At 32.6% G+C, this 72,089-nt stretch overlaps 1 protein-coding gene across 4 annotated transcripts; it reads right to left on the bottom strand.

Annotated features, from left to right (window-relative positions):
- Positions 1–12,377: 12,377 nt before the first annotated feature.
- LOC130453454 (solute carrier family 41 member 1-like) lies at positions 12,378–68,004 on the bottom strand. Of its 4 annotated transcripts, none has more exons than XM_056793213.1 (9): positions 67,879–68,004; positions 50,076–50,165; positions 48,463–48,641; positions 33,955–34,134; positions 32,825–32,969; positions 27,337–27,483; positions 23,639–23,789; positions 21,210–21,415; positions 12,378–19,825 (listed from the first exon to the last, which is right to left on the bottom strand). In XM_056793213.1, the coding sequence occupies exons 2-9, from the start codon at positions 50,146–50,148 to the stop codon at positions 19,494–19,496; spliced, it is 1,413 nt and encodes a 470-aa protein (XP_056649191.1). In that variant the 5' UTR covers positions 50,149–50,165; positions 67,879–68,004; the 3' UTR covers positions 12,378–19,493. The 4 variants fall into 4 exon arrangements, with proteins under 4 accessions (XP_056649191.1, XP_056649192.1, XP_056649190.1 ...); XM_056793214.1 differs by lacking the exon at positions 67,879–68,004 and adding an exon at positions 61,483–61,658; XM_056793212.1 differs by lacking the exon at positions 67,879–68,004 and adding an exon at positions 61,479–61,508.
- Positions 68,005–72,089: the final 4,085 nt, after the last annotated feature.

The raw sequence follows: 72,089 nt of genomic DNA, 5'->3' as shown, positions 1-72,089 counted from the left end.
TTGAACCTAAAGAAATATCCACGTGGTGGATAGAGAATGAGACAAATGAAGAATTCCAGAAGATGACTGGCTTCAAGTTGTGGAAGCTGCTTTGGTTATAAAATTGCAGGTGTAGGTGGTGATTACTTTGAACATATATAAAATTATTTTTATAAAAGGACTTGTAGTTTTTTGTATATAAAAATATATAGCATCATCTATGTATATCAAGTTTTGGTACATTTTTAATATTTTTCATGAATTATCAATGATGTTATAGTCGAGTTACATTTGTATTGAGGATTTTTAACAACTGAATAATCAGATAGATTATTGTCAACACTTAAGAAAATTATATATTCTTTAGAGATAGTCAGTGTACAAACGGCACTTCAAGAATGTAGGTGTATCCCAACCATCCATAAACCTTAAACAATTAAGAGGTTTGAAGCCACAAACGACGTTGAAAACGTCAGGTGCGAAATGAAGCTACTGAAGTGGGCGCCAGTTAGCTAAAAACCTGTGGTACTGTTAGTGTCCACGGTGTTCTCGATGGTATGTATATCACCTTTTATTTCTATTATATTAATCATTTCATATTTTTCTTGTTTCAGCTTTTCATTTTCTCGGGGAAAATGAGTATTGGAGTTGGTACACTTTGGTGTTCAGTTTTGCCACAATCCCACTATGAAAACGTTTATATATATGGTATACAGTCTTAACCAAAGTAATAGAAAACAGATAAGCAGAAAAATTACAGAAAGTTGTAGAGATTTCTACAGATATTTCTGATGGAAAGATAACAAAACTACTTTTACTAAGAACAGGGAGGCCTTGTCGACTCTAGTTGCTTGGGTAATCTCCTTGCGGATCGCCCTCCTCTTAGCCCATGGAGGGGAAATTATTTCTGCATACTGGACTGAAAGCAACGTTATTCCATTAGATTAAATCTTATAATATTTTTTCTCCACATGTTAATAAGGTGCAGACGAGGTGTACGAAGTTTCTTCCTCTAATTCATAAAAACTGCTGTCTCTATTAGCGGCCTACTAGAGTCTATGCCTCCTGTCTTTTTGCTGTAGTATTTTCGTAAAACAGTCTTACCTATGAAAACTTGATATTTGAATGTTGAGAAATAGGAGACAAACTAGAGACTAAAGAAGGAGAAATGGATATACGATCCATATATTGAGTAAATTATAGTTTCGAAAATCAACAACTGGGAATTATGCTAAGAAGTGAGATAATTCGAAATATGAGTGATAAATAACTCGCGATACAATTTAACTAAAAGCGCGAAACTCTCAATATTAGTCGTAATTGTTTATTTTTTATTTGCAAGTTTTAATAATCATTGATTATTATAATCATGTTTACTAATGATTCAACGTTTTAGAACCGTAGTCAGCTAAGTGCTAGTTCATAATTTTGTCCAGTAGAGCAACAGAAAACAGAATAACAATGTATTAGCTTACTAATCAACCTACAGCCCATTTGTCAGGTTGCGTCTCGATAAAACTCATGATTCGATAAGGACAATGGGTCAAAATTATTTAATAAGTGTATTCCCATCATTTGGAAGCTGCAAACCACCAGGCGTTCTCTATTAGTTATTTTATTTGTTACAAATTCGTTGTGGTTTTATTATATATTAGTGATAAAACTTTCCTCATTGTGTCCAGCAGTTAATATTAACTTGGAATATTGTGTACAAGAATAGTTTTATTTAATTTAAACACTTTTTTCTTTACTTGTAAATTTGGTTTCGTTGAAAAGCCGGTGGCGTGCAATTTGATATTAATTCTGAGTACCAATTGTACATTCTTAAACTAACGATGATCGAATATCACTTTCTGAGGAAGTTGCGAAAAACGGTTACATTCGCTTTTCCCCTCTCGACGCTACTGTAAATTCCAGCTTAATTAAAGAGCATAATTCTGAGATTTTGAAAAAATATTAAACATCTGCAGGGTTAAAGGTTGGTTTCGTGAACTTGTGAGCATTTTTTCAAAAGAATCTTTTTACTGATGACGGAAAATGACACACCTTCCGGGTTCTATGCACGTGCACCATCCGATAGTGTTTGGAGTTTCCCTAAACACACGCCGCCACGCCGTGTTCGGTAACTCAGTATAATGACAACCAATATGGCACGTAAAGATTATAATTTTATATAAAATAAGACATCATCGTGTAACCTCTAGATTATTTGAAGATACGAGTACATTTTTACAAAAGGTGCAGGTAATTTTGGTTTATATGACATTGAAATAGAATAAAAATATACGACAGTCTGTATTATTTACGTTAACCCTTGTAACTTAACTAGTATTTGGATGCACAACATATGCTCCATCTTTTTTCTGGTTAATCGTGTGACAAAATAATAGCAAACATGAATGAAAATGAAATGAAATTAAAATCACGAATGCAATCAGTTCAATATTGTATTCTTTGCGTTATATCAACCAATTGAGTAAGTATATGCCAGCTAGACTATTATGAGCGTTTTCGTTGAGGGAATGTGGCAAAATTAAACACCAAAGCTTACTAACTCCAATATATTAGAGTTACTACACTTTAATATTCAATTTTGCCACAATCCCACTACTAATGTATATATGTATAAATATATATATATATATATATATATATATATATATATATATATATATATATATATATATATATATAAATATATATGTATATATATATATATTGTAACGAAGTCTTTGCCAGCTATATAGCAATTTCAAGCATAAACTAAATATTGCGTTACCATAGCAACGAACAATAACTTATTAGAAGTATCAGTGTAAAGTTTGACGTCAAAAAAGTAAACCAGAGTTACGCAATAAATTAAAAGAAAAAAGATGTCCATGGAAATTGTGAAAATCACAAAATTGTAAAATCGAGCCATCATCAAGTACCTGTATTTAAAAGGGTTAAGAGGTAAACAAGAAGAAATATTTTTTTTGAAATATCTAGAGACATTGCAGGTTTGCTGTAATAAATGTATCCAATTAAGAGGAGAATATGTTGAGTGATAAAATATTTTAACATTAAAATTTTATTTGGTTCTATAGTAGGCTAAGGATTTTTCAATATATCACGTATTTATCGTCTGTGAAATAATTAATTAACCACCGAAAATATTACTTAATATTAATATTAATAATAAGTTTTAGCCAATTATTGTATGAGTGTTTTCATGGTTGGATATGGCCAAAGTTTACTAAATCTAATATATTCCGAGCTTTCGAATACTTATACAGAATGAGTTTTATATATGAAACGCCTCAATTATCTCGGTAACGGCTTGTACGATTTGTATAAATTTTTATGTACAAGACCCTTGTGTTACAGCCGGTATTTATGGTGATAAATACACTGTTGACAGATCCTTTCTTTTTCCGGAAAAAAATTAACTTTGTTATTTCTTATGGATCATTCAATGTTCCCTATACTTAAATGCCATAATTTAGGAGTTATAGCTACATTTGCGGAGCTGAGATAATACATTTAGATAGCTATTATTGCTACAATAAGAAATTTGATGTTTCAATAAATTATTATTGTTGTTTATTTAAAGTCACAATAGATCGTTTATCTGAAAAAGAACAAATTGATATTTTAATGATATTAGGATATGGTGATAGGCGTAGAAGTCAACAGTAAACCTGTGATATTTTTATATTCATATTCTAACTTAAATCCTATGAAAAAATCTACAGTCAGTAAATTAGTGAATAAATTCAAAGGTAATTGGTTCAGTGGAAGATTTATCCAAATCAGGGCGCAGAAAAACTGCATCAAATGTAAACAAATCTTTAGATGTTTGTTTCCTTTTGGAAGACGATCCACACTTGAGTACTAGACAAATATCAAGAAAACTTGATATATTACAAACATCCTTAATGAACATTTCACGTGATATTAAATTCAATCCATACAAAGTAACGTTGGCTAAATAGTTGTCTGATAACGATTTTGATATATGTGAAGGGTTTGCAGACCTAGTAATGGAAAAATGTTACAATCGACACGTTGCGAATTTTCTAAGTAATTTTATGTTTTGCGATGAGGCCATTTTTTGTATTGATTGAAACGCAAATCGGCATAACTGTAGATACTGGTCACGTAACAGTCCTCGTTGGATGTGTGAATCCCATACGCAATATCCCTAGAAAATGAATGTATGAGCTGCAATAAAAGGCGACAAAATAATTGGCTCCTTTTTCATTGGGGCTATCTTAAATAGCCCGACGTATTTGGATTTATTGGAAAATGGTATTATACCTAAGCTAAATCAGATATTTCCAAATCCATGTAAGTATTTTCAATTAAATTTAACAAAAAAACTTTATGATTAGAAATTTTCAGACCATAATAATATCCGAGTTCTAATAATTTTTTCACTTCAGAAATGTAGATCTACTTCTAATATGAGACAAACATTTAAAGATTTGTTGTTTTCTGCTCCATGATTTGGATAAATATTTCACTGCACTAGTTTCGTTAAGCTATTCACTAACTTACTGACACTAGACCTTATTATGAGAATTGTATTAGCTTATTCATTATTAAAGAATATTCAAATTAAACGAATTTATTCAGCAATCTAAATGTACAATATTTATTGTAACTTTGATGGAAATACTGTAAATGAATAACTCCGAAATTATGGCATTTAGGTATAGAGAATATTGCTTAGATAATAATCAGTATTTCTTAAGGATTTCTAAAAATACAAAATATATGGAGTGATCCATTTGAAATAATAAAGTTCATTATTTTTCCGGAAAAGGGAAAGATTTGACAACAATGTAAATATAAACAGTCGTGTTATAAGGCTATTGTACACAAAAGTTTATAAAAATCGTACATGCTCTTTCAGAGATAATTGACACGTTCCATACATAAAACTCACTCTGTATACTGATGGAGAACGTTTCAGTGTTTCGAATCTGAGAGAAATGTACGTGATAGTCTTATTTACGTTTTGCACTTCACCGATATCGTTTTCAAATTTATCGTGTATTAGTATACATACTCCGGCTTTTACTCTCTGGTTCTTCTTTCTTTCACTATATAACAGTAAATAGTTCGGGTATCTTGCGTTGCCTTTCTCCTTCTTTTTCAATTCTAACAATATACATATTCCTATGGTATGTCTGTTCACTTCCATACTAACCTTTTGATATCTGTTGTTTCATGATGCTAAATTCCAAGTTCCAATTCGTATTTTTTGCGATTTCCATTGTTGTTTTTCCTTTATCTCGCCGTGTCGTTTCCTAAGCTCTAATATTAGACTAAACTCTTTTACGATGTGTAGTGTGCTAGGCTTGTCCACCAATTCTGCTCCTTTCGCCATAGTTTGGATTTATGCAGAAATATTATATTTGTTCGTCGTTTTTTCATATGAATTTATGTTTTATATTAACAGTAAAGTTTGTCTGATTCCCTTTAAATTTACCAATTAAATCGGCTTTCTTCTTTCTATATCGTTTTTATATAGAATTTCAAGTGAATCATAGTCATCGGACATTCAGACAGAAAGGACACTCTAGTGTTGGTGGTACTGTGGAAACTGTATTGGACTTGTAGTATTTGTGATAAGGTTGGGTGATTTTTTCAAATGTTGGAATGTTCATTTGTAGCAGGGTACAATTGAGCTCAAATTCCAGATTCGAGAGCCTTTAGCCTTATTTTATCTTTTGTGAGTATGAGGAAAAAAGAAAAATTCAAATCAAATGAAAAAATTAACAATTTCATTCACCCATACACCTGTTGAATAGTTGTGTGTGAAGACAGAATATTTCATTCATTAAATCACTGAGAAATTGCGGATTAAACTCATAGAAGTCTTGAGTGCTTGCCACAATTTCTCTTGCGACATTTCGTTAGCTATAATTCGACGTTGAATTATCAGGAAAAAGCTTCACACACCATAACGACCATTGGAGGTTTGTTGAGAATTTGAGGCATCAATTATTATTACAATACAACAATATGCTATTAATTGACACCTTGGGATATTCCTGTCAAGCGAATCAATCGAGTTAGGTGCAATTAACTGAGAATCTAAATAACATCGTCTTCATCTACCGTTACCAAATGTTAAAATGTTCGAACAACATTCGATAGTAACAATAATTTTCATGAACAAATTAAATATTATTACATAGTGTCGGTAGATTACTACCTTATTAATAATGATATTCAATCCTTAGACAGCAGTTAATTAAAAAGATTCTTTTATTAATCTTCGCATATATAAGTCAAAGGTATCTAACGGCATGTAATTTTCACTATAAGTATGAATTTGATATAAACCAGCCGCATGTCTCATTAAGAACTCAAACAAAACCCAATAAATTGTCTATAAAATGGTGTAAGCTGGAATTACTTTAATCATTTTGACCCCCGGTCACATTCCCATTAGCAATTTTCTCTCGGTAAACGGTACCGGGCTCGCTCAAGAGCACATAAAATTGATATATAAATGAAAATATTGATAACAGCTTTTTTGTAATTGATTCGACATTATTTATTACCTATATTAGATCTAATGTCTATCAGTAACATCAACTAACAGTAAGAAACGAAATAATTTTATTATTCCCACGAGCAATATGAAAATTTTGGATTCTATTTTGAAGTATTGTCTGACCAGTCCGGTGGTAATATTTATTCACATACTTGCTACTGCCAATAATTTTAATTTTATCACGTTTTATGAACAAAAATTTCATAATTAATCTAAACAATAAAAATTTCAAGAGTGACGTCAATTTTTAAGTTTTAAGTTATTTCAATATTCAACACCCATTGAGTATTCTAAGATATAACAATATGGTCCAACTAGATCAATGAGCAGTTTTTATCTAACCTAAATCAATATGTTTTAAATTAATATAGCAGGTAGCAGAGCTCTTTAGATTCTGCCTGATAGGGCTATACTAACCTTAACATGTAAAAATGCATTATACTCTTCCTTAAGCCTTTTTAGGTTTTCTTTCTATTTATGTATTATCTAGCAGCTAGATTGTTGATGAAGCGTTTTTTCGTATCTTACGGGTAATCTGATAATAACTTGTTCAATAGTTTCCATCTTCAAGTGTCTATGAAGATCATTAATATGAATTAACTAAGGGACATGGAAAAAGTTTTTTGAAAGCTTTGTATTCTATTAAATCAAATTAATTGTATATCATAAGTTTATACTTAATATTTGCTACTATGGAAGAAACTTATTATGTATATACAGAACAGAATTTCTTTCTATTGGCCAAAACATTTAATTTCAAGTTCTTCTCTTTTATTTTCAACAAAAGCTTCACAGCGAGACGGAGACTAGTTATTTTGTAGTCCAGTTATTTATTCTGCTTACAGTTGTAGTTTTTCAATTGCTTCTTCACTATTTTCTCGTTCTGCTGTTATAGTTGTATGGTAAGCAAGATAAGCAATATTTTCCAACTCTGGTATATCACATGTGTGTACGAGGTAAAGGACTGGACCAAATATCTCAATGGTGGAACACCAGCTTCAATTGGTTTCAGTTATAAATATGTTTTAATCCAAAATATCTTTCAGAGATATATCCAGAAATTTTGAAGTACTATTTCCGTAGTTATTTATTTATAGTTCAACCCCTCATAGAATACCTTGTCAAATGCTTGTATTACATCGAAAAATGTTGTAAAGTATACCATTTTTTGCTCTAGAGAATTTTCTGTTATTTCTGTTATATTATTAACTTCATCTATTGCAGTTGGTAGTTGAGATTTAATGTCTATAATGAGTTTTGATATTTTAATAAGCATTTCTTGATATAGCAGGTGATAGCTACATGGGTGTGTAGGATGTTATTTCATGAGGAGGTTTTCCTAGTTTGGTAATGATAATGACTTCCGTCATTTTCCAACTTCTTCTTTAACTAGAAGAAGTATTGATTAGGTGTGCTAATTTGATTATAATTTTTAGTGGAGGCTTAAACAGAATAAGTGAAATCACAAATTGTGCAATGGCAATCTGTTTCCACCAAAATCGATACTTCAATGAAGACGAGAGACTCAAATATTCACAACTTGTGAAAAACCTATCGCTTAGAAACTGGTAAAACATAAGCCTCAAACAATGTTAATCAGTACTAGCAAAGTTAAGACTAGAGTAGATTAAAAAAAAAGCGGTAGTCAGAAAATACTCGTAATTATAAAGTGCTCATGCATAAGAGCCGGTCGTCTGAAATGACACTTATTTGCTGCACTATTTGTTAATGATTCATCAGATTTTAATTGAACTTGGTGCTTTTTTTATTGATAGCCAATCAGTTTTACGATATTTTTTGACCGAAATAGCCTTGATTATTACGTTGTTCACCCGATTACCGTTCACCATAAAAGGAAAAATTTAGACTAACTATATATTGTATATTGAAGTAATTAACAATTATATATCGGATTTATCATGTTCTTGGAAATTGTTTAAATTTGTGGATATAGCTCTCAAAGCATGTTAGTGTAGATTCTGTACCTTGAGGGAAACCGTTTAAAGTGGGTTCATGTTGTTACCTGAAAGTTAAAATGAGATATTGCTGACACGAATCGTTGCTTATACCACATCACTGCACTGCGGTAAAATTGTTTCCTTATCAGTTAATTTTGTTGAATATAATATTTTAAAGCCAAACCTGGAATTGACCGGTCGAGTGTTAGCAAGTACGATGCAAAATCAATTAAATATAAAGTCAGATTCGATTTTTTCAAATTGGTATGGATCGCCAACCGGAAAGGATTAGCAGCTCTTCAGCTTGTAATTGGAAGACGATTATCGATGTATTGGTTGATGTTGTGAGTTACTATAATTGCAAATACGAATTCTTCGGTGTTCACTTACTCTTTTTTTCTCGAAATTACGGTAATGATATACAGAATGTCAGAATAAATTAGTCAACTGAAACGCTAGTTTCTGTAATTGATCACATATATCGAATATTATCGGTCAAAGTATGCAACTACATTTGTTGCATGAGTTGCATTGATGTGAATTTTGCGCATTACATAAAATTATTGTATAATACCCCATCTTGACAATATTCTAAATAATGAATAGAATGAGCTTAAAATGGAACTAAATATTGCAGGCTGGAATTTCTAATCCAGAAAATGGTATACTACCTTACTTAAAGCAACTCGAATTTCAGATAAGTGAAAAATTAATATTAATTTATGACGTTTTTTCATTCACTTAAGCCATTAATATCGTTTTCAGGTTTAATTTTATTAATTTAAGGGGCCCTCTAGGACCGCCGCTGTTTTTTTTGTTTCAATATTTTTTTACGTGCTAACTATTGAAATAATCGATCTCATTGATTTTGTTTAATCTTTATCAACATTTAAATGAGCTTTCAAAATTTTATAATAGAATGAAAGTAAGAATAGCCGACAGGAAGATATCTAGTAGAAGAGGTGTAGAAATTTGCCTTTTTTTCTCGTATGTATCGAAGCAATCATGATAATCTGATTATTTGGGGAATATTGCAGGAATAGCAGCTTCATCTTCAAACATTGAAGATTTACTAGATGGATATAAGCTTGAATGAATAGGATATTGCGATTGGTTCTTGATAGACAAAAATATAAAAATCCACTTCTTTAATCAAATTTTTTTCCCTGTTGTTCATTGAGTTTAATGAAAGAAGCAACGAATCATTGAAAGTGTGAATTGATTTCAATGATCTTGGGAAAAATATTTTGTTCTTTTGAAATATTGTAAATGAAAGTTATTTTGAACATTTATTTTAGTGAATACATTTCTTATGCCTGTTATACCTTTTTGATACTAAAAAGTTTTGAAGGATGAAGAAAAATGGGCTTTTAAGAGATTCCAAGCCCTCTGATCTCTTAATCCCACTTCTTTCAGAAAGTGCAGAATGTAGCTGCCAGATCTAGTGCTTTGGAGCTCCTCAGTGCTTCACACTTCGAAAGAATGTGGATAGAGGTTTCGTCTTCCGTGCGATAAAATCTGCTCGCGGCATTAATGCTAAGTCCAGCTTGTTCAGGTGTCCATAGAGACGACAATGCCTCGATAGGACTCCGGTTAATATTCATAGATTGTTTTTACTTAGGTTGATACATTCAGCAGATCTTCTCTGGTTCTAGTTTTCCAGAATAGTCTTCTCCTCTCTACCCCCTGTAGATTGTCCCCCTGCTCCTATCCACCCTTCTTTTCTCATGCTTTTTCTATTTGGAGAGCTTGTCTGTTCACGCTTGAGTCATGCATAAATATTGATTACAAAATATTATACATACAATCGATTTGGTCTTGGAAATAATTATTTTAAAACGGTTTTGTATGTCCATTTTTCACTCCATAATAACTGATTCTATTTATGACCTACAAGACGTGCACTCTGTTGGAATAATCGACAACAACAGAGGCATCGAATTATTAAAACTATAAATCGATCATGTTAGAAGTGATATTCAGAGGAACTCGTTTCGTCTTTTCAATCGTTGTGAATGTATATAATTAGAAAAATACGCGGATGTATTGATATCTAGTTAGCCTAGACCAGTTCCATGTATAAACAAAATATTGCGTTACCATAGCAACGAACAATAACTTATTAGAAGTGTCAGTGTAAAGTTTACCTGTATTTAAAAGGGTTAAGAGGTGAGCAGATTTACGAAGATATGCTAAATACCCTTGGTGATCAACGTCCTTCGTATGCGACCGTGAAAAATTGAGCTACAAGCTTCAAAATAGGTAAATTTTCCATTGAAGATGATGACCGATGGAGACCAGTTTCTGTGTCAGTTCCCGAAAATATCGATGCAGTTCATGACATGATTTTCAGACCGTCGAATTGGGCTAAAACGTATATCTGAAGTACTGAATATTTCTTACGAAAGCGTTCATCATATAGTTCACGTCAATTTGGACATGAGAAAAATTGCTGCAAAATGGATCCCCAAATGTTTGATTGTTGACCAAAAGCATGCAAGAGTAGAAGCATCGTGCTCGATCTGTGCTCGATTTGAAAACGATGTAAACTTCTCAAACCGAATGGCGACACACTGGTTCTCCAAGACCTAAAAAGTTTCGTGTTCAAAAATCTGCTGGAAAAGTTCTTGCTTCAGTGTCTTTGGATTGCCATGGAGTAATTATCAATTTTTTGGATAGAACAATAACTGGAGATTACTATTCGACATTACTGACCACTCTACGGGAAAAAATTAAAGACAACGCCCCTGCACACAAATCTTATGTTGCCATGCAAACAACTCGTCATTTAGGATTTAAATTACCAGAACACCCACCGTATTCGCCAAATTTGGCTCCGTCCGACTATCATTTCTTTCTTCAACTGAAAAAAAATTTAAAAGGTCCTAAATTTCCTTCCAATGAGGAGGTAATGAAAGCTGTGGTTAGTTAGCTAGTTAGTCTAGACCAGTCCCATGCGTAAACAAAATATTGCGTTACCATAGCAGCGAACCATAACTAGAAGTGACAGTGTAAAGTTTGACGTCAAGAAAATCAGAGTTACGCAATAAATTAAAAGAAAAAAGATGTCCACGGAAATTGTTAAAATCAAAAAATTTTCGCATCGAGCCATCATCAAGTACCTGTATTTAAAAGGGTTAATAGGTAAGCAGGTTTACGAAGATATGCTTAATACCCTTGGTGATCAATGACCTTCGTATGCGACCGTGAAACATTGGACTGGTAATAAAAGCTGTGGAGGTCTGGTTTGCAGAGCAAGAAGAAACATTGGTTTTGAAAGGTCCAGAGACGTTGCAGGTTCGCTGTAATAAATGAATCCAATTAAGAGGAGAATATGTTGAGTAATAAAATATTTTGACATTGAAATTTTGTTTGGTTCTTTAGTAGACTAAGAATTTTTCAATATATCCTCGTAAGTTATTTTGAACAATTACTATAGTGAATATATACTTTTTATACCTGTGAATAACATGAATACTCAAAATCAAAGTATATTGGGATATTTGCGCGATTTTTACTAATTATGTTAACATATCATCTCAGCAAATAATGAAAATTATTCTAATTTGTACCACCTTAAATGGTTCTACGGAAAAGGTGCATTTTTTTACCATAAAATTTTTCAGTAGTATTACTCGAAGTTCCTTCTTTATTTGTGTTCGCGTCAATTTTCAAATTAACCATAAATATCTATTTTAAATAGACATACAACTCAAGCTTTTTCAGAATTGTCCTATAGGTGCCTAGAGCCACCTCTCTATCTATCTAATCTATCTAATCGAACACATTGGAAGTTAGGATAATTAGCTAGTGAGAAATAAAATATTTTCAGCGACTACGGTAAGTCTGAAAGATTAGAAACCAACAATAAATATGCAAAATAAAAGCGCTTTCAATGTTTGAGATATATTTTATTGATTAAATATGTATACATGAAATTTTCTTACAAAAACTATCACAATGATTATGTTTTTCAGGAAAATACAAAACAGACACACTGTTATTAATAGAGCCAATACAATATACACTACTGGTCAAAAGTCTTTGCCCTATCCATAATCCATTTATTGAATTCCAAAATAATACACTTCTACACAATTTCTCTTTGATATTATAAAACAAGGGGGTCTAAACCAAACCAAACGAAAAATAATAGTGTTCGTTTATACGAACGTATGTTTATATATTCTGTCGGTGAGTGCGACAAGTTAAAACTTGCAAGTTTCGGATGATTTCTTTGGTAGTAGTTTGGTTAGAGACAGCCGTGAGAAGCAAGTACGTGTTGCGATTTATGCTTTTTGGACCAAAACATCTTATTGTGGAGTTCGTTCACGAACTGATTTTCCAAAAATCCAGACTTGTAAGTATTTAAGTGGGTAAAACCATGTAACTATCAGTTGAAACTCGTGCATTAATCGCGAGACAAAAGTAACCGTACCATAGCTGCCCAATTAAAAATACGTCCACGTATCGTCGACTACAACGTTAAAAAATATGCATCCACTAGAAGTGTCGGCAATATAAAACTTTCAGGAGGGCCTCAAAAGACCATAACTGCTAGAGATAAACGTATTGAATTGATAAGTAAACATGATCGACGACTCACGGGCACAGAGATAGCAGCTCAGATCAATGAATCTAGGGATCTGCCTTTAAGAACGTCCATAGTGAATAGGAGATTGAAAAAATGACAGTGAAAAAACCTCTTTGAAGATATCAAAATAGAATAAGAGGTTGCAGTGGGCTAATGAACTTAAAAATTTGGCATACGAAGAGTGGGAGAGAATTTTATGGAGTGATGAGTTGAAGTATGAGGTTTTTGGGTCTAAGAGAAGAGTGTTTGTGCGCAGATCAACGAAAGAACGGATGTTAGATCCTTGAGTAGAGATTTCAAAGAAAGGAGGCTAAAAAAATATTAAAGGAGAATGTAGCACGTTCTGGCCAACGCCTGATCAGCAGAAAATTTATTTTACATCTTGATAACGAAACAAGCATTTCATGAACATGTGCAAAGACTATTTTAAGAAATTGGAAAGGGAGAATGTACTGAAGTCATGAGTTGGCCGGCACAGTCAGCCGACTTCACCCAATTGAGTTATTGAGGGACAAATTGGGGAGGAAAGTCTGGAAGCAGTGTTCACATTCCGACACAACGATTGTTTGTCGAAACTGTTACAGAGAATGCCAAAATTGTTCACCGAAACAATAAAAAAAGGAAGTTACAACGATGAATCAAACATTCAAATATAAAACAATTACAGACTGTAGTTCATCGTAACTATGTTCTTATTTATTTATGTTTGAAATATAAAATAAAAATCGATCGGTTTGTTTTATTGTTTTTGAATCAAACAAACTATAGGGCGGGCAAAACTTTTGACCGGTAGTGAACCTAGTCTTAATATAAATGTATTCAATGCATATAGATAAATAATAATATAATGCGATTAAGAAGGCCAGGGCAAAATGATCACTTAAGGTTTGAATAATAATAATTGAGAGCGTATATTATTTGGTGTATGGTTATAGTATGTGTAAGTAAAGATAATCATTTATGATTAAAACCACGATACTTTATCGAAATACCTCCAAAAATAAAATCGAAAAGTAATGTGACTGCTAATTACTTTTAGAAAATCACAGTTATAATAAGATATGATTGCAGTGATTCCAAACGATAAATAATATACTCATCTATTGTGGATCTCAATCTACGAAATACCTTTTTTACTAATGGATCATAAGTACAGTGTTCACATTCAATTTCATCCCATTCGATCAGGCGTCATGCAACGAACCCAATCCTTTTCACTCGCAGACCATGAGTATGTCCCACCACAGAGCATCGTCAATCAATATACTTCTCACAATCTGATTCTGATTCCAGTTCAGCCTCCTCATTTTATCATTTCTACATTTCCATTTTGTCTCTTGTTTTCCACATCTTGTTAATTTGTTAATATATTTCATTTTTGTACGTGACCACTTGTTAAAAACGATCAATTGGCAACGTTGCCATTTACTAGAATGAAAGATGTCATGAGAAATTTTTGGAGGATCCTTTTTCCCGACTGGAATTTTACCTCGGTTTCCCTTACCTGTTCCTGTTATCTGTACCTAACCTTAGCGGAATCGCTCGGTGACACATACGCTACAAACTCAACACGTTCTGAAGCGGACGCCATGTTTTGGAGCGCTTTTAATTAGTGCTAGGTAACGGGAGTGAAATTTCTAAATCGACAGTGTTATATGCTCAAACGTCAAGTTTATTCTCTATAATTTCGTTTTGAATTATAATTATAATATTTTATATACATATAAAAATTGGTGATTGATGAATACACCTCATAATTTTTTGAAAAAGAACTAGACAAAGTACCACAACATTCACCATTTAATGTTACGCTTGTTAAATTCAATAGAAGCAACCAAAATAGCCTCTGTTTTGAGTCTTGGCAGCGATTGCTCAACGTGTTCCTGATCGTTACCGATAGGTAGCAGTAGCTGAATGCGACCATTATCTTAGTATTACATATTGATGCTCACTTGAGATAATACCTTGTCTTGAAAGTGAAATTATTTAGTACCCATAGTACTGATTCAGTACAGAATAGGGTTTAACATTACAAAGGTTTAATAACAAAATGAAAATCCAACTTCGGAAAAAACTTTTTTTTTATACGATTCAATCATCTTAGTCAAACAAAATATTTAGTCAAACAGAATATTTGGTAAGTGGTGAGGAACCCAAATATTAAGTAAAGTACATACTTTGAATTTACCTCATTCGCTACAGAAAACGATGGCAAGAGGAGAAGAGAATTTCGGTTGCATCTAATATTTAAAGATGGACTCGTGATATTGTATTGAAAATTTAAAACAATGTGAATTATTTTACTGGTACCTATATGCAATGGAGACCAAAAAAGATGCAATTAAAAAGAGACAAAAAAACTTCTAAAGCACAATCAAACTATGCAAAGTACAAAAAACGAAGCACAAAAGTTAAGACATTAGTTAAAGAACAAAAACTAAAATCATGGTGAGAATTTGGAGAGGAGATGACTAACGCTTACAAGGAAAATCAAATACTATTCTTTGTTGTTATTGAAAAGAACAGAAGAAGTAGAAATTATGATAATAAGAACTGACTCATCAATATAAAGTATACAAGAGGAGATATAACAAATGAAGATTAAATCATGAAAAGATGGATACCCACAATATTTTAGAGATAAAAATAAATGAGATAAACAACTAAAGATGAAATATGTTTAAAAGAGATACAACAGACAATACAGAAACTAAAACTGAAAAAGGTGTCAAGAATAGAACAAATAACGACAACCATGATACAAGCGGAAAAAATAGAAATAATAGAGACACTAAAAATCATACTGAACAAAATATATGACAACGGAGAAGCGCCAAAAGATTGGCAAGTGTTACAATTATAGAGGAATCATTTTAGAAAGTACAGTCAGCAAGATATATACGAGAATAATATAAAAAAGAATATGAGATGATCTAGAAAAAACCATAGAAGACTCACAACAAGGATTTACAACAAACTGAGGAACAACAGATGCAAATTTCATAGTTAGACAAATAACTCAAAAAGCAATAAGAGAAGACAGAGAGATATACCTATGTCTTATAAATTTTGAGAAAGCATTCGACAGAGTCAATAAGACTGACATATGGGAAATCCTAGAAAACAGAGGTATAGAAGGAAAACTAATGAACTGAGTGAAGGCTTTATATAAACATACGAAAATCTATGCTAGAGTTAGGTAAGAAGTACCAACTTTGTTCGAAACAACAGAAGGAGTAAAGTATAGATGTTTATTGAGCCTATTATTATTAAACATAGTGTTAGAAGTGGTAATAAGAAGAACAGAAAGACAAATTAAACAGTATAAAGTCGGACATTGGAAAATGAAAGACATTAAAATATCGAAGATACCATATAGATGAGATGGTGATAACGGCATAAAACATTGGACGCAAACTTAAAAATATACAATGATAGTCTACAGATAATGAATATGAAAATAAACGAGCACATCAATGATGATAAGCCGAAAGGAGACGACACTTAAGATAAAACTAGGAAAATCAAACAAGGAGTAGATCGAAAGCTTCAAATACCTTGGGACGATACTAACACAAAATGGAAGAATGGAAAAGTTTTTCAATGCAATTAAGATACAGTTTCTAGTCAAAAAGGAAATACCAAAGCAAATAAAAACAGAAATATATAACAAAGTAGCCACACCCATACTAACATTTGGATCTGAGACATGGAGACTCACACAGAAACAAAAAATTAAAATACAGAAATAAGATTTCCGAAGAAAACACATAATGAATCAAGATACGACAAAATGAGAAATAACACTATCAGAGAAAATTTTAATTTAAAACCAATTCAAAACAAAATAGAAGAAACAATAGATATAGTTTGGCCGTGTTATGAGAATGGGAGGATATATGAAGAATAAAGTTCATACAAAAAAAGCTAGGAAGACCAAGTAAGAGATGGACAGAAGAAATTAAGGTACCAAGGGAAAATCGTGGAATAAGATGGTAGGAAATTGAACAAAAGGTAGTAGAGAATGGAAATTGCTGTAGAAAAAGGAGTCCACGTAAAGACTCAACTTCAAGTGCCTTACCCCTGAAAAGATAGAAAGGCTTTAGGATTGAGTAAGTACGAATAAAATCGTATAACGAACTATTAAATAATCATGAAGATTAATATCATGAGTGATTCTAGAACATCGAGAGAAAATTACCCTAGAAGAAAAATTCATTACAAAGTTATGGCAAATACGTTCATTTATGCAACTGAATTTCTGACACTTCGCTGGCAGGGGATGATTTCACAGAAGCGTACGTAAAAAGTAGCTCATATATATTGAACCTTCTGATGACCTTTGTAAAGTACGCGGACGCCCTCTGTACAACACGCGCTGGAATCAAATTCCGAAAGCGTGCACGTGTAAACACTTCAACTATTAAGAAGCATCAAGGGAATTATGGGGTGTAGTAACTTTTTCTTTCCCGACCTGTTTTTCACTCGAAGGAAGTACTCTTTAAGATACGAGGGCTGGAATTTTTGTCATTTAGAATTGTATAGAACAGTTCAGAACATTCGAAAGGGTTCGAGATTCTTTCTAACATTCAAAACCCCTCTGGATTGTTGTCTATTTCGAATCCATGGAGAAGGTTCGCGTTTATACCCGAACTACGTGTATTTCAAGTTGAAAAAGCTGAACGTTTAGTCTTCTGGAGTTTTCAAGAACTTTCAAAAATATTCAAGGGCATGTCACGATATTCTAAAGAATTTTAAAATGTTGTACATTTTTAATTCCCAAAGATGATTACCATTTTTACCCGAATGACGTGATTATTAAATCATAGTAGAGCATCTGGAATCTTATATTATGTCCTTTTAGATGGAGGTACCCATTGGGGTATGTAATGCAGTGATTGTCAGTTTTTTATCATTAAGTGTTAGAAATGAATTAATCAAATGAAGTGTGAGTAAATAAAGTAATACTTGACATAAATAAAATAAAGTGTATGAAGAGAAATTAGCAGAATTTTTGATTGAAAACAATAATTCATACTGATACAATACCTAAACGATAAGATCTTGTCAATTCTGAAGCAAAAGGGTGAAAATAAAAAGCAGCGTTAAAGCGCAGAGTACGTTCCCATCGAATAAGCACCGTGAGAAACGCTTAAAATTTAACCTTTTATTCCAATTACTACACAATTTCATAACAACTTTCCGAGCGAAGCCAGTAAAGTACTATTAACGAACAAACTACGGGATGTTTCGAAAAATTCTTCCGATTTTATTGGATCATATTTTCTAATACCAATGTTATTGGAAGGAGAGGAGTATAAACAGTGTCTTCTTTAAATCCCCATGACAAATTGTTGTTAATATCCATACTTATGCACACTATTGAAACGTGCGTCAGACATTTTAATTGAGAGTATTGGTGTAGTGGTAATGAAATCAGTATTTTTGGTAACATAAACTTGATTTCGTGAGATTGCACAAAAAACAAATACTTTTGGAAAATTTTGCTGTAGAATTAAGTGTGGCTGCTTGGCTCTCCACACTCTCACATTGTGTATCGCTTTACTTTCTCACTTAAATGGAAAGCTGCCTCGTCACAAATCCTTATTTTCCACCAGCTAGCTTTGGATAAACTCATATAAATTAACACGCAGCCTTCATGCAAAGTAAGTAGCAGTTAACACTTGTATTGTTTTATAAGAAAACTTCGGCGCAAAACACGACAAATGGATGTCCTAGGAATGTTACCTATCAGCACGTGGAGTGGATGTTTCCATTTAACACACTTGGACGATCTAATTATCTTCCCCATTTTGACAACTATTAAGCTGGATGTTGATAGAAGTGCGCAACTAATATATAGAGGAAACCTTTTTCTAATAATATATTCAGTCATATCGGCTTCAAAAATGTATAGTTAGGACTCTTCCAAATCGGATAATTCTTCTTGAAATACTCTGTATATAAACTTCGTCACATGGATCCAGATTTATTAAATTCACTGGAAACTAGTGAACTTGTTCACTATTTATTCCATCGTTGAAGCATAATTTATATAGATTAACCGCAATATAACATTTTGGGTATAAATAATTGAATTATTTTTTATGACAACTCTGAATCACTAAGTGATATATCTCTTAATAGAAAAGCTAAGAGATACGCTATACCTTTGAAACCTTGGTTAGATCTTACTGACGATCAATGATAGTTATATATATTGTTTTCTTGTCTAATTCAATCCATGGCTTTTCATTTTAACGCCAGCTGGGAATCATAGTATAATGACTTGAATATTCTTTATGTCATTATTAAAATTTACCATGACTTAATATTAAATGATCATTTTTATGAATTGTTGAAACCAATTTCATAAATTATTGAGTATTAGAGTGAATAATGATTCTTTTCTTCAGACCACTGGACGATATTCGCAGTTAATACTTTTTAGAAACATGAATCCTAGTAGAAGTAAACCAGATCCGCTAAGATCTCCCGCTGCAGTCAGATAAGGAATCGCAGCATTATCAGGATCTTTTTTGTACCTCCACATAGTGTGGACTAAAAGATGACAACCATATAGAAGTATAACAAGCTGTATTAATCCCACAAGAAGGTAAGTGATAACAAATATTGATGTGATGGTTGATTTTCCATTGTAGAAGAAATCGGCGCCGTAAACGAAGATAGTATGACCAGGCACGGATAAAAGGAGTAGTAAACGTGCTGCTTTGGCAGGTTGTACTGAAAAAGAAAAGATTTACATTTTATAATTAGCGTTATGGAGTGGATGACTCAACTGGAACAGATTCTGTATCCTAGTAAATAACGATTTTTTCCAAGATATCTATAATATTCCCTATGGTAGAATGCTAAGAGGATTGATTAGGTTAGTCTGCATTATAATCCTACTTCAATATAGAATATATTAAAACCATTTATATACTATTAGTTGTGGGTTTTTCGGCATATTTTACTTTTTGATTTCCGCAAAGGAAAGGAAGCTACTGCGTCTTACAAAGAAATATGTGATGTTTATGGTGCTGATTATTTAATAGAGCGCACGTGTTAGAATTGGTATAAAAAATTCCGTTCTGCATATTTATGTCAAGAAGCTTAATATTTGTGTACCTGACGAATTGAAAGAAATTCATTCAACACAAAGAATCAGCACCATCCTGGTGATGTTGTGTCCTGTACAGTAACATAGTTCGAAAACAATCATGGAGCAAACATCAAGAACCATCATAAACCACATCGAAATCTGGAAAACAAAAAATAGCACATGCTGTCAGTTTGGGAAAATTATGAAGGAGTCACGTTTCTTGAGCTGCTTCCAAGGAACCAAACGATCAATTATGATGTTAACTGTTAAAATACTGTCTACAATTTATGAAACTGGATAAAGTTATCAAAGAATAGGTTTGAGAAATAAGTTTTGCTATCACGTCTAATTAGAATAAAATCACATTATTAGAAAATTTTTATTAGTAATTCCATATCAAACATTTTTGAAAATTTCAATTCACGCATGCATTTGGGATTTTAATATTTCTTTAACATCATGAACGCGAACTGTGTGTCTAGTTGCAAAAACTGAGGGATAATGCGTTATTTACTCCCAAAAGAAAAAAGGTGATGTTTCGAAATGGTTCCAAGTGTTTGAACCCACCACGGTTTTTATTTTTTATGAAAAAGGTTCACAATGTTCCACAATAACCTATCCCAGTAATTGAGACTATTCTGAAAAATTCCACAATTATCTGGAATAAGATGAAACAATGCAGAATGTTCTGGAATGCTGGATGCCGTTTAGGTAAAAACTGGCACTTTATTTATCGATAGAATGAAATAGAATGTTTTGGAATAGTCTCAAACTTTCTGAGTTATTCTTAAAATTGCTATAGGACGAAACATCCTTTTCTCATGTCTTTCAAAAAGGCCTTCTAAGGGACATCGAGAACCTTAATCAGGGACAGGAGGTAGGGGATTGATACAAGATAACTTCCTTAATCGTACCAGGACTCATTTGTGAGGTTTAGTGACCCGCGCATTGTACAGTTTTCTTCATAATTTAGATTGATTAAGATTCAGAATTTGTTCCAGGTTATCTTTGACTGTGACTCACCTCCTTTAATCAACGCTGTCCATGGTAAAACCCACTGCTTTGTTATAGGTGGTATTTCTCCAAAAACTGCTGTCTGGTGAAGCATCGTGGAAGTTCGACTAACCTGAACTGACACCAAATTTCCTCCTATACCATTTATTATTGGCTGAAAAATGGTATAACCTCTAAACTTATCCACTCCTATATCTAATATCAAACCACCGCATCTAAAAAATAAGTAAAAGAGGATACTAGAGTGCTAGATAGTAATATTAGCGCTCATTAGTGTAATTATTGCTTAAAACAGGAACTGTATCTGTGTCTAAGATATTATGTGAGCACTACAAATATATTTTATAGAGTAGACATCCCTGTATTACTTGTACCTACTCTATTGTGGAAAAAGGAAGGCAAGCAATAAAAATTCTTGCAGCAGTAGGAAACAAAACAGATGTCTGATAACAAAGATCGACATCTTATCAACGCAAATTCATATGAAAAGTAGTGGAAATGAATCGCAAAAATCTACATTAGGATGATGTAATAATTTTTATCTAATTCTGATATCAAATGTGATACTATAAGGCTCTCATTAACATAAAGAAACGTCACATTTTCCATAACCTTCATATATCAGTTATGAAAAGTAGTTATGTAAAAACTTCACGTAACTGATCGAGTTTCAAAGAATAATTTATTGATTATTGTTAAAACTGACAATTATTTCATTATTTATACTGAAAATTACTTCATTATTTTAATTCATTATTATTTTAGATTTATGAACATATAAAACAACATTTTAAAGACACAGTAATTCAAAGTAAGATTTTTTTCTGGATTAATATTCTCTTGAACTTCCTATTAGTCCAGGAGCTATCTGTATTTTCAACTAGTTATTCCGTTCCACCCAACGTAATGACCTTCAGCCGGCAAGGTAGCGCCGGGTCCGTTTTATCCAGGTGTAATAAACTCCGCAAATTCAACTTATTCCGGGTCGACTCAAACTGAATAATGTGGTAGAAGATATTTAACAAAAAAAAACTTCAGCTGCATGTAGGGTGATACACAAAAAAATGTATATTAAAATCATTACAATAGTAATAACCAAGCTGAAATAAGAGTATTTCGTAGTTTATTTTAATAAATAAATTCATTAAAATGATAAATATCAGGCTGAAATTGAAGTATCCAATAATTTATAGAGTATTTAACAAAAATAAAACATTCAGCCGGTAAATCACGGAAGAAAGTATGTCAGTTATGCGATCAAACGCTAAAACCGATGTACCTAAGAGCGCAAACTCATGGGGATCTTCAGCGTAACAGCTGAAGGACTTTCCGTCACCCTACATGCAGCTGAAAGTTTTTTTTGTTAAATATACAATATAATCTACCATATTATTCAGTTTGAGCCATCCCGGAATGAGTTGAATTCACGGAGTTTATTACACCTAGATCAAACAGACCCGGCGCTACCTTACCAGCTGAAGGTCATTATGTTCACTCCTAAGATGAGTTCTGTCAGGACAAGCAGAATTGGGTGGAACGGACTGGCTATTCAAAATATGCAGCTGGCTCCCGCACTAAATCTAATGTTAATTTTATTTGAAACTATGATATCTACATATATTCCAGGAGCTTGGCCCAGAATGTTTCCTGGAATTCTCCGCTTATTTTCTAATGAACTCTCAACATAGCCTCGGCTACACTCTTGGATTTCCATCCTCTCCCTTGACTCATTTTCAGAATGTCCACTTCTCAGTCTGTTAGAAGAGATGCATCTGAAACAATGTCCTGAGTATCCTTCGATTTCAGCTAGATCCAGGTACTGAGCAAACTATGCTGGTATTCATGCAGTAGTAGTACCTTTTCGTTGATGTTCTTTATATTCTTCAAATCGCACCCTTTTTGAAATTTTTTCTACGCCAGGGCGTATCAATTTCTTGATTTTTCAAGTATTAAATTACCAACTGCAGTATTTACAGACTGTCTTCAAATGGAATGTCTGAATCGCTATCTGAAGACATTTCAAGTAATTACTTCTGACTCGTTTTGACTCAATTTGAAAAATCGTTTTCCGTGTAATTGAATATTATAAAAGCGAGAAATTTGATAAAACGTAAACACGTCATAATTAGTTACGTGAATAACTACTCTTGATCTATAATCCAAAAGTAGCAGTTTCAGGCTACTGAATCTTATATCAGTTCTTTAGAATAAATGATCGAACTGTTCCAAATAAATGTTTTGATCGGATAGGTATGGGGTTATACCAGCCGCATATGAAGGGATGTTACCGTTAAACAACATGAGGTCTGTAAATGTCATTAAATTAATTGTCTCCTCATAATCATCCATCATACTCAACGATAAAAGAGTAGAGAAAGTTTACATACAAAAACCGATATCACAGAAAAACTGCCTTCGCGATTCAGTTGATAACTTACCCACTAATTAATAAAGCTGTTATCACAGGCACCCATCCTTGGGTCAAGATATCTTTGGTATACTTATTCTTCTTAACCACTGAAATCCAAACAGGGAGTAGTATTGAAATATATCCTATCAGAATCACTAGCATAAGCCAAGGATAAGTGTCTACAAAAAAAATTATAGATATAATAATGTAACCTTTGTCAAGTGGAATATCACTTAACTAGACCACGTATAATGCAATTCAATAGTTCCCTCTCCCTCGAATGTTTCGATCTTTTATACATAACCTAGTGGAATTTAGAAACTTGATACTACTATGGTATATTGACTTACGAATGATGAAAGGTTACGTTATCACCAGAGTTTACTCCATAGTGTCATTTTGACCAATAATTATTCCAATCTATTATGTTAGTACAATCTAAAGTTTGGCGGGTTCGACTCCCACATGAAGATGAAGATCACTTCATAATTAAATCTATGAATAAACGTTTAATACACTAGTACTTCTTTACGATGGCACAATGAAGCTCGAACAAAACACAAACTTTCTTATACTTTTAAAAACCTATAGTACTGGTAAGTTCTTACAACACCTTGATTCTCTTCGTTGTTGACGAAGAGTTATCCACCAAATCACAACTAAACTTATCGGAAGAGGCGATAGTCACGGGGTGCTAAGTCAGGACTGTAAGATGAGTGAATGAATATTAACTACTGAACTTATTTTTGTCTAATTAGCAATATGCAATTGTATATTTTCTTGGAGCAAAGCTACGAAAGATTATTTTATATCGCTTTTTGTGGCGTACACGGATTTCACACTAGACTACTGCGTTATTGATTTCCCCTTATCAATGTAAACAACAAGAAATACGATTTTTGGGTTTGTTGGGAAAGTACATGTATATCCATTACTTTGACTATTCGCTTCATTTTGTGGGTATCGCTTCATATTTTGGGAACCCAACATAGCACATAGCTTTCTTTATCTCTCTCTGGAAATTTCACTAAACACGGATTTCCATTTCTCCGACATAATTTGATTAACTCAACAATTCTTCAAGTAGTGACTTGTGTTCTTGACTACCTCAGTCGTGAATTTTGAAAGCAATAATAACCTACATATTGAACCTACAATATATTTGAAGAGTTTTGTACAGACTATGTACGTGATATGATTTTAGATAAGAGCTTTCCAGAATAAAGAATCAATATCACTGATTATTATCATAAAAATCTCTTCAAAGATGATTTGATAAATATAGAATTGTTTCTGAAATGTTTTTCATGCTGATTCTATATCTGAATAAAAATTTTGTTTTCAATTTTAGTTTACGTGTAAAGAGATGTATGAATGATATCTTGGCAATTTTCCATTTTTTATGTTTTGATGCAGCCTTGCTCTTCACTGTAATCACCTAGGTTGTCAGGGAAATATCCAAGGTGGGAATGTTGGAAGTACACTCTCACACTCATTATTTTTATTCTTTTTAATGGCGTGATATTGTTCCCACTAGGTTTCTGTACTCGGGATCTTTATTGTTGCCCAGAGAACCACGCACAACTTTTTTAAAGCTCATCCAAACTAGTTTTTCTCTCTGATTCATACTTCTAGAAAATTTGCATCTTTGTTTTTTCTGTGGTAATAATTTTGTGGGCAAATTTTTTTAAAAGATACTTGAAATATGTACAGCGGTTGTAACAAAATCTTCTTAAGGTCAATCAACTAGGTACAAAATGTCTTTTATGTCACAATTTTTGTTTTCAGTGTGTATTACGAGTTCTACTGTCTAGTTTTCATAAGAAAAACGGCATTTTCTTATACTCCAGCTGTGGATCTAGCATAAGGCATAATATTTTGAAATTGAAATATGGTAACTACATTTTCATACGTTTTAAGTGAACGGAATGGGCAACTGGAATGAAGACGTATTTATTACCATTATGTACAAGAACTCCTTTCAAATTTCTTTAAGAGAAATCAAAAAAAAAGTTCATACTTGTACGTTTAGTAAGTGTTTCCACAATATTCTATTGGATCAAGAATATTACAACAGAACCATTAATTTTTTTCTTCAAAGAAAGGTAGTGAATCTTGTTCTCTATAACGATATCATGAAATGATTGTTCCTGAAGCTAAGAGATTTTTTTATTCCAGTTTTGGGCCTAGAACTTCAGATTCCTGATTTGATTTTGCTTTGGTAAGCTTTAATGCGTGTTTCTGTAATAAAATTCATCTTCCGATGAATTGGCCTCACTCTCAGATTTAGCTGGATCATCGATCAAAATGTCAGGTGGAGATGGAATCGGTAGATCTGGCCCATGTGGCACAAGTCGTATTGCTGAGGGAAAGCTGAAGTAAACCACGCTCTTTTATGTTTAGAAGTGTATCCACTTGTCCTAACCACACAATTTACATGGTTCTGCGATTCTCGCCATACCATAGGGACTCCAAAGGGCATTTGCTTCTTTTTCCTGCTATTCAAAGATGCAATCCTTCTATCCTGGTGCAGCATACTTTATGGGAAGCTCATGATTTATCTTGATCTCCAAGTATTGAGAAAAATCCAGGTTCTTTACTAATTCATTAATGTCACTTTTCCATTGTTATGTGAAATTCCCACAAATATAACAAAACACATCAAGAATATTAAAACTCTTCCCTTTGGAATCGCTTATTTTGTATCGACACTATTCTCACAGTTAAGAAGGAAAGTAGAAGAACAAGAGGTGACTATAGAGTGACGAATTAACTCGGTACCGTATAACAGACGCGCTAGGGAAAAAAGATTGCATTTTTGAGATCAGCGCGTAAAACTGCGTGCAGAAGATTTATTTCGTCGGAGATTTTGATGCAGGGTGGTGTAATTAGTATGTAATTGATTATGTAAGAATCAGTTTAGTGAAATATATGGCTGCAAGTCTTCATTTTACTGTGTATACAAACGCTCAATATTATCGATCCACTTATGAGTAGACATTGAAATAAGAAGAATAAATGACAATGTTTGTGAAGAATGAAGTTGAAAAATAAGTGAACGTTATCTTGAGATCTTGTAATAAAAGTAAGATAAATTGATAGTTATTCATGTATCAAGGCGCTTAAGTCATACTTTTATTATGTTTTTTTTTTCGACATCGCCCAGATTTAAAAAAAATTTCGAAAATATTTGGAATTGAGGCGAGCAGAATAGGTTATCTGTGCTGCGTTTAGCTACACATCTGAATAATATGATTATTTTTTCTTAAATCGGCATGAAAATCTTAACTCTCTTCCTTTATTTATATTATTAGTGATAGAACACTTTAAATTATTCGTAATAATAAAGTTGTCTAAAAGGTTGTAAAGCTGATTGATGTATAATCGAATACCGTTGAATCGGTTGACAGTTCAGTTACTTCAGTGCGTAGGTACTAAAAAGCGATTTCACTGGCGATTTTTATCGACCAATGGGCATTCGTGTTTCATTTTACTGCCGATTTGGAAAAAATTAATTATTGATATTTATAGTTTTCACGTTATACATAGAGGATCTTTAACAAATTCCTCACATGCTTGTATCATGCAATAGGAATTCTAATCCATTCATTCGTTAAATAATTTCGTATTACTCAGATCAATCTAAACGTGTTCATGATTCGTAATTCGATTTTTTAATAAAATTAGTATGTTAAAGATTGGAAACATATATAGAAAAGTACTTACCGTGAATTTTATATAGTATTCGTGCCCACGATGACAGTACCATTAAAGAAACCAAATCACCGATACTTGCCGCTAACGGTGTGGCTAAATTATCTGGATTGAGTTTCAATTTATGGGATAATATGATCACAGTTACCAATACTATATCTATAATGAGAGAATAATTGTATCAAGTTTCAAAGAGGCAATAATAAAATCAATAATTTCGATTTAAAATATGACAATACTATCGGATATTATTATACTATTATGATATCCAAATCAAAACTCAACATTCCACATCAGTTTTAATATTCAGGTTTTTTTTGACCTTGATTTTGCCTTATTTTGAACGATCAGTTTTAATTTAAACTTTACTTAAAGATTGGAGGCAGTGGAATAATTCGATCAAAATATCTGATTATCTTGATTAGATTCATGAGGATTACAAAATTTATTTTTATATCGTCTTATAAGAGACAGGTTTTCAATAGCAAATTAAACTTAAAGGCAAAAATTGAATACAGTTCCAAAAATTTAGAAATACATTTTAAGAGTTAGTTATTTAAAAATGTGAGGTGTAAGGGATGAAAGCATAATTAAAATGCTAACCTAAACGTTTGTTATCAGGTACACCCTGGTAGATATCTAACGAAGTTTTGACGATCAAGCGACTGCCGGAATAAGAAGTCTTCTCTTGGCAACAGATTCGGGTCGAAGAGCTGCCAAGTGAAGGGTTTTCTCTTGCTCTGGGGTTAAGAAATTGACTTCGCAGGCGGATAAACCATTGAAATTAGAAAAGTATGACTTTATTGTACATACTTTTCTGAAAGAAATGGAGAGAATGATATGGAGAAAATGATAAGAAGAAAAAATATACAAAATGAGTACAAATTTTTAACATAATTAGAAGTAAACAGGTGTTCTTTGTTCATCTTCGAATCATTCCTACGTGTATAACATACAGGGTGTTTCTACCTGCCACAGAGGGATCTCAATAAATGATTCATCTTGATATACGAATACGGGGCCTAGTTGCTGTGATATAGTGTGTTAAAAATTTTTAATCAAAATCAAAAACGCAACACCATTCATTTTAGCTCCATAAAAGTTTATTAGTTTTTCAACTTAAAATAATCAGGCAATTTAAAACAAAGAAGAAAAATTTGCTCCAGTGGCGTAAAAAATAGGGGGATAAAAGTGACAACTATCCCTCACAGCGCGCCACTTGTATATTTTTCCCAAAGTTTGTTTATGTCAAAATATTACTTTATTAAGGAGCATATTAGTCACAAATTTTAAAAAAAAAACCTTCAAAGTCGTTCTTGATTTATGGCAAATTTTTAATTTTGATTTAAAAGACACACTATATCTCAGCAACTAGCCCCGTAAGGGTTCGTTTTCCTATATCAAAATGAATCATTTATCAGTAACGTATTCTGAAGGTAATTTCAAATTATAGTTCACATAGTGTTTACGGAGTGTACCAAAAATGGTAACAAAGGTGCACAAAAACAAGACTTTTTGAAAGAACTTTCAGTTTCACTTCACGATATGACGAAAAAAAGGATGATTAGATGGAACTCCTCAATGCCAGAAACACCAGATTCAAATAATAGCCAGGTGAAAAATCAATTCAATAGTATTTTAGAAGACTAATGAGGAAATGCTGGTGGAGTTTTGACCACGTGAGAACAAAATCAGTGTCGTTATCACAAATAAAAGAACTGACATGCTAAGTGAAGCTATCATTTTGCGACTAGTCGAACCAAAGATCTGATTAGAGTCTTCAGTAGACACCAACTTAATCATCTAGACATATTTCTTCATTCAATCTATATTTGAACAGTGATAATTACAAAGAACACTATGATGTCAAGTAGTATGTGTATGAGTAACGACTTAAGGAAATAAATTAATGGTGTTGGACATTGGTAAGGAGATTGAATTCCAGGTTTTTATATAAAAACTAAAGCAATGGAGATATTATTTTAAAACATATTTACTCAAAAACCTACCTCGTGTGACAACCAATGGGAAGCATACAGCTACCATAAGAAGATCAAAATATAGAAAAAATTGAAATGAAGTACTTGACACAACACAAAAATATAATAAAATTTGAGACAATAAGCGCTGAAACGTTGTTTAATTATCATAATACTTATAAACTAACATCACTTAATTTACAAATAATTAAGTGGCTGATACCAACAAAATGCTCGTTCGAAGTCATTATCGAAATTTATCATCGAACGTACTTCTCACTTTGGTCAGCAGGTTAAAAAGAGGAAAATAATGAGAATAGGTTCCTCAACACTGTCTTTGATTTCACAATACGATTTTTTAGCATTTTATTCAAATGACCGACAACGGACAAGTAAATTATTAGCAGAATTAGTGTCTACTGTGTCCTTTCATCAGCATATACTAGCTATTGCAATCATCATAATCATTTTCTGGCTACTATCTGCTGTGTCCAATTTTTTTCAATGTCAAAAATGATATGAACACGTTTTCCTTCTAGCAACTTCCTTATTTTCAGAAAGAACCATAAGAAAGACAAATAGGAAGATTTGTGATGACCAAAAACTTGCGGATCAAAAGCGATTTGTCATGATGTAAAAAAAGCCTTGGGTCCATTTTTGAGGTATCTTTCTTCGTACATCGTTTCGCAAACGTTATATGTTAAGGTCTAAGGATATCAAGACGAATCATTGTTCTTGATTTTTAAATAATTCATAGCACTTCTAAATTGGAATTTTTGGAACCATACTGAACACACTGATCAAATTACCACTAAATCAACAATTATCTCACTAAAGCTGATGCAGTAGAGGATAATAAGCCGGAACGGGGGTTGAAAGTTTTGAAAATATGAGGGTATGAAACATAACAGTTACTATAATTACAGCGTTCGTTAATCGAGAAATATTAGTACCTGCACCGAAGACATTTGTTATGAGATATGATCTAAGACTATTCCAAGAAGAAAATCATTAATCACGTAACAAAATCAAATTTAGTTTATCATGTACCGTCGATGTACGTAAGCGTCGAACAGATCGTTCAAAAAACTAATGTATTCATAAAACAGAACTAATGTTATTTGAATGATTGTGAGAATAACAAATAAGGTATCATAGAATAAATATGACTATTTCTATATTAATGGATTATGGAATCGAAAAGGTATAAATCAAATATAGAAACAAAGTCTATGTCTATAATAGTTCGGGAGCGGTCAATGCTGCCGTTTGCGAAAAACTGGCACGTTTTGTTTAAATCGCAATTGCTTAAACAAATTATGAACAAATGGTTTTTTAGATTCGGACAATTTTTTTATGCAAATATGGCCCATTTTTAAAAAGAAGATAAGTTCTGCTATAATTTAGAAATTTTTGAAAGTCGAAAAATCGACGATTTTTACTTTCAATGTCAATAACTTCTGACCAACAGAACATTTTTTGACGTTTGACCATTGAGGGCTAACAATTGAGGGCTTCCTCAACGATGCAGCACTTAGCATTTCATGTCGCCAATTTACTATCTGCCTTAAAAAAACCCTAAAAAAAGATGAAAAAAAACTTCGACATCAACATTATTGATATCATTCCATTACATAATCTCTGTAATTGCACGACCAAATAAATTATAACCCGAATTATTGTAACTGAACGCATTTAAACGAAATGTTATAGATATTTTCATAGAATGAAGTACTAGTGTCATATATATTTTTCAATAACTCCTAGTTGCTACAGTACAAGTTAATTTAATTGTTATTACTTCATTAATTCATTAAAACAAATGGAATGGAAATGTTTGATATTCGATTTATATAATTAGTCATTAATATGAATTTAAGAATATTCCATTTCTGATATCTCAGAGGAAAGTATAAATCGTAGTTTAGAAATGGCTGAGCAGTACATCACTGAAGTTTATGAAAAAAAAAACCGTATGTGACACTTTTGACCAGTTTCGTTATTGGGTTTATCACCACAAAAATGTAGATTTCACGGAATTACCTCCTATATCTATCAATATACATATACTTAGAGCTTTCAACATAATATATCAACAAGTTAATTGCTTAAATAACAGCATATTTAAGCTAGATCCACTTTTAAATGGATATGAAGTTCAGCATGATTTATTGATTCTAAAGAGATTGCCTCCTAATTTGTACCAAGTTGACGATGTAAGATTTGCGAAAAATTTTGATGTTGCGTCAGAGCTAACATTAAATGTTGTTCATTCTGTTCTTGTCATACGATAAAACAAAAATGAAGTGTAAAAATAAATTATACAATACTGAAGCATTGGACAACAGCATGGGCATAGTCATGTAATGCTGGCTGTGTTATAAAATAATAGTGTACATTAGATATTTATTCAAAAAAGATTTCGAAAAATATATTCTCTTCCACGATTTGAGAATATTTCAATGGATCTCTTCTTTTTCTAAAGCAGATAGTGAATTAACGACATAAAATGCGCGCCAGAACAGAGCCGCCTACGCTCGACGCGTGGAGATCGAGGCTTTTCGTCACGCGCTGCAACGTTGAGAAAGCGCTTAATTGACAATCGTGATAAGTGCCAAACGCTGGACCTGCACTAATATCGAAGTATATTTGTAGAGTGAAGTTCAAAGAACAACAACAACAAAGTTGATTTTTCGACTTTAAAAAATTTAGAAATTTGTAAATATGCATTATACGGAAAAATTACAAGATACTTTATATAATAATTGTCCGCAAGGATTTGTTTATAAAAACGTATCAGTTTTATCCTTTGCCCTATGATTGCTCACGGCAGCATTAACCTCTCCCGGACTATAATATGGACAAATAGGAGTAAAGCGAATAGAGAACGAATACAGAAACAAACAAGGACAAAATTTATCATATGTTACTAAATGTTTGCCATTATTTCCATTACAGTTTCCTCAATATTTATTAATATCCTTATTTCCATCTCCTTTATTGTTGCTCAAATCAAAATTTTCAATGGATATTTATTACAACTATCAGTTTCCGAGCATTATAAAAATATTTCTATTGATAAACAGATAATACAAAAAAACCTTTGTTGTAATCGGTTAACTGAAAAAGAAATACAACCGACACATGAATAGAACCACAATTATGAAGATGGAACAATGAATAGATAAAGAACCTATTGAGAGAATCGTTGTGATTTACAATCATTATAATGCATGAAATTCCTAGGTAAATAATCAAATAACGGTAGAATATGGATTGATTGAATAGATAACAACAAAAACCGTGAAGCACATTGTATATCATGATTGAGATTTGAGACGAAATGAGACAATATAAGATCAAAAATCATTCTCAGGAAGACTGAAGATAATACTCTTTAAAACAAGCTCAATTTAATTGACTATACACTCCATAACAAAGTATGAAACTTAACTAGTATGAAATGCCTTCTATCTATAATGTTTCAGATGTATTACATATGCAAAATACTACTATCTTACCTAAAACAAAACACGACATTGTTGCTGTTAACGTACTAGCTGTCGCTAATAATAACGTATGATTCCAATTAAAGCTTCCATTAACAGCAGCTGATACTCCAGTTGCAAATAAAGAAACTATGCAGGAGCATACTATAGCTTGAATCTAAAAAATTGTATTTGCTAGGATATATGTGATAATTTGTGATTCTTATCATTAAATCTAACGGGAGTGATAGAACACCGTATAAGATCGAGGTCATCATAATAGGTATTTGAAAAATGATACCATAGTTGTGGAATCTCGTTCCTTCGAGCCATTTATTTGATTTAGAAACAAGAAATAGTTATTTAGAGTTAAGTCCGGAGAATTGGGTGATTTAAATCGCACATATTTGCGTACTTGCGAAGTTCTTGTTAAAAATAATTTTTTTCTCGACCAAATGCGGTCTTTCTCACTCAATAATAAGCTGGAATAATGTTCTCAATAGATTATTTCATTTGCTTGGTGTTATTTCGAAAAAAGAATTGGTTGCCATGAATTCACTAGCTGAAAACCCACTTTAGTTTCCGATTTACTCCGATTTACCCCGAGAAATCCACTGTTTTGCCTGCTGTTTGGTTTTTAGTGTATTATGGAGAATCGTGTGTTTCGTCTACAATTACGAAATTATGCAAAAATGTCTCACATCCAAATAACAATTCAAAATGAAAAGCACAAAACCGTATGAAGCGCCTATGGCTTCCATAATATCTCAACTGGTTGTCGTAGTTGATGGTACAGAGTCCTCGTAATATCTATCAAGCTCAGATTCAGTTTGAGTGAAGTCTCTTCCTCAAAAAAAATTGCTCAATAGGCACATAATAATAACTGTTTTCCATATTCTGCTTTTTATGATTATCAATCACGAACTAAATGATGCAGTTTGTTCACATTTTAGTACGAGTTGAATGACAGCTGCATACTGACAGATGTAGTGCTGTCCTTCCAAGTGAAAGGTGAGAAACCCCAAAAATCGCTGAGTTCTTGGTACGATCTCATAAACAAAAGAATTCTTCTTCCAACAGATGTCTCATATGAATTATAAAGAACCAATTAGACCAAACCTAGCATCATAAAAACAAACAATGTAACAAGAAATTATATTTACCTGTACTAAGACGATATTTCCGATCACCATTCTGAAGATTTCTTTTCTGTCTTCCATATTTCCTAAGTTAGCATGAGTGGAGAGTCTTGATGAAAGACACATATCTAAATTACCCTTTAATCCTAATAAAGCTGGTACTAACACGTATAGAGCCCTTATATCAGCAAATACTTTGTATGTCTGGAAAAAATCACAATGTTATTTGTTTGTTGCTAGACATCTGATAGTTTAATCGAACTATTAATCATAATCATCACATATTATTTGTTCGACATGAATTCATACATGTTCATACTTATTAACAGCCCTATTAAACTGTGAAAATCTGCGGGGATTCTGAGTCTGAATATAAACATTGACTGAATGCATCATGACGACGACGACATTAAGAATCACATAGTGCGTTGATTGAAGATGAATCTCCATCATAAACATGAAACATTTCAGTATAAATAACAATCACATTTTAATTGAGTGAATAAGTTTTGTACTTTCCAAAAACATAGTTGAAAAGCGGGAAGAAATATTTGTCCTGACCAACAAAATTGTCACGATAGAGCTCCCATTCATTAACGCTTTACTGAATTAGACATTTATAAAAATGAAAAAATTGAACTCACATTTATTTCCGATTCTGTAAGTGGAAAATTCCAACTAAACGTCGCAATAAATTCTATTTAATTGATCTGGCGTGATTTTATCTTCATTATCAAAATATTTGCTAGTATCAGAAATGAAATCGATCAGGCTCAAAAAAGAATATGAAGGTATACTTTAAGAAATTCTCTGGATCATTTGAAACGAATCGATTACCTTTGCTTTAAACTACGAATAGTGATTGTGACATTATGATGGAAAATAAATCCGATATTTTTTTGACATTTGAAACATAATCCGCCCACTGCAAAATATTGAGCGAATAGGAAAAATAAACTTCCGAGCCTTATTTTACGGACACGAATATTTTGTATTTTATTATATTACATACATATACCTAGAAACTAAGCTCCTATGCGTCTCAGTGTGTGATTTTCAAAGTAGAAATATCAATAATTTTTATAAATTTGGTTTATTTTAACGCAAGAGTTAATTTTGGAGAAACTGATAAAACGTCGTTTTATTTTGTCTTAGTACATGTTAAAAGCAAACCTGTGTTAATTTTGAAGGACCGGTAATACCAACAGTAGACAACCATTACCCTCAACATAGGGTAATAACAGCCAATGAAAGGTTTTACAAAATGATTGGAAAATATGAAACCCCTGATAGATATGATACATCTTTAGTCTACTATATACGCAATGTAGGTCCTTAAAATAAATTGAAAAATGGATCAATGCTTTAAGTGACCGCCATTCCCTCATCTTACCCTAATATTCGAAGTTAATCATGCTCTTTGAGACGTTGATAGAATCATTCTTTGAGTTTAGATGCGATGTTGCACTGCATTTTCAACATTTTGTTTCAAATTCTTCCCACGCAAGAATTTTGCCATGGACTCGAATAATTAGAAATCTGACAGTACAAGGTCTAAATCCGGATTAAATAATGGATGTGGTAGGATTCCATTTTATTTCATACGATATTTCCACAATAAAACTTAATACATTTGCAACAGCTACCCACTATATACCTCGAAATTGACAGTTCGACCATCTGGAACGATTTCGAAGAACATTAAACCTTCATAATTTCACAAGACGCTCAACAAGACTTTCCGTTCGAATTGACGTCTCTTTGTGACGAGATCAGGAAATTCTCCTTTGTCTAACCACTGATTTTCATTGTTTGGGTTGTTAAGATACATCAAGTAAGTAACAGTGCATCTAATAAAAGGACAAAAAAGGCAGGACAACGAGCTACTTACATATCTCTACTTAACGTTTCGCTTGAATCTCCATTAATTTGTATGGAACTATTGTAGATCTTACCTAACGATTTTGAATAGCAATTCATGGTATCTTTAGAAGATCCAATAGAGTCCTATAATAATCAGCGAGTGCTGGTACATTATAATCAAGCTTTAAATCTCTAGTATAAAAACGATTAAACCAACAACGACACGTCGTTCGATTAGTAACTGTCTCTTCTCCTTAAATTTCATATATTGTTCTTGTTGCCACAGCTGCTTCAAAATTGTGCTCTCAATAATGTCTTGACAGTACGTGAATTCCATATTTAACGCACTCCGCGCTATTGATCATAAAAAAGTACTTATCGCGCTGTCAATAAACAAAAAAAGAATGATTGAAAAAGAGTAAAACAATTGTGCTCTTCATAGAAAAAGAGTCCAATCTTTACAAATTACAACATATTAGAATTGAGGCTTAAGAATTTTCACATAAGAAAACCGATATTACCTAAAAGATATCCTCTGTATCAAAATCAACGTAGAATAGAGAAAACTACAAATATCAACGAATTAAAGGAAACAAATGAATCAATTTGCTTCTAGAACTACATCTCAACAGCCTTCATTACGATGAGATTTTATTTGGTATTGTTTTTACAATTACAATAGATGATAAATTTTAAAAACACAGAAGTAACTTTCAAAATAAATGTTTGTCATTAGCCTACAATAGTGACTTTCGTCTATTTTAAGACTTTCGTTCATTCATTTTAATAAAACGGCATAGTAAATTAGAACAAGACAAATCTATGTCAACAAGCACAACAAACTAATTTCTTTTTTTTCAATCAAATCATTCACTAGTGGTTGATAATAATTCTAAATGTGTCAAATAAAAAACTATTCCACTAACTATCTCCACTGCACTGAGCAGTAATAACTTTAAGGAAAAATTCGTGGAATGCTGGATTTTCATATGAACTTCCATTTTATGGTTATAAATCAAACTCCAGACGTCCCCTTTGATACCGCTAAAAAGGTACTCTGGGTCATATGTCACGAACGGCTTTTCGCGATTATGAATATCTTGTTAACGGTCATAGTTATAGAAAAATAGCGATTATCAAATTTGTAGCTTACAAAATTGCCAACAAAAGATATCTCCTGATTTTTTTCGCAAAACTAACAGTTTTCGAAGAAATTTGATTTCAAAAGCTATGTCGTTTATTTTTCTCATGAAACGTGCAACTTTTCTGCAACTGTTTTTTACGTTCAGTTTATCTACAAAAAAATGTGTTTGATAGAATAGCATGATCAGATGAAAAGAGTCTTAGTTGCCTCCAATATGTTATCATGCAATATTGTTCATCCCCAGTCTAGAAGGTTGAGATCTATGCCAAATCATAGTTGCAATTGGTAGTAGATAGAAAAGTAAGTAATTCTACAGATTTTTCAAGCTGCGTTAATTTGGCATACGTTAACTATATACTATAGACACTTCATTTATAGGTGCTTTATATATTTATAATAAATTATGCCTGTTGTACTGAAAATATGATAATGCAATAAATATTTGCCTTCACCTATGTTAATACTCATTACAGATTATGCCATTGCTATTTTCCGCTTAATATAGAAATGAATCTATGCTTGTTACTTGCATATGAATGTAAATTTTCTCGAAAAATGTTAAATTCATGAAAAAAAAGTGATTCATTAAATATGTATCTTGAACATTAACATAGAGTTTCATTGCAAAAGAATCTCACGAAATGTTGAATATAATTATGGTGATAAGGCTGGATACAAGTGGTACGAGTGGAAATGATTTAGTTTAGGACGACTTCAAAAACAAATGAAAATGTACAAATACTGCATTTAAAACATAGGCAATTGGGGCACTAGACGTTGGCGATGTGGGAAAAAAAAGATCTGCTAAATGGTGTCTCAGCTCTTTTTATTATCACCACTTAGAAGTTATCTTTGACTGGCGAGTTTTTGGACGCTAATAGCTTTCATGTATGTTAACATTTACCTTTCCTTTCACTTTCAATATAACGTCACTTCAAGCTCTTCCCGAAAATTGGAAATGTATAAAAGTGATATTGAGAAGGCCACGACAAAACAAATAAAAGACATTTCGGAACAAGCTTTCTCGAAATACTTCCATTCGTAGATTCCTTGTTGGGATAACTGTATGACTAACTAGGATCTAACGTTTTATTATTGGTGTTTGATTAAATTTCAAATTCAATGAAAAAATGATATAATACAAATAAATAACATTAACAAAACAATAAAAAACTATTCTATTTACTATAGTACACAGTTCACGTTTTGATTATCACAATAAGTGATCGAAGTGACCTCCAAAGACATTTATATATGCATGAATACAATAACTGAAAGAGTTACATACGAAGCATCTCTATAGAAATATTCCGAAATTCACTCCGTATTCTACATCACAATGTCATTCTTTGTTTTTAGAGGTATTTTGTACACTCCCTTCTCAATTTTATCCCAGAAAAAATAAGTTCAGTTTATTGAAATCTGGTGACCTTAGTTGCCATTGTACTTTACAATTTCTTCTAATGAATCTTTCAGAAAATAATTCATTCAGTTCACTATTAATTAATTGATTAGCGAGAGCAGGCACACCATCGTGCAAAAACCACATCTTTTGACGTGTACGATGTGGAACTTTTTCTAATCAAAGAGGTAATTGATTTACTCGAAAATCTAAATATATCCTAGCATTCAAATGTTTCTCACAAAAATATGGTCACCAACATTACCTTCCCAAACATTCAACGCCCTAGTTTTCCTGTGTGTCACTATGTAATATGGATTAGTTAATGAATAATAGTCAAAATTTTGCCTGTGAACACAACCATTTTTATTGCACATGGCTTCATCTCCAAATAGAACATAGTCCTACAAATATATCTGTTGATTAACTTTTTCTAAAACTCACAAAATGCTAGTCTTTTTTCAAAATCAACTTCAGTTGATTCGTGTTGCAAGAAAATGTGGTAACGGTGCATTTTGCTTTTTTTAAGGATTCTTTGTACACTGTAGTAGCTCAGTAGCTCAGTTCTTGTTCACTGGAACTGTTACTTACACTTTTCAATATCAGCTAAACATTGATTTAATTTTTTTATATCACAGAAATTTGTAATTATTCATGCTTTTCATAATTAACTGAACCCGTACAATTAAACTGCTCCATTAATATCTTAAAGCTTGATTTTGTAGGTTTTATGAACACGTTCATGGTATAGTTATTGTCCTAATTCAAACACCAAAAAATGTACCTCACCACTAAGTCAAAAAACAATGATGTACCTATTGTCACGTCATGTCATTGTCAAATATCAGTTTTTGACAATTGAATCATAGTCAAGTCACAATTGATTATTAACTGATTAGATGGTAATTCATTTGATAAAAAAAACGGGTACATAATGTATCATTATTTTCATTCAAACTGTATCAAATTCAATGAATATTAACGGGGTTACAACTTTCTAAATACATCACAACCTCATAATTATTATGGTAATGGGGAAGTCAAACAATAAAAATCAACAAAATGTTACCTTGATATGACACAGCATTCTAGAATACGCTGTAAGATTGTGAATAATTTTGAAATTGTGAAAACTAATGATGGCTATAATCACTCAAATTTTCAAATTATTATCTCAAAGGACAAAGGAGGCATTGAACTTTATCACACTAATTAATGTATATTTATTTCTTACATATATGGTAAGTGCGATGTTCTTTTATCAAGATTTTTTTTTATTTTTGATTATATAATACATAAACACATTAACTAACAAGAAAATCTGTTTGGAAAGCACGAATAATCATAATTGGTTCTTATTAAATAACCCGCATATTGGCATGCGGGTGTTTTGTATGGTTGATAAATATTAATTTCATTTTTATTAATACAATTATTATTGTGGTTTACTGTTTCACGTTAAGGTAGAAATTTACGTAATTTTCACGCCACATAAAAATTGAAAACACAAAAAGCTAAATGTTATGAAGTAATGCTCAAAATTTTTTTTGCAATACTGAAGGCTATAAAGATATTACGACATATTTTCAAAGCATACTATCAATTTTGTGATTTATATTACAATAATAGTATAAGTGATAATAGGAATATAAAAAGGTCAGAATATAATAACAATATTATCAAATTCGATAGGTACACATATTCTGCCTACATGCACGTTTTGTAAACCAATTACGGTTTATCAGTCTGTTTTAGTGAGATTATATTTCCAATTTTTATAAAGGAATTTGAATCACAAACAAGATTTTAAGTTTTATTTCAAGTTAAATAATGGCAAAAAGCTCAAATAACATATCACTCAATAAGTCGTTTGATTAACTAAGAAAAACACATTTTTTTTGATAAAAAATGAAATCTACTTCAAGAGTAATACAATCAGTCCAACGCTTGAGAAAGGATTTGTTTTTAACCTCAAAATAGACTTCAGTTTCAGCAATTGCTTCTTCATTTAAGCTGAATTTCTTAAAAGCGAGCATTTTTTGAGAACAGCGAATAGCCAGTAGTCAATGGGGGCCAGATTTGGACTACACGGTGGATGAGGAAGCAATTCCAAGTGTAATTCGTTCAATTTCGACTTGGGAATGGGTGCATTGTAATAGTGAAACAGTAGTTTTTTCTTCGATATACGAGGTCGCTTCTCTTTGCATTTTTTTACATTCAAACGATCAAAAAACTCTATGTAGTATTCGATATTAATTGTTTCTCCCTGTTGGAGATAGTCTTGTTCTCCTTCTATCTTTTCTATGTGCAATTTTGCCTGTTTATTTCCTCAGTTGTGCTTTTAAGTTATAATATCGCTACATCTTTTCCGGGGTCGACCGACACTTCTCTTTCCGGCCGGTGATTTGTCTCTTGCGATCTTTACTACCCTATCATCTGTCATTCTACTTATATGGTTGTTCCATCAATTTTTTCTATTCAATAACCACTCGTTAATCTTCTCCACATTTCTCCGTGATTCTCCTCAGTATTCTCATGCGTTGTTCGGTTCCTTGCATTGGTCATGATTGTTAAATCCGTCCGAGGCACAACCTTGGTTCTATGGCAATGTATCTAAGGTCCTCAGATAGGGTGCTTACCTGATCTGAAGACTCCCTCCTCCTTTTTACGGGCCTGGGACCGGCCATAGAGTCATTGAGCTACTCTATCCACCCAAGAACCCTACAGGTGGAGTTTGTTGGAGATAGTCGATGAACAATATTCCTAAAATACTGAAGCCATAACCATCAAAGCAATCTGTTGGGCCTTTGGACGCTTCGGACGTGGTTCAACGGCTGCAGTCTATTCAGATGATGATTGTTTTGATTCTGGAGTGAAGTGATGGATCCTTTGTCACATATCGATGCAAAAATCTGATATATTGCGAGTAAACATGACCAAACACTTCTCTAATTAATCAACATGTTGTTGCTTTTGATCGACTGTGAATAAACGCGAAAAAAGCTTTCTCGTGATCAAAGGTTCATGCATAATTGTAAACACACTGCCTTTTAATATTTTCACTGTCTCTGCTATCTCACGAAATTTCAATTTACGATAAGAACCAATTTGTGGGCTCTTTGTCTATGGAGCAGAATCCGAGCAATTTTTGAAGCCATTGTATAGTATTTTCTTTCACATCAAAAGCAATGATAAATTAACACACGAAATTGTTTTGAATCCAGTGTTTTGAAAATAACAAAAGTAGCTTCACTTAAATGGCTGTCACTTTTTTTGACTAATAGATCGCTGGTACTTTATATACGTCATATGGATTTGACAATGGCAACGCCATCTGTGTGTCAGTCACACGACTGAAAGTGATATTATATACATTGAATTTTTCCGTATCGAATAATGTAGTCACTTTGGAGACATTTCACAAGTGGTATAAACGAGTTAAAAGTAGAAATGAGTTAGTTAATAATTAAGAACAGTCGAAATGTCTTGATATTTGACGAACAATTGGCTGTCAAGAAGATATTTTCGAGTTTGATACCGCATGCTTTGACATTGGTGCAAAAAATGCTGAAAAAATTCAAAAGATATATTGTCGCTATTTCATTAGAACAATGTGGCAATCTCAATTCTAAATGGTGCACAAGCATTTGTTTGCCAGAAGTGATTGAAAAAATCAGTGAAACCAATGTCAGAAGACGAATCATTATTCACCATGACAATTCGAGCTTTCACACAAAATCAGTTCAAACAAAAACGTATTTGAACAGTTAAAACATCGAATCGATGGGCACCCGATGATTTCTTCTTGTTCCGGCTAATCCAAAATAAACGCTGCTCATGAAATTGTAGACAGCTTTTTAAAAGGAATAAATAACTTTTGAAATTTATAGAACCATAGACAAAAGAAACAACCTGTCAGCAGATCGTATTTACTCACCGGCACTGGTCTACTAGGATGGAAAGCATCATAAAGACCCGATTAACTCGATAAGTTTCTGAACAACAATGAACGTGATCCTGGTTAGTTACTCAACATTCCTATAATAATCAGGTTAACTCGATCATAGATTCCGAAAAATCTTCATGACTGACCAAATAAATGCTTATGTAAAATTGCTTTCTTTACGAGAAATATTATTTTATGTTCTTCGTGCAAAAATTTCCTGGCAACAAATTCGATAACCTTCATTTTTTCAGTCAATGTGACAAGTTATTTGCATAAAACCGTTTCTGTGACCTTTCACATCCAGTAACCTTCTAACAAGACACGTATTGACGAAGACTTTTGTGTTTTTGTTTAAAACAAAAGGAATTTCATGCAAAAATTCAGCTTGTCGTTAATTTTTCCGAAGTACAATTTCTCTATCCTCTGTATTATAAAGCGTTATTTTAAGAAACTATTTAATCATCTCATTCCTGACGTGATTTTAAAATAATTACGTATAATTATTTTTTCACAACAATACATGTCGCATACATGTTTATGCGATAATTCGTGTTATAATAGCTGTATTATATCAACAGATACTCTAAAAAAACAATGTCTTAAGAAAATTAATCAGATTCGTGTATTTCAATAATCATCTCAATTAAAATAATTGATGATAATAGTTGTACGCAGGTTTTATTTCTATATTTGTCTATACTTGGTAGGAATGTAATCGCGATAAAATCTTATATAAATATTGTGTTATTGTTTTTGTTATATTGTAATAAGTAATAGAAATTATATATTTTTGCGTTCTAACTACTAATAACTCACTCCGATACTCGCAATACCTTATCAGCTAACACCCAGAATTCCCACATTCACAGATACTTGAATAAATGGAAACGAAATAAACATAAATTTACATTCAACTGAACAATTGTAGAAATAGGTGCCGGAAAATATAGTCCATAATCATCATTATTCATCATTATGTGCTTTATGTGCCCTTTATTGGGGTGGATTACTCCCCTTGTTCTTTTTGTTACAGGTTTTTGTTGTTGTCTTGGATTTGTTTGTCAACTTTCTCCTTTCTTTTATTCGTCTGCATTTTGCTTTCCAGTCTACTATTTCTAGGATTCTGCTGTTTTCTTTTTTTAGTTTCTCCATGTATTTCGTGGTCTGCCACTTTCTCTTGACCATAGATGTATCCGTTATGTATGTGTTATCCTTCTCATCAATTTCTGTAGGTTTCCTTCTCATGATGTATCCTGCTCAATTCAGTCTCTGTGCTTATATATACCTATTAAATTCTCTCCTCCCACTTCTTCTTATGTTATATTTCATCCGAGTAGTTTTCTTTCGACCATATTCTTCCTTTTTATTTATGACTGTTGTCGTTGATTGATGTTTTATATATTTTTATTTTGTTATTTTTACTAATATTCTTGCCTTTGAGTAACTTTCTATTTTCTCCAATAATTTGATCCCTTTTGTATTGTCTCTCTTATTCTTTCTTTAGACGTGTGTCCTGTTGTTACTCCTAGATAATTGAACGGGGAAACAATTTCAAATACTTATTCCAGCGTCCATTCCTCTTTCGTCTTGCTATCTTTCTTGATTCATTTCTAAATCGACTTTTTCTGCTTCTGTTTCCAGTTTATTGATTACATTTTTTTGTATTAACCAATATTTGACACCTTTGTTCATTTTTATTTCTTCTGTTAGTGTTACCAGAAATCCTACTTTGGCTTTCGTGTTTTGTAATATAATTTTCTGGGTACCTTCGGGTGTTTCTAAAACTTCTATCTTTGTCTATTTATTGAGTCAAACGCGCTTTTAAAATCTATGAAGATTCTGTGTAGCTTCATTTGAGTTTCCATGTTTTTTGTACTGTTTGGTCTGAACCCATTCCTTTTTGTTGCATATTATTCAAGTTTTCCAATTATTAAATTGGCGAGTATTTTATGAGTAATGCTAAGAACCATCATGGGTCGATAGTATTCCACTCCTCTGGAATTCTCTTCTTGTTTCCAGGCAATAGCAGTCAATATCAAGTTCTATACCCTTTTTATGATAAGAATAGTCAAGCTAGGAATAGCCATCAACTGCCGACATCACCTCTCTTCATTGATGAAAAGAAAAATCTTTGACCACCTCGGTCAAAGATTTTTCCAAGTCTGCGAATGGAAAATAATCAGAGGGGGCTAAATCTGGCGAATAGAATTCATAAAGTAATAATTCGAACTTTAATTAATCAATTTTGACCATTGCAATAACGGATGTGTGATCTGGTGGATTGTCTTGATGAAACAACACTGTCTTCTTAGCCAAATGCGGCCGTTTCTGCTTGCTTTCTTCGCTCCTTTTTCAGTCCATTGTTTTGATTGTTCTTTTGTTTCGAGTGTGAACTGATGGACTCACGTTCCATCCATGTTTATGAAACGGCACAAAAATCGGCTCTATTTTGCTCCATTGCGAGCCAACGCCGGACCCATCTTGTGCACAGTTCTCTTATATCCACATTATCAATTAATATACGACGTACTGCACTTTTTAAAATTCCTACTATTTTTCCTAGCTCGCGAACTTTCAGACAACGATCATCCAGTGCCGCTTTGAGGATTTAATCCAACATTTCTGGAGTCGTCACCTCATTTGGTCGACTAATACCATGCTAGTCTTCGCTGGTCGTACGGCCGCGATTAAACTCTGTTACCTAATATTTTACTATTGAAACGAATTAGTTTATAGTTGGGCTAAGGCCTTTCAAATAAAATACTAAATAACGTGGCTTCTTCAAAATTTAAACATATGCTGTGTAAATTGTGTGCTTTCTAATACAGTGGTAGTTTCCAAGTAAGTACCGCCACTTCTAAGTCAGGTCAGGTACTTCTGGGACCATCCTCGTATTGTGGGTATGTGTCTAGGTATGTATTCATAGATATGTTGAGAAATGTCAGGTTCAATAAGGCTAGACTGTAAATGTAGATGATCATCTCGACCAATAAATTGTTGGCTCCGTAATAGGTATGATTTTTTTATATATTGGCAGTTCTGGAAACTTCCTGAAATTGCCTTGTAAACGAAGACTAGGTAGAGGTTTGCCTTTAAAGTATACATTTTTCTATAGTTATAAAATGAAAACAGTATAATAATCATACTCATATGTTAAAATCACTTCTCTCTCTTTCATGTTACTGAAAAACCGAGTAGAAACATTTTCATTCGTTGGAGCTAACGGAAAATAAGAAGAGATTTTTCTGTTGAAGTTAAAAGTCAATTATATGACTTATACCTCACTTAAATTTTCCAACACCAACGATACATTTCGTCCACATCAACGTAAAAATAGATGAAAAATACTTCTAGTAATAGTTTTAGATAGTGACAAGAAGCCACACGGCATCTGTAACAAATATCAGAGCATCATCCAGAAGATGACCAGAACATTTTGGAACAAAATTTCAGAAATGCCTTGTTTAAATAGCTGGAAAATTTACTAAGAGGTAATCAAAATGTGCATAAAACGTCGGGGTTTTAAAGTCAACTAATTGAAATTGTTTACCAAAAGAACGATTCTTAGACTCCTCTTAATAACTATTCTAGAAGTTGAAAAAATTGGTAACAATGTTCAAATAAATACAAACACATATGTAGAGGCTGAAGGATTGTGATGCTTGGAAAGTACCCAATTGGTTTGTGTAACATTACCAATTAATTATTTCAATATTTTTATGTTATCACAGTTTTTATTATAATTATTATTAGTTTTAGGAAATAACCAACGATAATAAATATTCCATTCTCGTTTTCAATGTGTCATTTCATTACCTTTCAATCTGATGCACCTATAAATGCAAGTTTATTGTGACTACATAATTCGTTTTGATATTTCTTCTTATTTATTATAGATTCATATACTTTGCTTTTCAGATAAAAGTATCCACCTTTAATAACTTTTGTAATACTGGTATTTAGAAAAAATCCAAAAACACGTCAATTTATGTTGGAAGGGGCAAGCATTATGGCTTATTTAAACTTACTTGAAAAGCCACCCCCTCGCCCCTAGCAGCATCCCCTTTATTTTTTTAAATTACTATTCATATTTTTTGTGTAAAATTTAGATACTCCTCTTTGAGCTGATTTCAAAAATGTATAATACTTTTAGTTAAAGTGGTTAGTTTATGAGGTAAACAATTTTTCTTTTAAGAGCACAAATTTTACTTATTATTTACTTTCACCTTAGTTGCCTGTACTAAAATGGGTTGTACAACAGTTCAAACTCTTTAATCTTTTTAACTGTGCTATTTATTCTACTTAAAAAATCCAAACAACAAAAAACTCTACTTTTTATTAAAGTTTGACATTGTCAACTAGAATTTATAGTCACTATTGATAGTGTAATTTGATACATTATTTATTTTGTTTCTCTGAAATGGTTTACTCTTTGCAAGAAAGAATTGAAATTGTAGGTTTATACTACCATAATAATAATTGTGCAAGAGCTGCTACTAGAATATTTAACGAATTACATGACGGAAAACATGCAACTCATAAGTATGTAATTCAACTGATGGAGAAATTTACCACAACAGGGTCTGTTTGCAATAAAGTGCATAAGCGAGAGGGACTCGTAAATAACGAAGCAATCAAGTGGCAATTTTAGGGCAAGTCAGCTTAGAGGCTCAACAACCCCAATCGTTGTCAACAATAAGTAGAGCGATCGGTGTTTCATCTTCTACAGTTTTCCGAGTTCTACATAAATTCAAGTACCACCCATACAAAGTTAAGTTGGTGCACGAGTTGAATGAAGATGATTTTGATCGTCGTCTAGAGTTTTGCGAATCAATGACGCAAATTATCAATAATAATCCACAATTGTTAAACAATATTTGCTTTTCTGATGAATGCTCATGGTCATTAAATGGCTTAGTAAGTAGGCATAATTGTAGATATTGGGCTGAAAGTGATCCACATATTATGCGTGAATTCCATACACAACATCCCCAAAAGTTAAACGTTTGGTATGGTATCCTAGGTGACCACATTGTCGGACATTTCTTCATCAACGGAAATTTAAATGGTGAATCATATCCTGAGTTACTCAGGGAAGGGGTTGACCCACGTATTACAACAATAATAGAAAATGATGATAACCTTTCCGAAGATTTACTGGTATTTCAACAAGACGGAGCTCCCCCACACTATGCTATGCCTGTCCGACAATTTTTAAACGAAACAATCCCCGCTCGTTGGATAGATAGAAGGGGGCAGATGATGGAGTGGCCACCTAGGTCACCGGATTTAACCCCCCTAGACTTCTTTTTATGGGGGTATTTAAAAACAAAAGTTTATGCTCCCCAACCAGAATCTCTGGATGATTTACGAGAGAGGATAGAAAATGAATGTCGACAATTAAATCCAGCCGTATTAAGCAATGTCAGAGAGGCATTTCAAAATAGATTATACCATTGTATGGAAGTGAATGGTACTCATTTTGAACACTTATTGTAACTTCATAATAAATAGCACAGTTAAAAAGATTAAAGAGTTTGAACTGTTGTACAACCCATTTTAGATCTGGCAAATAAGGTGAAAGTAAATAATAAGTAAAATTTGTGCTCTTAAAAGAAAAATTGTTTATCTCATAAACTAACCACTTTAACCTACAAGTATTATACATTTTTGAAATCAGCTCAAAGAGGAGTATCCAAATTTTACATAAAAAAAAATGAAAAGTAATTTAAAAAAATAAAGGGGATGCTGCTAGGGGTGAGGGGGTGGCTTTTCCAGTAAGTTTAAATAAGCCATAATGCTTGCCCCTTCCAACATAAATTGACGTGTTTTTGGATTTTTTCTAAATACCAGTATTACAAAAGTTATTAAAGGTGGATACTTTTATCTGAAAAGCACTGTATATTTTCTTATTAAAATGATCAATCCATTTGTGCATTGAGATCCAAAACATTGGATGAACTCAAGGAAGTAATTGGTTGAGTAAATTATGTCTCAGTAGAGGTTCTCCTTGCTATAAAACAAATGCAACTAATTGTATAATTGTAAAAGTTTGATTTTAAATTATCACCCATGATAACCATACTATAGTGAGTTATTGAGATAATAAGGAATTTCATTAATATTGTAAGAAATAGAAAGTGAATATATTCAATAAATAGACATTGTTATACTTACTGTAACAGTTGCTAAGACGGTACCGGCACCGATAGTACCAATTCCAGCTATGAAGAAAGGTATACTGACTTGTGCCAATATACTGTACCATTTCTCAGATTTAAATATTGTTTCTTGCTGTTCGACCTCTTTTAATGATTGCTTGCGACAATCTTTCTCCACATCTGTTTTATCGAAACCTAAGGCAAAAGTTATTCCCCCATTATGACAATCTGCATGGACATATATTGAAATATAAATTATATAATCAATATTATCAACATTATTGAGAGAAATACTGAAAAAGTCCAATAATAATGATGATAGTTGTATACAAAAGGATTGTTGTTGTTTTTGGAGAACTTTTCCATCATAAAAATTTTGAGAACATGATTCACGAGATAAAAAAAATAAAAATTTATCATTGTAGCAGAAAACCCAGTTGACAAGGTTATTTGAAATCTGAGCTCTGAATTTCAGCTTTTGCACATTTAAATTACCACTAACTAAGAACTTAAAAAGACAAACTGAACATATAATTCACTGCCACTGCATCAAAAGTATCGAGTACATTGGTTAATGTTATTTTGTTGTCTGAAGATGATTGATACTAAAATCTAGAACGTATTGGATTCGATTTAGTAGGCTAGTGATTTAAAATTTGTCCACACAGATGGAAATTTGTCTCACTCATACCACAATACGAACCGTCATGATCGATTGATTAGTTGAAATTTTTGCAACTGTTGGGGATATTCATATTAAAGACAATATTTGTACTCCTACCACACCAACACTCACCATTGCCCAGTCTGACGCGCGATTCGATAACAAAATTATCAGTTTCCGCACTTGGCCAATATTACAAAGTTGAATCTATGACTAAAAACATGGAAAGGACTTTTTTGGAATGGCTTCGATATGCTCTATCGTGACCCTCGAAATGTTTAAAATAGTGTTGAAGCGTCTCCAAAAACTCTGTCTAAGCGACTCGTAGCTCGGTGTTGTGATAAAAAGAAAATAAAGTTGCTGATCAAAACCGCATGTATCGTATCTCACACATTTTTGTTGGGATTTAAATTTGGTGATCACGGTGAAACATTAAGGATGGCTTCATTGAGGATGTGGACGTCCATCGTCATGCTGAAGGCAGTTTGTAGGACAGCCTCCAAAATAATTACTCCACTTATCCTTCAAGAGAAAACACAAGACCACATCGGTCTCTAAGGTACACCAACATTTGTTTGGCAGAAGTGTAAGAAAAAATCAGGAAAACCAAGATGAATTATTCTCCACCACGGCAATGCGAGCTCTCACACATCAGTTCAAACAAAAACATTTTTGTACAGTCAAAACAACTGATGGATCATACGCCGACAGTCCTTGTTTGGCACCCAATGATTGGTTCTTATAAGAAGCAGATGATGCGTTCAATTACATGATATGGAGCTACTCATTTGGAATGGAAAAATTCTTCGACTATTGGTTTAAAGGCTTACAAAAGTGTATCGATCTTAATTGAGATTATATTTAAAACAATAAAATCATAAATTATAAATATTTGTTTTTATTTATGTATCTTAAAAGTAGCAATTCTCGTATTCCATTTTCTGAGAATATATCAACAATCTTACCGTAGTTGTAATAGCCTGAGGATAACTTGGGATAGTTATTGTTGTTAATTAAATCTGATTCTTTGGCAGTCATCGCTGGACGATAAATATCTATAACAAAAATAAACAAATTAATTCAAAAAAAAATCATGCAGTTTGATTTATAAAAGATAATTTATTCTTAATTTAACATAATGAAGCTGGTTAAAATCGACTGATATCAATTCTTACATTTATATGGTTTACATAGCGATTTAAATTGGTTTTTTGTTTTGGTTTTCACTAAACAGAATTTACTAAAAAAATTGTTCGGGTATTATTTTAAAAGTCGGCTGCGCTCTAGTTAAGTCATAAACGTTGATTTTAATTGATTGAATTGATCCAAAACGGAACAAAATGCGTATAAAAGCTTATAAGGTTTTTATTGCATATAGTTACAACCGCAAACTGAGTTTAACCTGCTATGAATTAAATGCAAACGATAAGGATTATTTGATACGATGTGGTTTTGTCAATCAACAACAGCTAATATAAATATCATTTACAAAAATGTGAACCAATAAATTATCCAATTGAATCTCATCTCTAGTATCATTTTTTCTGCAAATTATATCATTTTATCAAGTAGAAATAATTCGCGAACAGTCTTCTTTTAATGCCCCATCCAGACTTTCTACGAGGCTATACGAGACATCTCGAGAGCGAGATTGTCGACGATATGCTCCTGTCGTCTTGACTTCCCACACCGCGCTTCCATGTCGCAACGTTCCTTGTTGTTTTTTTTTGGGCGCAAGTAAAAGATCATTTAAGACTTCAATCATGTCCAATCTGGAGTAGACGTTTGCAGCAACTGAATGATTCGAAAGTGTGGCTGGCTAGCACTCCTGTCACCTTGACTTACCAAGACGCTTGTTCAGAGCCTCTAGGAGGCACCTCCTGACAGTCTGAATCAGGAATAACGATTAACGTTATTCTAGTTCTGCGGTTAATGAAAAAGGACTTTCTTGACATTCAATTGTTTAAAATTTGAGTAGTCCTCAAAGAGTTGTCTAACTATTCCAATGATTAGGCTCATACGTCAATTTCATTCTATAGGTGGTATTTTTGTCATAAGATATACAGATAAACCCTGAAGCGATAGTTGTTCTTACATTTACCCATAAAGTCTCGAAGTGATGAGTACGAAGCTAAAATAATCTTCAACAAAGCAGCACCTGACTTAGATTCAGCGGCTGCAAATAGCGCCTTTATCCAGAATCGGCGGCTGATTGTGAACTCACCAACCCTGTTGGCAAGTGTGATTTTATAATGTCAAATATATTCTTCAAAAGACCATGTCGAACCATAGAACAAGAAACCGTGAGAAATATGATCTTACAAATAAAGAAGAGCGGATTTTTTTTTCTGGAATCGGCTGTAGCTTGTGCCCTTACAATCGGTAGACTAATTGCGATTATTTTAAAAGAATGAGGATACGATATACGGATATTACAAGATAAATTTAGGTACTAGGTCTAGGAAAACAATTTCTTAAGCATTGCTGATGTACAAAACAGACGATTTCTAAAGGCGTAAAACCGATCGATATTCATGACATCTGTGAAGAAGAAAAAACAACAATCCATGGCGACATTCATCATCACCCAAAAAAGTGAAGTTTAAGCAAACAATTTCTGTCCCGAAAATCATGTGCACAGTTTTTTGGGACAGAAAAGGAGTATTGTTAGTAATGAGACAATCAATGTAGCGTCTTATTGTGAGACATTGAACAATCTGCGTCGTGCAATCCAGAACAAAAGTCGTGGCAAGTTGAGTGAGGGTATCATTTTGCTGCATGACAATGCCTGTCCACATGTGGCTAATCGGACCAAAGATCCCATCAAATCTTTTCAATGGGAAACTCTAGATCATCCTCGCTACATCACTGATCTGGCGCCCAGCGACTACCATTTGTTCCTGCACTTGAAGAAACACCTGGGCGATCAGCGTCTTCAAGACGATAACGAAGTCAAAACTGTTGTGATACAGTGGTTAACAAGTCAGGCGGCAGAATTTTATGAGGAGGTTATGTAAAACTGGTGCCACGTTATGACAGGTGCCTCAATATTCACGGAAATTATGTAGAAAAGTAGATTAAGGTATAGGCTTTCATGTAAAAATAAAATTATTGCGATATCTTTGCACTTCATTTTTTAATTCCAAAACGGTACTTACTTAAAAAATATGCCTCGATTATTTCTTGTTTTTATTACAAGGCTTGGAAATTGAATTATGAGATTTGAGATGCATGATTCATGTGGCATCATGGAAGCACGTAACTTGAAAAGAAGAAAGCTGGATATTTGATAGACGGTTGGTACGAGTTTGAAATCTACTCTGTAACATGCCATTCGCCTTGTAAAGTTTTTCTTCAAACATTTTGAATATTATTTTGTTTTTGTATTGTGGTACTGTAGACACTTCAGATTTATTTATTGAACTTTTTGGAGAAATTAATTTTTATCGACTTCTCACTCCATTCGAGAAATTCAATGAAATTCTTCCCCTAACTATCCACACTCCAATTCAAATCAAAGTGAATTTTAGTATGTTTGTGGTGATTTTATTATTTATATTCGCTGTTCTACAGCTGCCAGGTTGGGAGTTTCAGCCACCAAGGATCCAACCACCAGACTACAAATTCAAACCACTTCAACATCTGGGAATCCAGTTGAGGGCTTCAACCATCCCGGATTTCCATAGATGATTCCCAACCTTATCTTTAATATATAAATAAATTTGAGTTGTTTGAGTTGTTATAACTGATTTTGTTCGTTGTGCTCTTTTGGAAACGCAGTTGATACTAATTTACTATTTTTTCAATAAATTTATTTATTGCCAGATATTTTTTTTTATTCTTCTTAGCAATAAATATTAATTTGGATAATCGTATCCGGGGATAGCCTAAAATTGTTTAATTTTTATTTTTAATTTAATTCATAAGATGTTTCCAGCTTCTCCGCCTTTGTTATTAATTTTTAACGTCATTTTTGCAAAAGCTAGTGGTGTCAAATTCAATATTAATTATTCACCCCATCTGAGTACCAGTTATTTATAGTCTTCAACTGAAGTCGAATACCCTTTCCTGAGTAAGAGTTTCCTGCCGGGGAATCTAAGGTTATAACTCATATCTTTGCTTCAGCCTTGAATTTAAGAGAACGTTAGATTTGCCTATTTTTCTAATTAGACTGTTTTAACTGAAATCTGTCGAAAATAACTATGAAAGCTATCATAAATTGCAATTTGTGTATGAGAACAAGTAACCTTAAGAGAGTCATGAATCATAAATCACTAGAAGACCATCCAGACGTAGCGATACAATTGTACACCCTGATTATATCGATCGTTTCCTAACCATTCGTGCACAGTGACGAGTTAACGTAAGACCAAAATCGGGTCAGTCTTGTCCTTGGTCTTGCAGTTTGATAAGACCTCTAGGTCTTGATGTTGATCTGGCAGGATTTAGTATTGGTCTTGATTTTGGTGCTTTGCCAAGTCTTGCCTTTTTTGGTAGATAATTAAAGAAGGCAATTTTTCGAAGAAGAAAGAAATGTTTTCAAAGTGATTAAAAATGAATTAAGGGATAAGAAGAAGAAATGGAGTATTATTGGTATATATTTTAAGTAAGGTTTCTGATAATATGAAGTGATCAAGTTCAAAGAAGATGCAACAAAACTGTCTTATGGAGGTTGATTCTAAAAGGTTTTTTCAAGTACGTAGAAATATTACTGGCCAATTTTTTATGGATGTTTAAAACGATTTTAACAGTAAAATATTGACCAAAATTTATAATTTGCACGCTTTTTGCATTATTAAAATAGAATTAAACCCACAACAACTTTTTTCCAGTTTACTTGATCTCAAATATCTACATTCCTATTCTTTTCTAACGTCTTCTGAGTGAATTAGAAAAGAGTTTTGTCTGTAAAATTTCAACCCCGAAATTGAGAGGAATACTCGTATATGCAGAAGAAACCGCAAGACCTCAAGAGTTCTCTGTCTTGGTCTTGTGTGAGTCGTGTAATTCCTGATCGTTGTTTTTCAGACGTAGATTGCAAGACCAAGTTCAGACATGCTCATTCCTATTCGTGCTCCATTTGACGACTTGGATATCAACAAAGCAATCGTCCACAAGCCGTTACACAAGGATTTAAATACGATGTCCAAATTTCTCAACCATAAATGAAAAAAGTGAAAAGTCTTCTGTGAGGATTTGTATTCAGAGCAACACCAGAGGCTGGTAATTACTGGATATGAGACATTGAATATTTAACTTATTGTTAATTATTGTATTGGATACACACAGCATGGTTCATCGTGAATATATTCATGATGATCGAACAGTAACTAGACAAGACGGAGGAGGAGATATAATTTTGAACCGCTACAATGCAGAGATCTATTTTTTCTTCATCAATTTTTCCAGAGTTTTCAGCAAAAAAAAATGCCGTACCCACACTGCAGTGACTATATTTTTTTTTTCAAGATAATATCACTCATCACATGAATTCATCATTATAGTGATGTTATAGCACCGTTAGAACCGTAAAAATGAATTATAGTGCATTTTTGTTATATTTATGAAATATATGTGCTCGTGTAGTTCTTCCAATATAAATGGCAGCCCAACCGAAATTTACTACATCCTGACTGTCAAACCATGTTTCACCTAGATAATGTCGCCATCGAACGGTCTTTCACGATTCGGTTATTGCCATTCGTTTATTCAGTTTTTTGTGTTTAAAACCACATGCTGAAAAACTTGATGCAATATTTCTAAACTGGTATACTTGTATTCTGGATAATCTGCTACCTTTTGCTGTATTACTTCAAAAGTCGCAGCCCTGTTCTCCTTACAGAAACTATAAATTGTCCTACGTACAAAATCTCGAGTAGCTTTGTCAACTGATTCCTGACTCTACTCTACTTAATTCAGCATTTCTTATTATGATTGCATTATCAGATTGCTAGATATTTTCCTTTTTTAAACATTCGAATATACTTGAAATAACTTGTTGTGTTTGTATATCTAAATCTTCATTATTAAATTCATACCTGTCTTTATTCTCACTACATTGTGCAATTTCATTGTCTTCATTCGCCCGTGGTCTGAAGAACGTCAATATTTCTATTTATTCAAAGAAATTCATTAATTAAATTAATCTTGTCTAGCGACGCTAATGTCTAACAGGAATATTTAGAAGAAATTGTGTACATATGCTTTCCGATAGCTTCGGCTAATAAAAATGCATTTATGTGAACGATTCGATGTTTTGATTTGTAAACAGTGGAGATGAGAGTCCACGTGGACTGACGTTTTGTTAGATATTTACTGACTTTTATACGGGGAGTGAGCATTATTTTCCATTTCTTAATTTCGCATGAGTGCCCTGCGTATTTATGAAATATTGATTGATACTCGTATACTGTCTGCGAAACTATACTACTCGTATAATAAGGTATTAAAATCGTGAAAATACTACAAACTCGCAGTAGTAGTGATTTTGACTTCCTAATCTTTCCCTACTAATTTTTTGAGTTTGTTAAGTATGACGTCAAGGTGAAGATAAATTTTATGGAGTATATAGACTTCAGAATATACTTTCTATTAAATTTATAGCGCAATTTATAATAATATCTTACACACGAAAGATAAGTATTAGAAATCTTTGAAAATAATATTGTGAATTGTTAGTTACATATTCTATTAATTATTGAGTGATCAAACAATACAAAATGATGTTTTTCATTTTTTTTTCCACATACAATAATTTTATGTTGTTAAGTTGCGAACAAGTGATAAACAAGTATTTATTATTAATAATAATTTATACAAATTGAACTTGATTGTTTTCGCCAATGTCAATAAATACATGTTCAGACAATGCGGTCCGTATATATGGTATAAATTCAATTCTAGCGTTATTATGTACTATGTGAAAAAAATCAGGAACAGGTCGAATTTTATTCTCGAATTGACACTTTACAGTATAAAAATATTATCCCCTCCCAGCATCCTCTTTGAATTGTAAGCACGCCTCCGAAAATTTTAAATAAGAAAGGAGGTCGAGTGGCATCTTTTTGGAAAGGGATCTTAGTCCTCTGTTCAGTAATATAAAGTTTTATGAATCTGGTGCAATCATAACTGAGAAAATTAATTTCTGAGATGTAAAACATTGATAATGTCTCTCACTAAACTTTGAGTAGAATAAAGATAATAATGTACGTGCAAAATGTGGTGCACTTCCGTCTAGTTGGTACATTAACATCAAGAAAAAGTCTTTGTAATGTAGGCATTAAGAAATTAATCAAAAAATGTTGATGATACTATCCCAAACATTCAATCATTCAATTTTTTAGGATATTGAGTGTGAGCCTTACACATCCAGTTAGATAGAGAGTTGGCTACAAAAAACAGGGTCGTTGAGGTGCGCGCCATTTCAGCTTGTAAACTAGCAGCCCCAACTTAGTACATCACCAAACGCCACTTCTTAAGGTCAGAATAGGTCGGATATGAATATTCCAGCCGGTTTTTCCGAACGGAAAAACCTCAAAACGTGAGCGCGTGAAACCTTTTATAACGTGGGCTTTAAACCTGTTTTTCTATCATGTTTTTTTGTGGCAAACTCTGGGACAAAGTGAGGATTTTTCTACTCCAATATCTACAATTCTGTTTGTTAACCGTTCCGTTCAAATGAAACGTCGCTTCATAAGGAAAAACTATTTTTGTTTATAAACCGCAAATCTGCGTTCATTCTGTCCATTACCAATTCACAGAATTTTTGCCTTCTATAAGGATCATCTTCATGCAAAACTCTCAAAATAGATGAATCACTTACATCTTTATCGGCGGCAAGTTCTCTAGTTGTCTTATGCGGATTTTCCTCAAGTTCTTTTAATCAGTAAATTATGTCCAGTTTCACGAAACTTCTTTTCTGTAGACTGCGAAATGTGTTGTTCAAACCTTGTTTTGTTACTACAACTAATCATAATTAGAATTTCTGTTCTTTGAGTTTTGGACTAATGAGCCATAATTAAATTATTTCCATTCTACGTAAAGTTTTGTGATAGATATTATCAAAATTTTATATCTTAAAAATTAATTTTCTCAGTTATGATTGCACCAAATGCTGAAAAATTACATTGCTGAATAGGGGACTAAAATTCCTTTCCAACAACGACCCCTTTCTTATTTAAAATTTTTTAGGGCGTGCTTACAATTCAAAAGGGATGCTGGAGGGGGATAATTTTTTCATATTGCAAATGAATTGTCAATTTAAAAATAAAAATCGACCTGTTTCTGGTTTTTTTTTACATAGTACATAATAACGCTAAATTCCATATGTATGGACCGGACTGCATTATTCAATGCATTATTAATTTAATGACAGGTGGTTTTGGATTGATATTAAATTTCATATATGTTAAAATTCATTAGCTATTCATATTAAAAAAAATTTAATCAAGATTAATTGAACGTGATATATTTGAAATATAGTTATAGCTAAATAATTAAATAGCTAGAATAACAAAAAATCATACTATAACCTCATGATGTATCGCAGTACATAAATATACTGTACACAAAAAAACCATCTGAGTTCATGGTGTACATTTACGCTTTCTTAGAGGTGGTACATTATGTTCAAGCTGTATTTTCTAGATCATTTTTGGCTGATATATTTTTGTTTTTTCTTTAAATATTCAATTTTTTCAATCCTCCATACTTAGTCTGAACTTATGCGATAGTTATTTCAGCAAAAATCTTCTTCAAACATCATTCATCCAATTTCAAATATGAAGAATTCATTTCCTTTACCATGGAAAGAAAACTATCATACGCCAACGCCTTGTGTATCTAGTTGATTTGAAGGAAGCGTATATTTCATCAGCTGTATCTACTTCTTTCATTTTGTTGTAGAATGTAATTGAAGATTTTCACAATTTCACAAAGTATTTTCTCTTCTTGGCGGTATACTATGGTAGAGCTCACACGATTGACGAAAAGCTTGTAATAAAAAGTAACGTTTCCTCTTAGCAAATAATTACGTGGAAATTTGAATTTCAAAGAGGATATAAACTAATATATTCCATTTGAGAAATAAAGGTATATAAAAGCTTCTATTTTGACGGAACCTACAACTAAACCAATATACTAATTTGTATAAACCTATATCACTACATGGCTGCTAGGAAAACAGGTTGTACGCAATGGGTATTGATAACAAAAATGATAACACGTTTATAAACGAATATATGAACTTGAAAGTTCGCAATCAAAAAAATGAGTGGAAAAGTTCAAATTATACAGGAAAAGAAAACGAAAGCACAAAGATATTATTGAAAGAACCAAAAAATATAATGAGATATGAAATTTGTGGTTTCAGTTGGAAATTATTGAGTCAATTAAAGAGAAACTATTGAAATAACTCTTAAAAGTGATCAATATTCCCGTAGACAAGGTTGTGTGGAAGAGTAAATGTTATCATGATGTGTTAAATCATATGTATATTTCTCTGTCAGATCTTATAAAGTGAAAATTGTATAATACAGTTCAGTTGCATTTTGAGACGCAAATAAAAAATTTTCATCTTGCTAATAATGACAATGAAAATGATTTAGAGAAATCGCCAAAGAAAGTCAGTTCCGGAAGGATAGTAATAACAAATATGTAATTGCCAAAGAAAATATTCCACAAAAAAATGTAATGAATGTGAAAAAAAATTGATTAGGTAATTATAAGCGCGCCTCAAGCCTATTGTATGTGCCAGTAAGTAATTTTAGTCGAAATTCGTACACCTCTATGCGTTAGATAGAAATCTTGCAAAAATGTCATTCTTTTATTTTATGTTTAAAAGTTGTAGAGGTTGTACGATATACATCATCAGTAAATTCATTCGAACTAAATTTGTTTTTTGTTAAATTCTTCTCATAACTTCTCCTACACATCCCGCCTTTTAATTGTCTTGCCATGTTCATCAAACTATTGGTCTGTTATTTACCTTGTGATCCAGTGATCCAGTCGAGAAAACACCAAAAGTGACTTTGAAGTGGGTTCTTTCTTCTGACACGTTCTGTACTTTCAGCTTCTCGTGTTTCTTGCTTCCATAACCGACATCTGTATTCACAATTCTATGCACCTTGATGTTTCTTTCAATGTCTTACTTATCGCGTACCTACTTTTTTTGTGAAAAAAGACAATATAAATACCACTCCATAGATATGGTTAAAAAACTACCGAGTTGACTCAGTGACTTCGACGAGTGAACACGTGTTAAGTGCAGTGGAAACGGACTCAGCTAATCAGACCCTGATTTAACTTTTTCTTTTTTTCAGCTAACCAGACACAGACACAGTCAGAATTAAAATGCGTTAGCATTAAAGAATTGTGTCAATTATATCAACGAAAATTTGATAGTTTGGAGATTATTCGTTTATTAGAATGGGTTGATATTTTACTTTTAGGTATAAAGGTATTTCAGGTGAAAATAGAAAGTCAAAAATCCACTAAAAACTCTAAAAACTTGGTAAAAAACCTATGATAGAGATAAGTGCAGAAAGAGAAAGAGAACGTTATGACCGTCCTACCATAAGAGAAAACAAAAGAGCAGAGAATACTAGCGAGAGCCCTAAAACACAAACAATCAAAGCCAGATATTCCGAAGTAAAGTAGGTGAATGATTGTGAACAACAAGAAAAAGAGGAAGAAAGCGGAGAGGAAATCTCTAAAGAAGGAAGCACCGCGAAGAAACAAATACAAGAAGCACGAAATAAAGAAGGGAATAGGAAGAGAAGAAAAATGCAAAACCAGAGAGAAGGCCATCTGCAATAATATCATGTCCCTTTTCATGTGGACAGCAATACGAAAGTAGCTGATGCATAGGAAAATCAATGCCCAATGCAAAATGCATCCACGCAGGGATCATAACAACAGCAACAAAAGAATATATAAACCAAATGAAGATGCTCCTGAGCGAGTATAGAGAAATTGAGTTGTAAACGTACCTACTTAACGAAGGAAAAGAAAGGAAGCTAGTCGTCAAAGGACTGGCTGTAAATACCCCCGTGTCGGACTTCGAAATCGAGCTAAGAGAAAATGGATTTGAGTATTGCAACTGATGTACGTACACAGAACGCTGAAAACACCAGAAAATTACTACCAATATGCATAGTAGTAATGGAGCCCGCAAAAGAGCGCTCCTATAAAACATTGAGATACCTATGTCACACAGAAATGTAGAGGTAGAAAACCAAAGTAACACGACGGATCTGTGCAATGCTACAGGTGCCAAGGATTTCACCACGGACAAAGCACGTGCAACATGGACATGCACTGCATGAGATACGCGGTAGTACACAGGGCGGTGGACTGCACCCTCAGTAGAACAGAGTAGCCAAAATACAAGAGCTGCGGAAGAAAGCACCTGGCTAATTACAGGGAGTGCCCGAAAAACCCGCAGAAGACAGAAACAAATAAACCAGTCCCATAAGCAAGAGCCGTTTTATTTTTAGGGGACAGCTGTAAAGAAGGCGAAGGACCACTCGGATTAGATCTTTTCTTGTCAAAGAAGGTTCTAATCAGTTTACCCGTGGCAGCGAAAAGACACACAGACATTAAGACGTATAGGCATCCAGGAAGACAAAAGTGTATAGCCAAGAGATTAACTCATAGAATTCTGGGACGAGGAAGGAGTCTACGCACTAAACTGCAACGCAAACGAGGATAAGGACCTGTCGAAATGACAGGGTGTGGTCGAATGTCCTCCATCGCACCCAACGGCGGATTTATCTGGGAATGGATGCTCAAAGGGACGAGCTTTCTCACGCGAGCGTTTGTGTAGTAAAAAACGTTTCCAATCTTGACTAAAGCAAATAAATTTCTACAAATTATTCCCAATTGATTAATTGATATTGGATTATCTGTTTTCCATGTGTATTTTGCAAATGCTAGAAATCTTTTTTATTGACTTCTAATGGTAAAAAAATGAGACAAAGCTACTTCATTACATATTTGAATGATTATGTGATATGGGAAGTGGAAATTTCTCCATTAAATTCTCAATAAAATCAATAAGACTCTAGTACTGTCATCCTTGGATTCAAAACATATTGATAAACTATTTTTCAGGCTCTATTCCATTACAGTTAGAGATGAGCTCTATGAGATGATTTGCTTACATCGACGTAACACACATCACAAGCAAATATAAAAGTCCATTCTATATTCATGTAGCAAAATGTACAATCTTTATTGAATCCAATAACTGTGACTATTTTCACTCGTGGTTGCGTTATAATAACGAAATATTACTTTTCAGGTTCTTCATTTTATAGGATAACTTGATAATTATCGACAACTTAGTAGGATTTGAAAAAAATACTCACTTACCCCGTTAAACGTAGAATTCATGAATATTTCGATTATAACCAACACCACTTAACGTAACCATTGTCTAATAGTAACAACGACTGTAAATATCGATATCAACTTAATCAAAAATGCCGGAAATAAAATTATATTTAAACAAACGCGGAAATCGATCATTTTTCCACATAAACACTGAGTTTCTTATCAGACTGATAGATTACGAAAACTATGTTGCTTAATTCACTTTACTACTGCTATCGAGAACACGTTTATTAATTATATTCAATGGAGTCATTGTACAGGTTTATTAACGGATAATATAATTTTGGTATTTATATTTTTATTTCTAACCGTGGTAACCTGTACCAAAAACATGATTCCTGTAACTACTTTTGAACTTAACTTGGATTTAATTATTTTCTCTCCGATATGTTTCATTTGAATATATTTCTTTGAATGTTATTCCATTTAGATTTTTTCATTTCTGTTTTGATTATATTTTTCAATTCTAATTGTTCGCAATCATTAGTGTCATGTTTCAACTTCTCTTCTTCACATTTCGCCATTTCTTGTTACTTCTCAGATCCTTTTTTCTTGCTTGGCTTCTCTATCTTCTTCTCTTGCTAATGATGGTTTTCGTATTTCACTCTGCATTTTGAGGTATACATCAATTATGTTAGCACTATGCCATGTGCTTAGAAATATATGAACTATTATAGAATATAGTTTTTTATATTTCAAGTAATTTATTTTTATGACCGAACCTTATCTTTCATACATAAGTTATTGTAATTTGAACGAAGCACGTTACCAGTACTATTATTACTGTGGAAAATTCTCGACTAGAAATAATTATAGGGAGATAATTAGACAATAAAGGGAACAGGATGCTACGTATACGATATGAAATATAGAAATATAATAGATGTGTGAGAAATTTTAAAGTTATACAACGACATCCTTTTAAGATTTAGATATCAATAGAAAAATGTTAGAAGTCTGAGGATTATATATCATTAACAATCCTGTCACCTAGATCAACCCACACGCTTCTTTGATGGTTCTTCTATTCAATTATGAGATTTTTCGGTTTTCGCGGGTCCGAATGGTCTGTTTTTCTTAAACGACAGATGGATCTCACAAGAGTGCTCAAATGTTTTAGCCTCATTTTGAACTTGTAGTTGTCCATGAGCAAGATCAATCTTCGGCCTTCGAAAAAGCGGAAAACTTTATATTTTTGATATCAGTTTTCTACGAACTCACAGAACTTGATTGCATAATTGAATGAATTCCGTTGTGCCGTTTTTGTAGCATACAAAAATACGGAACTGACGGATTTGAAGAAATAAACAAACAGTTCTGGCAGATACCACCAAACACAATGTTGCCAGTCTAGTAAATTTTCTCACATACCTCGTATACGGAGTTTTCGAATTAAAAATAATCAAAATTCACCAAATGAAGAAAATTTATAATAATTCACAAACCTTTGGCTATTGGAGATGGTATTTATCTACAATAAAACCGACTGCTACACCGTCACGTTTCTCAAGGAAACTGTAATTAAATATTCAGAGTTCGTTTGATTTTCAAAGGTATATTAGTATCTACACATCAACATCTATGAATTTAAAATAATTATTGTGAAATATTAAAAAACCAAATAGTAGGAATGAGAGGCCATAGCTCTATGCTGATAAGACCGAAAAGTAGGAACGGCGGTGCAAAATTTGTATTTTGTATGCAACAATCCATCTTTGGTATTAAGAAAATTATTTTTCTCGATTTTTTATAATTCACTTGTCATATCAGTTGTTGTTCTAATGAATTTTTGAAATATTAACTAATTGAAATTGACAGTCAAACCCAGCTAAAATCTTTTGAAATGACAATGCCTGTGAAAACGACATCGACAATGAAGTAATCAACAAATGGAATGATAATGCTAACGAAGTTATTTTCGAGAATTGATTAAACTGAGATGAAATTTTGTATTGAATTAAATAGTAGGATTGAATATTTTGAAGCCATCAACATCCCCTGAATATTGGAGTTAACAAATACCTTGATGGTTCAAAACATGACGAAATGTTAATTTAAATGAAAGAGATAACGTTGTAGTCGAATAGAAATACATCTTATCCTGAAAATATTTTATACCATAACGTAAAAAAAAATTAATTATCTAACAAATATCATATATATGTATATATAAATGAATTGCTGTTTGTCGCTAAAATTCGAAACGGCTGGACCGATTTGGCTAATTTTGGTCTTGAATTATTTGTGGAAGTCCAGAGGAAGTTTAAAAGGTAAATAAATATTAAAATGCTCGATATTGAGTGAAAACAACAATTTTGTTTGTTTCCTCGATATTTTGTCACAAATTAAATTTCTGAACGCAACCATAATATTTAACATTTGACAACCAACTAATATGTCGATCCATCCTCTATGTTTCTATGTTTATCGATACCTCAGACAAAGAGTGCAACAAGATGAAACTGTAAATGTGTTTCTGAAGCACTTGCTAGACCTTGGAAATAATAATGTCTCAGTGGACACCTCGACCGGATTCATCACACTACCCACAGAGTTCTGTCACATCACAGACTCAAAAGAGGAGCTTGGTCAGCGTGTTTTCTAAGATATAGCGCATCATTTCAATAACCATAATTGGCTGGGTGAACGAACAATATTTGCAGCAAAAAATAAAGATGTGGAGGATCTCAATACGACCACTCAGAATTTTCTTCCAGGGCAGTTGGATGACGTAGTCAACAATTCCACAGAGTTTCTAAATTCACTGGAATTACCTGGATCACTATCTGACAATCTGCAGTTAGGATGAGTTGTCATCATGCTGCGTAACAAAAATAAACCTCGACTGTGCAATGGAACAGGACTGGCTGCGAAAAAAGTGATGAATAACGTCATTGAGGAAAATACCGATTATTCCAACAGATTTACAAATCGATTTTAAGCGTTTACAATTTCCGGTAGATCTGGCCTTTGCGATGACCATAAATAAACCGCAAGGCCAGTCGTTGGAAGTTTGCGGCATCAACTTGGAGTTCACTTGTTTCGCGCATAGACAATTTGCGCATCGGGCAACCATCATCTTTGTTTATGTACGTACCACAAAACAAGATTAAAAATAAAGTTTATTACAAAGCTTTAAATTGATAATAACTATGTGTGTTTTTCAATATCAAATTGAAACCTTATAAATAGCCAGTTTTTCAGGAAAACTCTGTTTTGTAAATAACAAACATCCTGTGTAATTAATCGAACAGAATAATATAATTTCATTCATACCAAGCATTTTTTTATTTGTTTTAATAAAAAAGGATTCCTTTCGCTTGCTTCAAGTTTGTGTTATACAAAAGTTCAGGTTTTTATTTATCGATTGAGGCAGTACGAAGTCTGCCGGGTCAGCTAATTATTGATAATTTCGAGTAAAACTATATTCGGCCTATATCAAGTAGGAAATGAGGAATGCCAAAAGCACATATTCTTTATCTTTTCAGTATTTTTATCGCTCATATTCTACGAATCAATGTATGTTTTATTTTTTTATTACTGTTATTATTATCTACTTCATAATATTTGTAATTCACCTAATATCAAGCTGTTAACATTGGTTATGAAATTTAACGATTTATTTATAAGCTCTCTATCAAAATATAGTTCTGTTTATACAACAAATAAAATAACAAAAAGAAAAGTAACTATTGAAAATATCAATATTGACCTTAAATAAAATCACTATACAGGAAATAAATGGAGAAACAATTTGAAAAGTTTACCACTCTTATCTCATTTTACTTGAAAAGGGGTCTATGATTATTGGTTATGTCTGTTTGCACTAATTATATGAGTAATATGAATATTTTATATATGAAATTCCAACATTTTGAATGTTAGAAAGGAGGGGAATTAAAGAATACAGGAAATAAATTGAAAAAAACAATTTGAAAAGTTTACCAATTTCTCACTCTTACTTATCTCATTTTACTTGAAAAGAGGTGTACAATTATTGGTTATGTCTGCGCTAATTATATAAGTTAAATGAATATTTCAAATATGAAGTTCCAATATTTTGAATGTTTGAAAGGAGACTACCATAAAATATGGTAAAGATGATTTGGTTAGGAAACTTTTTTTTATGTTTGTTGCTTTCATTGATATTATGATTGATTGAGTTGGGTTAAACTGAACGAATGTGTTTACTTCACGTTTTATTTTACTTTTTTACATTTTGAACACAGCAGTGTTGCTCGAAATTATATATCATACAAAATCAAACTAGTGTTTTTGTCGTCATCTCTATTCTAGGAGAAGAATTGAACTTCCCATTTGTTATGGCTTGTAATGTAGACAGATATAGATATTCTGATTTTCAATGGCTACAAAAATTTTGGATTATCTGTTGAAGTCGTTGATAATGAGACAGTCTTTCTGATCGTATTTGAGTCATAACTTGAGGTATGTTGTTCAGAACGTCTCCAATTAGGAAATGACTTGAAGTGAGGGGGAATATAGTATTTAAATCTTCAAATGTAAGATGCGCGTTGCTAACAGACTATTTCCACTTTGACGCACTACAGAAAACAACAGGTCTTTGCTTTGGTGATATTCTAACCAATTTTCTTCATAACAAAATTATTGACAAAATGATCACAACTGTGAAAAAACTGTTTCAAGATATTGAAAGTTTTCTTGGTGATAGATATTTGAATAAAAGAAGCTGTACAAAAGAATATCCGCATTTTGTGTAACTAATCACTCTTCGGTTTATTCCTTTAAATCGTTGAAGAGTAATTTACTTATTACAATAGCAATAATCAAGAATTGCAGATAGAAAGAGATACAAGGTATTGTATGAAATACAAAATGGGTTTTCTTGGTGATAGATATTTGAACAAAAGAAGCTGTACCAAAGAATATCCCCATTTTGTGTAACTAATCACTATTTTGTTTATTTCTTTGTCTCGTCTAAGAGTTGTTTACTTATTACAATAGCAATAATCAAGAATTGCAGATAGAAAGAGATGCAAGGAACTATATGAGATACAAAGTGGGTTTTAGTGGTAGTAGATATTTGAGAAAAAGAAGCTCTACCAAAGAATATGACAAAATTCCAGTTTATAACGAGATATAAACTAGCTATCTGGTATAAAAATGCAGTTTTCAGAGAGAGGTATCAAGTAAACAATTTAATCAGATAGATCTGGAAGGAATGGAGGCAATAGAACCGGTATGTTGGCAGAATGAGGCCAGAGAGGATAGTCAAGATCAAATACTACACAAGAAAGCCCCTGGGATTTCCATTAAAACGATGGCCGCTGCTTCTTGAAGAAGAAATGAGTACGAAAAAGTTAATAAGAATATTTCTCATATTATTTATACAGTGCGGTCCATATGTATGGAATAAATTCAATTTTAGCGTTATTCTGTACTATGTGAAAAAAATCTAATACAGGTCGAATTTAATTCTTAAATTGATGATTTACAGTATTAAAACATCATCCCCCTCCAGCATTCCCTCTGAATTATAAGCACCTCCTTGAAAATTTTAAGACTCGCAGTTCATAAACAAACTGTTTTTTCTTATGGAGCGACGTTCCAAACAGAACAATTGACAAACATAACTGTCGATATTGGAGCAGAGAAAATCCTCGCTGGATGGTGTGTGTGTGTGTGTTCAATATCCTAAAAAAATGTTGGTTTGGGTTGGTATTATTAACAACAAAATTATTGGCCCCCATTTTTTTGATGGCACACTTAATGGTGAGGTTTATCTAGATTGTCTGGTTAACTTCTTAGTGCCTACATCACATAGAATTTTCTTGATGTTAATCTTCCAAATGAGAAAGATCGATCAATTTACTAACGTACAGTTAGAAATTATTTAAACGAGATTTTTCCCAATAGGTGGATTGGAAGACGTGGAAAGATTGAATGGCCAGTTAGATCCCCCGAATTGACTCATCACGATAACTTCTCTGGGGTTATTTAAAACCTAAAGTATATTTCAATAGACCAGACAATACAGCTGGTTTAAAAGTTGAGATAACAGAAGAAATTAACAAAATAGTTCCCGAGGTCAGCAAATTTAAGAAAGGTGCCATATGACCCCATTTCTTATTCAAAATTTTCGAGGGTGTGCTGGAAGGGGATGATATTTTCATACTGTAAATTTTCAATCTAAGAATAAAAATTGACCTGTTTCAGGTTTTTTTCACATAGTACATAATAACGCTAAAATTGAATTTAGTACATACCGGATTGTATGTGTAAATTAAACGGATTTACACAGTTCTTTTATCTTTTAATTCGCCCTATAAACGAAACTTCAGTATAAGAAAATAGAAATGAGATATATGACAATATAAGAGCGTATAACTAACTTACATCATTTAGCGACGCACTTTGAAAACATACTTATTTACCTCTACAAATATAAACGTTAACTGAATACAGTTTAAACCTTATCATTGAGACGGATAACCCGATACTGCTAAATAAAAAAAGTTGATAGGATTCATTAATAATTAAAATAGTACCTGACGTAAAGTTATATATAAGTATAATAGAAAAAGGGAAGTACGCGAAACGTAAACGATGATTGGAACTTATACATATTTGCCATAATTTAACCATTGGTTTTCCAATCGTTACAATTTCTATATAATTATTATCGGCTGATCGTGATATTTTTAACAACTATGATATGTAGATGACAAAGAGAATAAAAACAGTGAAATAAATCGAAATTGTTTGTAATTGTTCTTTATTACATCATTAGCACCACTTCGACATGAATTCACAAATGGAAACAATTAAATTTTTCGACGTAAATATATGTGAAAACCAAGAAACGAGCTTCTTTAATAATTTCGCTCAAACACTTCCAAATTGTTTTATTAATAGACATTTAGTTCCAGTCTCGAAGTGAAACATATCGGTCTAATTTGGTTATTGGAGGAATTTTAATGATTAGCCGATCAGGGCGACTTTTATTTAGAAAAGTGGAAGCAGTCTTTTGAAATCTTCATTGTTAAAGCAGAGTGATTTTTGAGTGATCAAACGAATAATGTTATATTATTTTCTAGAATGTTCTATACTCTCTAATAAATTATAAACTACTGAACATGACTTTGTTTCATGATAAGCATTATTTGAGATGTGTCATCTATTACGAAGAACCGTTAGACCAAGAGCCAATAACCAATTTCAGGTAGTCATTTCAAAAGTTTTATTTTGAGTCCTTAACCCGCAATACCATTCGAAGTTATATTAAACATCAAAATATCTTCAAACAACAAAATTACAAGATAACGTTTACCTTTGAAGCACACAACTTCTTGGTAGTTAAGTTCCGGTATGAGATTTATTATCATCATATGATGATGATAAATCATTTTATCCACGAGGTATTTTCATGCTTTAGGTTGTTTTCAGAAGGTGGTAATTTCAATGCACAGGAAGTAATTAGTCTCCAGAGACACATACAGAAATTAGAAGATACATCAATCAAGCAAATGGACATTATCAATGTAATATCAACAACGGAAGAAAAATGTATCTTACGATTCCATGCTGCGGATGGGAACACTACAAACAGTAAAACAATAGACCAATAGTCAGTGTCCAATTTTAGGTGGTCATTTCAAAAGTCCCGAAACTTTCTACAGTGAATCCTCTAGACCTACTGAAAATGAAAAGCCACTTCTGGTAGCACTGTGTGGCCGGGGTAGACTAGCCTAAAATTTTAAGGAGGGTAAGATATAAGATTTATTTTGTTGAAATATCAGTTATAAAATTTTAGGGCAGTATTTTGTCTTTATTCTTCAAGTTTTCATCTCATTTTTCAAATTTAAACAGAATAAATAAAATAAATAAACAATTAATAATATACAATGCCAAAACGAAATTCAATCACCAACAGCTTGCCAGAGCGAAAAATGTGTCCAAACGAGTGCAAGTAAGACAACAATATGGAAACCTGCGGGTTAGAGTAAGTGCGCATATTGGGCATCAGTGGATTTCATTAGACGTAGATCTATAAATGATACATAATGTAATAGATTTTTCTCAATCTTATTGAAACATCACTTTCTCTGTACATTTAAGGTCATTGTTAAGGATACTGAAAATATTAAAACGCTTATATTCTAGATATTCTAGGTATTCTCTTCTTTTAGGAATGACAATTCGTCATATATATATATATATATATATATATATATATATATATATATATATATATATATATATACTTTTTTTTCAAGCGAAATTATTTCATTATTGTTTCTGTAAAATAATAAAATATTTGTACGATGCGTGTAGCCGAAGATAATATAGTTAAAACTTTGTAGTCAAAATCGGTACATGGGCTTAAATTACCATTTCCTGATGAATCTTTTAGACATTTCATTTCATTTTATAAAGAATGTTTCCTATTTGTCAACTGGTAGTTTCTTCATATACGCACTATAGAAATATGTATTCAAATTTGCGGCATTATTTTGACAAAAAAGCCTAAGATTTTGACTAAAAGTGGCAATGATTTTTAATGTTAATTAATTATACTAAAGCTCAAATGGAGGGAATTTATTCAAGTGAAAACGTATGGAAATGTGTAAGATATGAAATTTGACAATTTTACAGAAAACCCTAGATGAAATATACAGAATGTTCCAGGACTTGATGCAAAAAATTCGGGTGGGTAGATGACGTGAAATTATGCTGTGACATAAGAAAAATTATCTAATAAGACTTGTCGCTTCTGTGTTATAGGCTGTAAAATTGCGATATCAAAGTTATGAATCCAAGATTATGAATTTTTGAATGATTGATAACGTATGTCTATGTAGTATGCTTGACGTAATGAATAATTCTAAACTACTATCTGAAAGCCAAGGGCGGCTCATACCAAATGGTTAACAAACTGTAACTTCTACAGGGATAACTTGTACAATCATAAGATGGCAAAAATGTATTTTTTATTCGATTTTTCAACAAAAAGGTACTCTTTGCTTAACTCGGTAAAATTTATGGTTTGGGAGATATAAGATTTTGAATATGCCAAGAAAACAGTTCGGGATAAAGAGACATTATTATCATCAATTATAATTATTTATTGAAAATACTTACAGAAGCTATTAAAAGAGAGAGAGAAATGCATTACAAACTGTTTAAGTTAGCACTAGCATCAGGTAGATATGAAAGCGGATCATGAGAAGGAGTTATAGAATTTGATAAATTTTCGGCTACATTCACGAAGTAATTATTGAGGTTATCTTAGGTGAAGTAGAGATTATGCTCGATGAAAAAGCCTTATCATTCACAATGAACCATATTTCTTTAGAAACATTACGAGAATTGGCGAGTCTCCTATTTCAAGAAATATCTTTGGAAGCTTTTATTGGTTTATAATAAATTTTTCCGTAGAGTATCACGTAATTTTTGAAGAAGACACTATCCGTGAATTTTCTTAGGTGAGACAAAGATCGCATATTCTTTACAGATATACATTAACCTTCAGCTGACCAGGATTTATTTTGCTTATTTTTAATACCCCTGAGGGGAAAATAATTGAATACCAAACTAGTTGTTGTTTCTATGAATCTAGAAAGTCCACATTCGATGTCCACATTACCAGAGAGCATGTTCCTGTCAGTTCTTTGACAATAGTGCTTGAAATTTTGAAAACATAATCGAATATTTCTAATTGAAATGCATACTGTCGAATATCGTGTTACATAAAATAAAAATTGAAATACAGAAAAATTCAGATGGTTAGCCTATAACTTATAAAATAAAAACTATAATAAATATTAGAAGTGGCTACCTTCCACTTCTACACACTTCCGGAGTCTACGGAGAATAATCATTTGTTTTTATTGATTTTCATAAATTACATTTATGGGCAGATGAAAATCTTTTCGGTACAGTTCAAACACCTATTTTGTGTTAATATATGGACAGGAATAGTGAGTAGTAATTAAGTAGGCCCATGTTTTTTTAATAATTATCTGAATGGTCAGCGATGCTTAGAATTTCTCTAAAATGATTGCCCACCCATGTTATGTGATATTCCTCTAAACATGTGGTTCGTGCGCGATGGAGCTCCTACCCACTCTCTTAATGATGTAATCAATCATCTTAATAACATTTTTTCTAGTAGGTGAATTGGTCGGAAAGGTCTATTTGTATGGCCACCACGTTCCCCTGAATTAAATACAACGGATTCATTTTTTTGGAGATTTCTTAAGAGCTTGGTGTATGCTACACCGGTAAACACAAGGAACAAAATGTTCAAAAAATCAAAATGCATAAGTTTTTTCAGAATGTCTCTCTATGGCGAACGGTTTCCTTGACATATACAATGATCTAATAATAGCATATCTCCTAAATCATAAATTTTATCGTGTAAAACAAAGAGTAACTTTTTTTTAAGAAATCAATTGAAATAGTTATTTACGTAAACAGTTATGAAAAGAGTGATATTGTTCAATAAGCTAATATTTGCCAAAATGAGCATCAGCGAGTTTTGCAAATTACGCGAGTTGAACAACATCGCTGTTTCATAACGTGTTTTCGTACAACGTTTTATCTAA

This window comes from Diorhabda sublineata, chromosome 2 (genome assembly GCF_026230105.1).
Source record: "Diorhabda sublineata isolate icDioSubl1.1 chromosome 2, icDioSubl1.1, whole genome shotgun sequence".
Classification (NCBI taxonomy): Eukaryota; Metazoa; Arthropoda; class Insecta; order Coleoptera; family Chrysomelidae; genus Diorhabda; species Diorhabda sublineata.
Note: the sequence above shows the minus strand (reverse complement) of the source record. Positions and strands in the feature narration are given on the sequence as shown.

What these genes read in the sequence shown, in the direction of transcription:
- LOC130453454 (XM_056793212.1), bottom strand. Translation starts at nt 61,503, where the DNA reads ATGAATTCTACGTTTAACGGGGTAA. An exon ending in TTCTACGTTTAACGGGGTAA is followed by an intron (nt 50,166 to 61,478) that starts GTGAGTATTTTT and finishes TTTTTGTTATAG; the next exon opens with ATATTTATCGTCCAGCGATG. An exon ending in GACAGCGTTGATTAAAGGAG is followed by an intron (nt 19,826 to 21,209) that starts GTGAGTCACAGT and finishes TTTCTTTTTCAG; the next exon opens with TACAACCTGCCAAAGCAGCA.